The following is a 64,169-nucleotide window of genomic DNA, read 5'->3' as shown; positions in this document are numbered from 1 at the left end:
GTAAATCTGGAAAGTTCTGTGACCTATGATCTTTTAAGACAGAACCAACTTGATTCCATTCACAACCATAGGAGCAAACTTTTTAAAGTGATTGAGGGAACTTAGAGAACTGACTCATAGAACTATGGTAACTGAACAATACCACCAATAGACACTGTTAGTGGCTTAAGGTGTACAAATAATGGAGCCACTTAATTATCTAAAATCTGGCTTCTATGGGTAGAGCACTTACCAAATTTACTTTGAATTTGTCACTTTTCCTATGTGCAGGACAGTTGTGAGGGATGAGTACAAACCATTCAGGCCCGGAGCCCTGTAAGGCAGTAGTAGGGCTTATTTTCCTTTACAAGGTATAGTTTATGATTTTAGTCCACAACCTCTACATGTATTTTATGGCCTACCCCATAAAACACGTAGAGATTATTGTTCTAAATAATTGAACAAAGCAACTTTGCATTAGTCATTTTAATTATTTTGCAGAAAAGCTAATTAAATTACATTGCTCTTTGCATAAGATACACCTTATGTTCATCATAAGACTGCTATAACTTTTACATTTTTGATGTAGGAATATTTGAAAATAAAATAATTATAAACAAAGAAAACATAAATCGAATGTCCTTGATTATAGAAGTCCCTCGTGCTTTTTGGCTTACAGCAAGTTATGCATTATTCATCAAAAAGCAAACTATCTTAGGGGAACTGCTTACATAATATCACTTTGAATTATTTCTGTATTGGTTTAGTTAAACATTGATGTTGCAGAGTATCCACAATTTATGCTTGTTATAGTGTTTTCATTTCAGCTTGTAATGTGCACTGGCTTTGGTTTAACCCCTGTATGACTGGCAAGTGGTTTAAGTGGTTTAACATTACCAGAAATAAGTATTACATTTTAATAATTTGCCAGTTTCACTAGGGGAACTAATATATTTATTGGTCTACCTAAATTAATTGTAGATTTCAGATACTGTAGGGCTCTCTCTCAGATCCTCAGTGAAATAAGTATCTTTATATTTTATAGGTATACTATATAAAAATGAAAAAATATGGAAATAAAATACACTTTTTTATGATTCTCCACATAATTTCCTAGATGCAATTAGTTATATCCATTATATTTATATAAAATGTAATACACTAGCACAAAAAGTTATAGTATCAAAATTAACACACTCAAAATGTAAATGAATACAAATAGTATTAATTTTTTTTAACCTTTTTTCACCTGGATGCTGGATACTCTACCACTTCTCCTTTGATGCGGTGGTTTGGATGGAGTGAACATTGGGTAGAGAAGATGGGTAGCGGCTTAGCTGGTCAAGTTGTGGTTTTTGGACTCTCTTAGCTCTGAACCTTCCTGATGGGGCTCTTACTAATCTAAATGTGACTTTACTTATACATGCTATGTGAATATGTATTGCATATTCTTGTGTAAGTGTTATTTTGTATTGTTTGATAGTTGACTTATGCCCCCCCAAAGTTTTTGCTTTTCATGTTCCCTGTTTCTCTCCTGTACCCTATTTTTTGTGCAATTCAAAAAATAAAATAAATACTTATACTTACAAAAATAAAATATTGGACACTTGGCTATGTTTTTAGTCCATGACTGATTATACTGGGGTCATGTATGAGTTGAAAAGCTTTCCATGCAAGTGTAGCACTATCATCAAAGTGACAATGAATCATAATTTTATGTTTTCATTTTAAAAATGCACTGTGGCTGCAAACCTAAAGTTTGTGAGTGAGAGCTGATAGTTATTGTTATTTCTATCCAGTAACTTGTCTCTTTTTCCTCTCATTCTCTGAGTAACAGAGTTGATCTTCTGAATTATTAATACACCCTTACTTTATCAAGGTATTTCCTTGGCACAAAAATACATACATGATTCATGTGTCATAATTACCTCAGTATGCAGTGCTGCATAATTTGTCTGTCAGCTCTTTATAAATAAATGATAATAAAATGTATTAATTCCATGATTTGCCTCTCTATGATGCCATGCTTGCTATATCCATCATATTTTAAGATGGTATTATATGAAGGGAGAACTTTATTTATACATACAGTAGTATAAAATAAAGTCCATGGTAGATGTCTGTCTGTTTGGGGTAATCTCGAGAACCACTAAATGGATTTTGATGCAGTTTTCAATATTCTATAGAACGTTTGTCAAGCAAAGTTTAGGTGTATGAAACATTAATGTGTGACAAAGGGAGGATTTTAGTTAAGCAAATTAGTCCAATTTCCGGTAAGTGTCTGCTACAGCATGACAATAAATAAAGCACAGGGACAGACACTTAACATGGCTTTAATTGATCCAAGTGGAGACTGTTTATCTCATGGACAACTTAATGTGTTGACATCAGGAGGAAATATGACTAACATGGTCTATAGGAAATCTTATAAGACCCCGGTAAAAAAAGACTATCAGAGTAAATTCAAAATTGTTCACGTGCGTAGGGTGGGTCATTAATAAATAATATAAGAGGCTCATTCTTTTCCATAATGTCTGAAAATACAGTTGATAAAGTAGATATTTTTTGTGCCATCTATTTGTTGTAAAGCATATAATGGTTTATTCAGAGTGACGTGGAGTACTGTAAGTACAATGAGAAGTCAGATAGATTTCTGCTTTTAGAGCAGATTTGCAAGACATTTTATACACATAATTGAGAAATCATTTACAAAGGAGTGTTCACAAATACTATATAATACAGATATATCATTAGATGATGTTTAGTAAAGGGAGTAACAATCTTTGTTAAAGTGAGTGGACTAGGTGAGATATAAGATATATCAGGTGATGTTCAGGTGATCTTTGTGACATTAGATAACTTGGTCAAAGTGACATTCAGCAGATAACATTGTTAGTTCTTCAATAAAACAAATTAGAACCAAGGCTGATATTTGTCAACCACCACCCCAGGCATGAGGCCAAGGGGGTGGCATGGTCAGGCACACCAAGAGCCACACCGGGACTGGGTAAAAGGGGTCATAGCCTAATCGCAGGAGGTGTGGCCATGCCCCCTTATGTAAAAAAATACTAAAAGACTGCTGTGGCTGCTTCTTTGCAGCCGCGAGCAGTCTCCCAGTGCAGCCCTGCACACAGCAGCGTGTGCTGGGTTGCTGTGATGTACAATAGGGGGAGTGGTGTTGGGCCTGGGCCCCTGCCAGGCCCCTCCAGCAAGCTCGGGCCCAGGTAATTAGTACCCGCTCCACCCTCCTCTAGGTGTCCCTGGGCATGGTCGCTAAGCCTCAAGAGGCACCCACTGTATAGAAAGCTGCAGGGAGTGTCCTAAAGCTTGGCGCTCCCTGGCTCTTGCTGTGTGATATCATGAAGTCACATGCACCAGGGCCGGGGTCAGTATAACACTGGCATTGTCACATGCACAGATAAGTGGTCGTATTGATGTGGTATAATCAGGAAAATACATTGACAAACAGGTTGCTGATAAAACTCACTGAACATAAGACTTTTACCAACCAAAAATGTCTGTCCAGCTGGTTGCACAAAACTATCTAAATTTTTGTCAGCAAATAATAGAATTTATATATTTTTTGCCTTGTTAACTTTTTAAAATTAAGAAACTGATTTAGTTGTTTAGTTTTTCTTTTTACTTAACTTTTGGACTATGAAAGTTTAAGTTTTTGAAAATATGACTTCATGCATGCTGACATTTTATTTTAGTAGGCAGTATTTGGATGGAATGGGAATGAATACCGGCATTGGAAGCCCGAACGCTGAAGATCCTGACAGCGGTGGTACGTATACTATCCATATCCCACTTCCCCCTGACTCTAACCCTAATTCTAACCTCCCCATGAGGGTACCTAACCCTAACCCCTGTCCACATAACCTAACCCTCCCAGGGGGTGCCTAACCTTAACCCCCCCCCCGGGGGTGCATGAACCTAGCCCCCCATCCCCAGGGAAACTGCAATAATTACCGGGCTCCAGACATTCGGGACTCCGGCGTTTGGGATGCCAGTGCAGGTATCCTGATCTCCTTTGGGATATTGGTGTTAGCGTTTGGCCGGGTGGCGGGATTCTGGCAGCTGTATTTCAGTGACCAGCATCCCATCTGCCGGCAATTTAACTATATCCCATTTGGATTTTGCTGTAGTACTGTGATGACCAACTAAATCCCAGCTTGTAAAAGGACAACTACTTACAATTGTTTGCTTTTAAAATGCACATGTAATTTGAGAAATCAATGGGCTGACCGCTGATTGGCTGAGAGACCTGCCATCACCCCCGCACTGAGAACAACGCCGGCACCCTCTGTCCCAGTAAGTGCATCATTGGTGTATCCAACCTGCACTTTATACAACCCACACTGTATTTAACCTGCACTGTAATCCACACGGTATCCAACCCACACGGTATCCAACCCACACGGTATCCAACCCACACGGTATCCAACCCACACGGTATCCAACCCACACTGTATCCAACCCACACTGTATCTGACCCATACTGTATCTGACCCACACTGTATCCATCCCACACTGTAAGCAACCAAGACTGTATGTGACCTGCACTGTATTCAACCAACACTGTATCCCGCACTGTATGCGACCCGTGATATATCCGACCCACGCTGTATCCAACACACAATGTATAGACAAAGGGGGGGATAGTACTATTAGACAAACAAGACTATCTAAATGAATGTAAAAGGATCATTAATGACACTACACCACCCAATACCAATTCTTACTAAAAGATCTTACTAAAAGAAGGTTTAAACAAAGGTATCTTAAACCACCAAGAATACAAATTCATTTTCAACCCACATCCAGTAATCCCGGTAATATACTATCTACCAAAAATACATAAAGACACCACAAAACCTCCTGGACACCCAATTATATCAGGTATCAACTCCCTCACCTCAAATTTATCACAATATATCAATTTATTCCTACAACCCCATGTACAAACACAAAGATCATACATACAGGACACCACAGACATTCTGCATACACTACAAAACATAGACTGGTCAGAGGATTTTGTATATGCACAAGCGATGTAACCACTCTATACAGTGATAGAACACCATCAGGGAATAGAAGCCACCAAATACTTCCTATGACATACCCATCAGCCAATTCAAATGAATATGTAGAAATTGCAGTAAACTCACAGATTACCAAACACAGGGCAATAAAATGAAGCAGCAGTTTATAGAAAAAGGTTACAAGCAAGAAAAGGTATTCAATACATTCAAAGCCATAGAAAACATAGACAGAAACACATTCTTGGCCTGCAACAAAAAAGAAAAGGAGATCAGAGGATACAACACACTCTTCATAACGCAATTTAATAAAAATTACAGACACCTTAACAAAATAGTTAATAAACATTGGCACATCTCACTTGAAGATGAGGCCCTAAATGACATACCCCCGGAAAAAACTAAAATTGTTTATAAAAAAGCCCCTAACCTCAGACAGCTGCTAGTACACAATCACGTAAAAGGAAAACAATCAACTCAAACAACTCTAGCAGGATGTAAACTCACCCAAGGTTTTTTCCAATGTGGATCCTGTGAAGCTTGCAAACTAAACACTATAATGAAGAAACAAAAAATATTCACTTCTACACAAACCAATAAAGAATACAAAATCTTTGACCACATTGCACATTGCTTGTAACAGTGAGGGAGTAATATATTTCATAACTTGCCCCTGTGGGCACCAATATGTAGGTAGGACAACCCGTAAACTAAAAACACATGTCACAGCTGCCAACACTTGAGACTCCTCCTGGGAGGAGGCAGGCCTACTAGGCACAATGAACTGGGGTGGCTTTAGGAATGACCTTTCCATGAAATCTCGGTAGCACGGAATAAAAGTAAATAGAATTTAATCACAGGAGAAATATAATAGCAACGTCTCACATAAAGGACCTCATTCAGAGTCTGTCGTTGCAGCCGCACAGTCATACGCATACAATGTTTTTCTTTCTGCGCCTGTGCACGGCTAGCAGTGCGCATGTGCGTATGAGCTCTACCGATCAAAAATACTGTCGGTCGTAGGGCTTCCGACACGGAAGTGGATTGCTAAAGTTGATTGACAGGAAAGACCGTTTGTGGGAGTATATGGGGGTGGTGGTCTGGAAATGGAGGCGTTCTTCAGGGTTTCCAGGCATTTTAGGGGAGTGCATAAATTACCTGCTTCGTACGACCAAGAATTGCGGATGCATGAAAACGTCACTCTGCGAACAGGCTGATCGTCCAGGCTAAGGTAGGCAAGAAGCGTCCGTAAGCCACAACAGTACAATCGTTAATCTGATGTTACCTGCAATGTTTCGATTTGGAACCACACAAACCAAGCAGCTAAGATTGCTGCATTGTAACTATTAACACTGCTAATTACTTTGTAACTCATTTCACTTGCGTGTGCATTAGGGAATTCGTAACACAAATGTTTCTTTGTGCTTTTTAAACAGTTTTTGGATAAAACAGTTTTTAAAACATCTAGCATTGTGTTTTGCATAGCAGCCTTTTCAGATACCACACTTTTTAAACCTTGTATACATTGATATAGTTAAAGATAGACATTTTTGGTATGAAATTTTTTTCTTTTTTTTAAATTTGCCTTTCATCACAATGTAAATAATAATTGTTTCGGCAACATTTGTATATAATTAAAATAATGTTAAAAAAAACAAAACAGCAATGGTCTCCAGGGCCACCGCCACCCTCACCAGAGTGGTCTCCATCCTCAGAAGAACACATGTGTTCTCCTGAGTTTGGGAGACCAACCTGGTGAGGAGAGGCACTGCTTGGTCTGATGGTTGCCCTGGAGTAGACTCCACAGGGTCCCCAGATGGAGTACTTGGATCCTCCCCTGCAGAGTCTCCATCTGTGCTGGACCCAGACCTGACTTCAGGAGCAGGCACTACCTCCTCTGAGTCTGGAATATAAAAGAAAAAATTTTATTTGTTTTTCCCCCCCAAAAAAACATAGACGTTTCAGCTTTATACTTTTTGTCTAACAAAATTAAATTACCTTCTTGCACATGTGGAGCATTGAAGTTGGCCATGTCAGTGTCCATAGTGGACATGCCGACTATCTCCTCTTCCGTCACACAACCCTGAGCCAACGTCTCCAACCTTGTCAAGGCCAGCTCCTCAGGGACGGGACCACCACCTGTCCCCGCAGCATGGTCCACCCTACTTCGTAGCTTCCTCTTCAGTTGGTACTTGAAATCCGTCCAGCTGTCAATGTTATTTTTGAAATTTAAAGTGTTAGTTTTTTTAAATAAGATCAAGCTTTGGACTTCAGTACACTCACAATATAATTTTCTTATAGTTTTTTACGACTTTCTGTGTTCTGCAGGTTGTCCCCGCAGCATTAACAGCCCTGGATATCTCCTCCCAAATCCTGTCTTTGGCTCCAGCCCCCTTATTTCTGGGTGCATTGACTAGGTTCTCCATTGTCATGGTCACCAATGTCTCAAGCTCGATCCGTGAAAATGGAGGGTTTCTGGGAATTGGTCTTGGCCTGCTTGGGCCCGGTTCCTCCTCCTCTACTGGTGGACTTTGATTCCCAGCACCTACAACAATTTTTAAAATAGTAAAAAAATTGAACATTTTTTTAGGGAAATATGACCAGTTCTTGTGTTGTGTAAAAAATGTGATTTGCACTTACCTGGCTCAGATAGCCTCTGCTCACCATGCTCCGTGGTTGACATTCTGCTAACCTGTGAGAGAGCATGAAGAATACTGCTTGTGCAGACTTTTTTATAGATGTGACCGCATCCCTGGATTGGTCACCCGTTCATCCTTATTTCCCTAACTACAAAAGCACACCTTTCCTGCATTCCGTAATCACTGCGTGGGTTGGGCTAGATGTGAGCGCATCCTGGATAGGTTACTCGTGCATCCTTATTTCCCTAACTGCAAATGCACACCTTTCCTGCATTCCGTAATCACTGTGTGGGTTGGGCTAGATGTGAGCTCATCCCTGGATAGGTTACCCGTGCATCCTTATTTCCCTAACTACAAATGCACACCTTTTCTGCATGTTTCAATAATTGGGGTTTGGTTTCTTTATTTAAGGCAAAGCCAAATGTTCCCTTACTTGTGGGTTGTAGTTGGAGTGTTTGGTGGTGCAGGAGGTGTTTGATAGTAGTTAAATAGTTTTAAGTTGATTGAGAGGTGATTGTGTGTGTTTGAGAGGTGCTTGTGTGTGTTGATTGAGAGGTGCTTGTTTGAAGTTGATTGAGAGGTGCTTTTGTGTGTTGATTGAGAGGTGCTTGTGTGTGTTAATTGAGAGGTGCTTGTTTGAAGTTGTAGTTGGAGTGCTTGGTGGTGCAGGAGGTGTTTGATAGTAGTTAAATAGTTTTAAGTTGATTGAGAGGTGCTTGTGTGTGTTGTTTGAGAGGTGCTTGTGTGTGTTGATTGAGAGGTGCTTGTGTGTGTTGTTTGAGAGGAGCTTGTGTGTGTTGTTTGAGAGGTGCTTGTGTGTGTTGATTGAGAGGTTCTTGTTTGAAGTTGATTGAGAGGTGCTTGTGTGTGTTTGAGAGGTGCTTGTGTGTGTTGATTGAGAGGTGCTTGTTTGAAGTTGATTGAGAGGTGCTTGTGTGTGTTGTTTGAGAGGTGCTTGTGTGTGTTGATTGAGAGGTGCTTGTTTGAAGTTGATTGAGAGGTGCTTGTGTGTGTCGTTTGAGAGGTGCTAGTGTGTGTTGTTTCAGAGGTTCTTGTGTGAGGTTTTTTTTTTTTTTTGGTTGTGGCTTTTATTTTTTTGTGGGTTTTTTTTTTTTTTTTGGGTTGGTTTTTTTTTGTGTTCCTTTTCTTTTTGGTGTTTTTTTTTTTGTGTTCATTTCTTGTTGGTGGTTCTTTTTTGTGTTCCTTTCTTTTTGGTGTTTTTTTTTTTTACATTTTTTGTGGTGGTGGTTTTTGTGTTCCTTTTTTTTATTTTTTTGTGATTTGTTTTGGTGGTGGTTTTTGATTGACAAATTTGACTGGTTCGGACTTTTAACAAATCCCGTTAATTGTTGTGCTGGAGCCGGTTACTTGTTTGGTTTGGTTGGCCGGGCTTTTGTCTTCTTCCAAAATCCAACGTTATTCGAAGAATCAAGTAAGTGTGCCAGCCTGCTCCATTTTGATTTTGTTTTTTTTGGGATTGACAATCATAAAAAAATAAAAAAAATTTATACTCATTTTTATATTTTTTAAAATATTTATTAAAGGTGTTTAATACTCCATTTTGGACTTGAATCAGGTAAGTGTCTATTTATTCAAACCTACACTTATTTATATTTTTGTTTTAAATTTTTGATAAAATTTTACTTTGAATATTGTTTATTGACCTATTTTTTAAATGTAAATTTGTACATTTAACAGCAATTCATATTGGCGATTTTAAAAATTAAGCATGGTTTTAACACTAGAAGTAGTAATATTGGTTTGACTTCAAAAAATAAATTTTTTTTTTCATTCCCTCTAATTTTAAAAATGTACAACAAATACACATGTAGTGATTTCCGAAGATGGCACTGCCCGACCCTGTATGAATATGCACCATTATTTTAAAGCTAAGTATTTTTGCACAACTAATCAAAAAACACTCTGTAGAACCAATTAAAAATATAAATTTAACTTTACAGAGCGATGTTGGACAGCTAATAGTGGCCATGTTGACCCCCACCAACCTTCCTCAGCCTCCTCCTGGGCGTAGGCATAGGAGGCATGCAAGGGCCAAGATATATAGAACATGTGTCACCCTTTTTGGAATGCCTGATGTTGTGGTTCTATCCACTTATCGCCTGCCTCCAAATATTATCCTAGACACTCTTTCAATAATAAAGAATGATCTAGAAAGTCAGATTAACATTCCTACAGCAATCTCACCACTTACACAGTTGTTGTCAGTGTTACATTTCTGCACCTCAGGGTCCTTCCAAACCACTGTGGGGCTGGTGGGTGGCCACTCCCAGCCCTCATTTTTACGGTGTCAGGGTTCAGCCTAGGATCAGCTATCTCTTACCTCTGTGCCGGCTTCCCCTGACTTCCTTGTGGTCAGATGCCTGGTGCAATGAGGAGTGTGATGCTGAGTATTCTACCTTAGGCACTTTTGCAGACTTCCATGGTTGGCTGTGTGTTTTGGGGATCGGAGTTCCCATCATGGGCGCCGCCAGGACAGTTTCTCTCATGTGACAGTCCTCCTTACCAATGGTAGCATGATCTTACTCAGCTGACCTGTGGGTATAAATCCACCTCCAGAACTCCAGGAAGTTGCCTGATCAACAGTTGTCAATCCTAGTTTACTAGTTGAGTTTTGTCTCAGGTTCCCTCGGATTCCAAGCCTTTGTTCCAGTGCTTTCCAGCGAGCAGCAGAGCTATAACATTCCTGCCTGTGTTCCAAGCCTCCAGTGTCATTCCTGTGAGCCACAGAGCTATAACATTCCTGCCTGTGTTCCAAGTCTCCAGAGTCATTCCTGTGAGCCACAGAGCTATAACATTCCTGCCTGTGTTCCAAGTCTCCTGTGTATTCCTGTGAGCCACAGAGCTATAACACTTCTGGCCTGTGTAGCTAGGCTTCAGCGAGCTACAGTGCTTTTATAGCTCTGTGTGTGTTAGAGTTCCAGTGTCTCCTTTCAGCACCAGGGTGATTAATATCTCTACCTGTGCGTGCTGTTTTGTGATTCCCAGCTACAAGGTTATCCTGAGTGTTTCACAGCTGCACCAATTACAAGCTACAAGTGTTCCTGTGAGCAACAGTGCTGATTACATCCCAGCCTGAGAGCTTTGTTTTCAGTGACACTGCAATTCCATCTCTGCCTGAATATTTGCTACCAGTGTCTCCTGTGAACTACAGTGCTATTCCATCACTGCCTGAATATTTGCTACCAGTGTCTCCTGTGAGCTACAGTGCAATTCCATCTCTGCCTGAACATTAAAATTACCAGTGTCTCCAGTGAGCTACAGTACCATTCCATCTCAACCTGTGTATATTACCAGTGCCATTCCGTGTGGCTAAGTGTGCCCACACACTGTTCCCTGTGTATCCTTTGTGTGCCACCCCGCAGTTCAAGTGCTATTTACAAGTACCTCACAAACAGCATCTCCTGGTGAATCTCCCGGTGCAATAGTGCCTTGGTTAGGCACTTCCCTTGGGCCACTGACATTCGATTCTCTATTCCCACAGGGCTTGGATACCTGGTCAAAGGACCACGACATGCCTGCAGGGTGTAGCTAAGCCCATATCCCACTTGGAGAGGTCACTGGCGAACACCTCCCTGCAGTTTAGACTCTGCACCTTTGACCAGGTCTCGTCAACATCCAAGACCTGTGGATGAGGAGTCCTGATGTCCAGGTCAGTTCCCCGAATTCTTCCAAACTACCATCACAACCCCTCACTAGGGGATTCCAGTACGTCAAACCTGACACACGGATCCTGAGGCGTGTGCTAGATGCATTTTTCAATCAACTAGCACATTTTATTAGTATGCCTTTGGATACGGAAGCCCTTGATGGTAAAGCAGAAGTTTTTTGAAATTGCAGGCTTTACACATGTCATAGGGGTAGTGGATGGCACTCACATAGCACTTCAGCCCCCTGCATGCAGGTAACAAATATATAGGAACTGAAAACATTACCATTCCCTAAATGTAATGGTGCTATGTGATGCCTCCCTCCAGATCCTCTCCCTGAATGTCAAATTCCCAGGCTGCAGCCATGATGCGTACATGATCCAGCATTCAGGGATTTGGCCAAAATTAAGCACACTGCAAGCTGGTGATGTGTGTATTCTTGGTAAGTAAAAATCCAGTATGTATTTCTAGAAATAGTGTAAACAGGTTCTCATGGTAAATGTATGTATCTTTTGGTGTCCCATTTCCATCAGGTGACAGTGGATATCCTTGCACGCCCTGGCTGCTGACTCCTTATTTGACTCCCACACCAGGGCCCCAAACGCACTATAATGCCGCATTTACTGCCACCATGCAGGTGGTGGAGCGCTGTATCGGCCTTTTAAAGGGCCAGTTCCGGTGTCTCCATCACTCTGGTGGTGCACTCATGTACTTGCCGGATATGGTTTCTTGCATTGTGGTCCTGTGCGGGATGTTACACAACATTGCAATAAGGAGTCAAGTACCCAAGCAGCCAATGGAGGCCTTGCCAGAGGATGGCCCCCCAGAGGAAGTTGTTGTGATGCTGTCAAGGGGGGGGCAGACGCGATGATGTTGTTTCACTTTTTTAGGTAGGCATATTTACATTTTTTTTTAATTAAAATAACATTTTTCCAAATGTATTTTAATGTGTACCTTTTTCTTTTGTTTTCTTTTCCTGCCAACCAAATCACAACACTTTCCAAAACCTGCAAAAAAAATGGAACCCATTGGCAATATCCTGTATGTTTTTGGACAACTAACACATTTTGCACGGATATCCCCCAACATGTTTAGTTAATTTGCCTTTTGTTTTAGTAATTTCTATGTTTCCCAATCAAAAATCTGTTTGTTTTTTACTATAGTTGTTTATGTTTGACTAAGCCAGATGTTTTATTTGGCCAAACCATGAGGACATTTGTTATGTGTGAATCTGTTATGAAATTTTTTTTACCAGTAAAAGCCTGTTGGCAACATGTTTGTTATTTAATAAATGTTTTAAATGAAATACAAATGTTGTTTTTTGTTTGTTTTAAAAAATTGAAATTCATTTTGAGGTGGATAATGTATGCCAACCCATAATTAAAACATATACAACATTACTGCAAATGTTCTTAAGGTTTACTATACAGTTTTTTAAGTTCTTACACTATGGAAAGGCACCCACCTTTGGTCCAAAATGTTTTTACATGCAGAATTACACCCTTTAATGTGTGGCAAAAAAGAGGACAAATGTTTGAAATACAAAAACTTTTTTTTTTTTAAAGTGTCATAAAAATGTAAAAAATTGAAAACAAACTACACATCCTCCGAATGCCCCACTAATCTTTGTAGGAAGCAGTAGGCCTGCATTAAATAGCCTGAGGTCTCTCTCAGCTCCTCCCGAATTTCCCTCAGGATGTGGGTTAGATCTGTGGAAAATTAAAAAAATTTGAGGATTAAATACTTCATTAAAAGTAGAAACAATTGAACATTACACATTCAATGTACCAAAAAGTGTTTAAATACACTGATGTTACTGTGTGTTTGAAAGTAACAGACACACAACATTATTAATAGCTTTCTACTTAGATGTTGTTAAACTAATTTGAAACCCTAACTATATGGCATAAGCCAAAATCCACTATGATGATGTTACAAATAATGGGAGGTGTATTCTTAAGTCATGATATCCTTAAAACACAATGCACGTATTCACTTTTAGAATGTTGTTGATAAACCAAAAATAGAATGTGTTTGTTTGCTATGGAAAACATCACTTTGCCTAAGTACATTAGTACATTTTAAACACAGTGTACACAACATCAACAAGGGTAGTCTGGTTCCTAGCACCTTGCCAAATTTGGTGACATGTTTTTTTACATTGTAAAATACTAATCCAAATGTAATCATTATTTCCTAAAACTTCAAAACATTTTTAAAAAACCACTAAACCTATATTTTTGTGGTCCCCAATAAAAAAAAGGGCCAGCCACTAAACATAAGGTTGTAATTCTGAAAAACAGCATTACTGCACAATGATGTTGAACCCCATACAGCAAATTTTTAGACCAACAAAAAAAGGTCAGAAATTCATACAAATACATGGATAACAACAACACCAAAAAAAAAAAAATACATACCCTCAGAGTGTTCCAATACAGCAACAGATGGTGCCGGAGATCCTTCGGGTGAGGGAGAATATTCGGGAGTGGGGGGAATGGTTGAAGGAGAAATGGAGCAGGAAAGATCACAGGGAGGGGAGATTTGAGACATTTGGGATGAGTGGGCAGGGGAGGGAGGAAGACTTGGGGAGGATTGGAAGAGGGAGGGAGGGTTAATGGGGGAGTATGGTGGTGGGGAGGGAGGGCTGGGTTGAGGAGATGCAGGTGAGGGCTGCTGGTTTCCTCCACCATGTCTTTGCCTTCTGCGTGCCCTTCTCTGTCTCCGCTGTGCTTCTAAAATGTAAACATAAAATCCCAAAATAAAAATATTTTAGAATTTTGGCTACACAATACAAGTACACTTTACACATTCTGGACAATAGGGACAACAAACAGGAGGGATTTTTAACATTGACTAAAATAATTGGCAAAGGAACATACATTTTTAACAGTCCACTAATTATTACTTTTAAACAAATGCATACTTACATCTACGTACTTGCGCCTGCAAATTCATGAGGAACACAGGCGACCGGCGGCGCAGGTCCGACCAACACCTCTCTAACTGGGCAATATAGCGCCTATACCCTGCTGATCGGAGGGCTCGCCTCACCTCCGCATAGGCCGCCCGCTTTATGTGGTTGGAAATGGAGGGCTCTGTGGACGTAATCAGCCTGTCCAGTATGTTTACCAGGATAAGCAACTCTCTCCTGGTAAAGGCTGCAGCTCTCATGATGGCAATGGCCGATTTTACAGAAAACATGAAATATACATGGGGTACAAAAAATATGATTGGCTAAAATATTTACACTTTCCTAAAAAAAAACACTATTGGCCAATCCTTTAATCATGTGTCCCAAAAAATAAGGTAACATTTGATTGGCTACAACACGCAGTGTGCAATTGCAAACATAAGAGTGCAAATGAACCTAATGCAAAATGCACATGCATTTATAAAGTTAACACAATTAGCAAACGTACATTCACAGTTAATAAACCTTACTTTGTTTTGAAAATTGTGTGAAAATAAAAAAACGGAGAAAACAACCACAAAATGAACAATAAAGTTTATTGACACATGATAAAAAACTCGTTTTAAAGAACAGCAAGAGTTAAACACTTAATTAGATAATTGACAACAAGCTAATAACAAGCTGATCGATAATCCATGTAAACATGACATGTGACCATCAAAACAGCACATACGGCCGCAACCATCAGAACATAATTAGAATACAGCGACTGACAGCGCCTGACTACGATTGACTTGTTCGTTCATTCAGACCAGTTGGTAGCTAGAGGAGGTGCAGTGCTAATGAATGGGCGTCACTTTGTTTTCGATCGCCCTGCCGTACGATCGGATTTTTCGGTCGTTGGTCGTACTACCGTGCAGCCGCAACGACCGACTCTGAATGATGTCCAAAGTCTCAACAACACAAAGGCTCACATAAGCAATAATGAGTATAGGAGAAAACCCCCATATATAGTCTTTAACACAGAAGAGCTAATATGGTAAGGAGTCCAGCATGAGGCTAACAACTCCGGAAGGTATAGAGGAGCTTCACCAGGGTGGAACCCTGTAGTGATGGAGATCCATAGCAGAGTGTGCCCTGTGATGCAGTGAAAGATGGAGCAGGGTTGAGCCCTGTGATGCTGTGAGGTTGAATCAGGGTTGAGCCCTGTGATGCGGTGAGGTCAGACCAGGGTTGAGCCCTGTGATGCAATGAGGTCAGAGCAAGGTTGAGCCCTGTGATGTGATGAGGTCAGAGCAGGGTTGAGCCTGTGATGTGGTGAGGTTGGAGCAGGGTTGAGCCCTGTGATGCTATCAGGGTGAAGCAAGGTTGAGCCCTGTGATGCGGTGAGGTTCTGGAACTGGGTTGAGTCATGTGGTGTAACTAGAATCTCGAGTGAGGTTGAGCCTGGTGATGCAATGAAGGGTGAAGCAGGGTTGAATCCTGTGAAGCGGTGTGGTTCCGGAACTTGGTTGAGCCCTGCGGTGTGACTAGAATCCGGAATGGGGTTGAGCCCTGCGATGCAGTGATGATAACTGTAATGGTGCAGTTGACAACTGTAACAAAGATGGGTTCAATGTCCACAGGAGTAAGAGACAACAGGCAAAGTAAATAGTGCAGCAAAAGCTGAAACCACAGCAGTGGAGCAGAAAGCAATACTTAGGCAATAGCTATGCTGAGCTCTGTAGTGTGGCTGGTAACTGGCATCAGAAGTTTAGCTGGAACATGAGCGGAGATATAGCAAAGTCCACAGCAACCCACAGGCATAGCAGGGATCTGGCAGGAGTCCAAGAAAGACCTGAAAGTAATGTTGCACAGACACTGAGACACAGTTAGTACCAGGCTTTATACTAGAGGTCTGTGATCCATAGGAAGTTCAGAACATGTGACCCAAATGGAATCAGGTTTGGCATAATCAGCAATCTAAGAATCCCACATCCTGACAACACCTTGGAAATAGATGATCACTTTAACTCTCTATCTCCTGTATATGAAGAACGCCAGCAAGCAGGATAGCTCCTCCAACAACCACAAAGGAACTTTGGAAAAAGTAATCTATCTTTATATACTGAAATAGTTACAGTCCTGACAACACATATCTCTGAGCACATCAAGAATATATGTAAAGGGGTGGACACACATAGTCTCTCAAACCACTTCAAAGAGACCCACAACCAAAATCCAAAACTGATGTCTTTCACAGAAATCCAATTAGTCAGAAAAAACAGAAGAGGAGGAGACTACATCAAAAAAATTATCAAAGAAGAACTAAGATGGATGGTAGACCTTAAAACACTAGCGCCACAGGGATTGAATCTTGCCAACGAAGTTAGATTAGTTATTACTGGTTAACTACATAAATTATATATTTAATATATTACTTCCTTTTCATCTACAGTTTCACTGAAATTAACTATTAAGTTTAATTAACTCAACTCTGCATATAGGCACATCAACCCTTATCCATGAATTTTAGCCCACACTGTTTCTTATATTACACAAACAGACCAACTAACAATAGCAACCAATATTATTATTTACTGCTGCACTCAATAAAGAAGCAAATTAACTAGTACAGCACAGATACCGCTCTACACATACAACACATTACCTTGTCATATGGAGCTCATTCAATATACTCCATCCTCAAAATGTTAATATGTTGACCAACCAGCTTATATCCAGTTATTATACAAATATTTCTCCTAAAACCTTTAAATGCACTACAATAAGGTAAAATACCTTATTGTATTAGACACACCTTCTGCTACTCACAAATTACAATCCACCTCCTGCCCTCATTTCCATGGAAACCATGCCGCTCACACCCACCTATGATGTCACCTTGTGTCCTTAAATATTGCCCTCTTCCAAGATGGTGACTTACCAATCCCAAAGATGGCCTGCCAGGCCAAGACGTATTAGGCGAAGCATCACAAACCACCGCATTACCTGCTCAATAGACCTTTTCATACTAACAAGTCTCTTCACCAAGTGAGTGGAGCATGCTGTTAGAGCCAGGAACCCTGTACACTCCGGCTCATAATATCTTGTGGTATCCCGACGCCGGAAGTGAAACGTGTCCGGGTGCAGACTGCTGGGACCGAGCTGGTGAAGCGCGCTCATCTGACACATAGGTCCAGTAAAAACTACACACTGGAGGAAGCAAGAAGAAGGAAGACTAAAAAAAGTGAGGCCTCACCGGGACTTTTACCCCATACGCCCATCATTAACACACCAAGACTATTATCATTATCAGTTTCTAAAGGGGACAAGGGACGCCTACAATCCTGGCTGGTTTTCCCTTATTCAGATCTCTGTATGTGTATATAATTTTCAACCCCTACTTCCCCTACCAGTTTCAATATATATAAGGTTTACAATATATACAGTTCATCCGATACCATCCCACTTGTTAACACACTATAGTGCAATTTATTTTTACTGAGCATTGTGACTCATTAAAGGAATAAATAGAACTTGATAACGCTGTGTCAGTCTCATTTACATAATACTAAATAAGCACCATCACAGACAGGCACAGTTTACGATACATATATGTGTTGACATATAGTATATCCTCTTCCAAATTAACTGTAAATAGTACCTTATAAAGGTATATAAAGTTGTTTATATGGTGGGGGAGATATTGGGGAATGGCTCAACAAAAAGGCTGATTGATCACATTACTAATTTGGAAAACATTTTAAAACAGAAATAACTGATCTGTATTTGGGCCTCTGCTCTGTTTCTTAGTTTAGCCAGCCAGCCTTTGGCTTATATTGATGAATAATATATTGAGCTATGAGATGGTCAAAATTTTGTGAAAATTACTGGAAATTAATATTATTGAGGTTAATACTACTCGAAGAACAAAAAAGGCCCAAATTATGTGATTTTAGCTTTTCTTGTAAATTTAAAAAAAAAATCAAAAACCAGTCATGGCATTCTGGCAAAACCAAAACCTGGACAACATATTAGAACCAACACCAGCAAAAATGACCCAGTGCACATTCTCTAGTTGTAACTGGTTGCTTCATTTCAGAGTTTTGTGGCAAAACATCCACTCACTAATTACAATGCATCACCATTGTGCTCTGGAAAATGAGACAGTTGGTAAACTATCACTTTGACCTAAACATGTGACCTGCTTGGTGGTCTTGAAACTGTGACAGTTATTTGCAGCCACATATATCAGCATGTCTTGCAGGGACCTCACTCACTGACTGCTTTGTTATTTCTTTATTCTCTTTACCTTGCATTGTTTACACCAAACATACCTACAGGCTGGCCTCAAGGACTTCGATGTGGTGGAACCCTTTCAGGTTGCCCAGAGCATGCAGTTCAAAAATCTTATAGTCAAGAATATTATCATCACAATCAACTGATAAGCTACTTGCATTGGACATGACGTATTCACCACAATACTACTCTTTGGATCCTATGGACATGCAATGTGTGAACTGCGGTGCCCTACTCATCTTGTTAGAGGAGATTAATGTCCATTATTCAGACTGCTGTCACAATGTGGTTGTTCCATCATATTTAGTTGAACTCTTTATGACAAATACCCTCAAATTAAGGACTCATGATTTCCATAATATCTTTAGTAACTAATATCCACAATATCCTCCATAACTAATGAGGTTACCACCTGGATTCCCTAGATGATGATGATGATGATATAATAATAATAATAATAATTATTATTATTATTATTATTTTAAAACATTATTGTTTATACAGTATATGTATTATATTGGTTTATTTATATTTGTGAATAAAATTAGAGGGTAATAACTACCAGAGCAAGAGGTACAGTATGTAGACACTACTTACAATCTTACAGTCTATAGTATAATACAGTTTAAGTGCCAAATATTACATAGTAGTACAGCCAGATTACAAGGGTAAAATTCCTCAGTGGGCTGTGAGAAGATTTTTTAGAATAGTTGGGTGCATTCACAAAACAGCATTTTACATGAAGTTCTCAACCATTGTAATAAGTTGTTGGTTCATTCTCCCTATATGGTGGTCCAAATTTGGTTTTCATTCAGATTTTGATACAAATATATAAAAACTTAAAATTAAAAAGGAAAAATGTTTTTAAATTGTGACAGAATTGTTTGTCTCTATGACATTAAGTGACAGTACAACAGAAAAGAGGAAATCATATTTTATTAATGAAAGGGAATAGGAAATTACTGCCATGTATGAATGTTGGTTGAGTTTTAAACATTGAGGTGCAGTATTAACATAAAAGAGATAGTAGTCCTCACAATAGTTGAAACTACAGTGCAGGCACTGATAATGATTGTGACTGTATTGACATAATAAAAATTCTTGAACTGTGGGTCAGGATATTTTTCTAAACATAAATTGCAGTAGTTTCTTTGGAAGCCACACTTGTTTTGAAGATTCTGAAATGATAGAAGTCTGTTGAAAAAATGTGGGAGTTGGTCACTCATTGTAGGAAATACCTGAGGGCAGCATAGTATTGATAATACATGGCAAATATAGTTTGTGTGGTGTAAAGTGTTATGAGTTAATAGTAGAATAAAACCAAGAAATATTCAATACCTTTTCCTTTAAATGGTGCATTTTTCAAAAATGTGTGTGATATTGAAACAATTGTCACACCACCATCCTATATTGCACAAATCAATTTGAACACACCATCTCATGTGCCACCTTTTCAGATGCCTGCCAGTCTTGCCTAAAGCTGATCAGGGTGTGTCAAAGTTTCAAATTACGGTGAAGATGATAACGATCTACTAATTATACTGAATGATGTTAGAAGACAATTATTACATGACCCACACACCAGCTCAGGCCCTACGTGCAAAGTATCAGATTGGGAAGATGGCAAAGAAGTATATTTACTTTCTAAAGTGGAAAAATGATATGACTGAAGAAAGAGGGTAAGAAATTGAAGACAGACAGTAAAGAATATGTACATTGTAAAAGGAAGAAATGGTCCAAAATTGAGAATAAAAATTAGTCTTCTTGTAGAAGAGCAAGTAAGTTGTCCAAAATAAGTTACTAGAGTCAGGTAGCTAGCAAAGAAACCTAAAGTAAGTAGCACAAATCCCATTAAGATAAATAAGGATCCTGGAGCTATTGCTGCTTATGTGGACCAACAGTGGTTCTTGCATGTCCCATTGTCTAAACTAGAATTGACAAACTCTACAAGCTAACATATGTACATACTCAAAAACAACCTTGATAAAATATTTTGGCAATATTAATATTATTAGTCAGCTCACCACTATACATTTAATACATTTGGTCCTTATGTGCCTTCCTGCTCCTCAAAATAAGCAAATTATTCAAAAATTAAAATGGATAGAAACATTGAATCAAAAATATTAAAATCCCCCATAGATGGACATTTTACAATGAATTCAAGGAGTTGACTGCTAGCATTGATTATCAAATAATGTTTGATTTGACTCAGGTTCTCTATTGATATTGTGAAGCTTATAGGTCCAGAGGATGCCATGACAGCCAAAAATATGAAGCCTCCTATAGTCATGGCTTTGATGGTTCACTCTTTAATGTTAGCAATAGACTTAAACTCACCATGCCCACTTGGTATTTTAAGCTTATTGCTAAACTGACACCATAATGAAAACTCACTTACAAAAGCTAGACACACTCCAAGTAAATAACTGACCAACAGGTTACACCTCTGGCCTGCATAATGTTGTGGCCAAAGCTTTCCAATTTTGTCTTCAGGAAGTGGCAGCTGAAACCTTACTGGTAAAGAAATCTATGGATCTACTTGGGAATTATATGTTCCATTGTGCCTCTCATGCCATCTTTGTGTTACTAACCAATCAGCAAACCAGACACAAGCTCATCAAATACTAATTGTGCACTTTCACACCCTCTACCTCCAACATTGCTGTACAGAAATTAAATATTATTTATCCAGCTACAATAATCCCTCTTAATGAGACTGGACAGTCCCAAAGGGTGGAGAAGTGCAGTATGAGGAAGATGACCACAGCAGAAAGGACACACAATATTGCCTTAATATGTTGAACACAATTTTCTCCTAGACCAGACGCAGTGGCTGTGCTAAAACATCCATCTCTAAATCAGATCCTATGTCAATAATTAAGAAGCTCCAGAAAGAGTTGGCGGAGAAAACAAGGACTTATTTGAATAGACAACCTGTCTGTGCTATCGTTCTTTTGGCTTTTGTTGTCATGTGTGTTGCATGTTTGCTTGTTTTCATGCCTACATTCATAGGATTTTGTTCAAACAAAGGTGGATGATCTTCTAGTGGAACTTGCCCAGGTAATGAGAAGGTAACAGATCATCCTGCTGTCAAATTCATTGTCATCATAAATATAAAAATCCAATATTTGCTATCCGTTACTCTGGTGGAACTCATTGGATTAGAACATGCTACACAAGCCCTGAAAAATTAATGAAATGGCAAGTGTGTTGTGCATAGGATTTACATGTGTCATCCATCAGACACTCGCAGCCCTGAGGATACTACTGGTGTAACAGCAACAACCTCTATAAGGGGTTATAGAGGTTGCTGCTATTACACCAGCAGTAAAACAAGAAATCCCTGTTAGAATAAGAAGTCAAAGTATGCAAAGAAGTGCAGAAACTTGTATCAGGTATTATTGTTGCATACACAAAAAAAGATATGCTTAAAATTATGTGGGAATGAAGATAGACACATGCTTAGTAGGAGAATGAGAAAATTATATAACTATCTTAAGCCCCCATTTACTAACGAGTTTTATCACCAAAACGAGTGATAAATGTCACTGTGTATGATAAATGGTGCTCCAGCCAATCAGCTCCCAACTGTCAACTGTTAGAAAAATTACAGTTGGGGGCTGATTGGCTGGAGCACCATTATCATACACAATGAAATTTATCACTCGTTTTGGTGATAAAACTCATTACTTAATGAGGCCCTTAATATTCACAGAGAAAAGCTTTAGTTCATTTAGATGTAATGGTAGGAAAGAGCAATAACTGTATGTGGGTTGCTACTCCACTTACAACTCAAGCAATAAAGAATTTTCCCTTTTAAATCTACAATAGTAACCCCGTCTGGATATATACAAGCTCCTTGGGATATAGTGAGGATGTCTACAGTCAATGGCTATGAACATAGGAGGAAGTCGGCGCTAGGATCCTGACATGGTTGTAATGCTACTTTAATGTTACTTTAAGCATGTCTAAAATAATAATTTCTGCATGGTTATTATGCTTTAAGTTGCATTACAACTGTGTTAGGATCCTGGCTCTGGCTATCTCCTGTCTGCATACTCACTGTCAACATAGTGACTGTAGACAAATTGTATGAATCCAGCTTCCTTTCCTACAACTATGCTATAGAGGTTTTTAGTCTATGAAACATCGTGAAGTTTACACAGTATCAGCCAGTATCAGCAAATACTTTCTCTCTGGGAATACATAGATCATGCTATGTCTACACTAGGATAATGTATATTGGGGTCAAAACAGGGAAGATAATGTTTTCTCTTAAGAAACATAGGCCCTGATTCAGAGCCAGACGCTCTTTCAGAGCGCTCACTCTGAATCAGGGCGGCATTATTTTTTTTTGGTGTCAGCCTCCTGGATGCTCGCTAAGCTGTGGGTGACCACCCACAGCTAAGAAAATATTGTTACTGTTGTATATACTTTTTTTAGTAACTAAATTATTCCAGTGCCAGATTGTTTTCCTTTCTCTTATACAGTAGATTTGATACTGTTAACTTCACAAAGTGGTAAAAAAAAACATAGGCAAACATCCAGATGTTAATTGATGATTGGTTGAATTGTTCATCTCTTATTAATGATTACTAATGAGCAAGAATGGAATAATCAATGCTGAGACCCTGTACATTGCCAGATGCCAAGTTATTTGCAATTACAGATAGCAATGGTTTAGCAAAATAAGGAAATAATTAAAGTGATTTATTTGGAGCCACCTCTTTTTGCTGAGACATTTTGTCAGCACTGTAGCATTACAATGTTAAATAAAGCTGTTAACACATTTCTCTTTTAAGTGTTAGTCTTAATGGTCTAGTTTGTGACAATATGTCTTTTAAATTGTAACAGCATTTCTTATTTCAGTGAATATTTTGTTTTGTCGTCACATTATTGCAACCTTTTAGAAGGTTAAATTGAAATGGTTCCGCCAAGCAATATTATTAGCTAGATGAAATTAAAATGTCCTCTTCCTAGATTAGGCTTTTGCAGTCTTTATGTACCTGAGTTAATTACATTGTTTCATAGTTTCATAGTTTGCGAACTGGCACATAACAATAAACATATTCACCAGTGAATTATTTTATATAAAAGCAAAACAAATAAATGTTGCATCGTACACTAGTTTCCACTTTAGTTTAGGCTCCCACACTGAAATTTTACTAAAAGTGAGTATATGCCTTGGGAATAAAATTTTTTACAATAAACATATCTTTATGCATCTAACCAAGAATGTGACAGTAAATGAAGCTATCTGCATGTGTGTGCACTTTCTCATGGAAGTGGGAGAACAATGATGAAGATTAGGATACTGGGCCTGATTCAAAGCCGGACGCTCTGACCAGAGCGCTCGCTCTGAATAAGGGCCCTCCTACCTGAAAATGGAGCGGCCTCTTGGACACTCGCATAGATGTGGGTGACCATCGCAGCCATGGGCTTGCGACGAGACCCTGAAGTAGGGTCTTGCTGCCGCAAGCCCAGGAGTGATTTTTGCTCTATCGGAGCATTTGGGGCCGGACCCAGACGGTAGGCGTTCCCATGGGAATGCCTCCGTCTGGCTACCACGCCCCTGGCATGCCCACTAAAGGGGGCGTGCTGTCAGTCACCATCGACAGCACGCCCCCTTTAGTGCGAGACCCATAACAACGACTTGGCCGTCGTTATTCGGGTCTCGCACATGCGCATTTGGGTACCATATTTTGCTCGCGAGCGGGTCTTAATGAGACCCACTGTTCCAATCCATCAACCATTCAATATATTACAAACTCATAGAAATACTTTATTTTTTTTGTACATTTACTTTGCAGCACACAATAAATCCCTATGAAACACCCTAAACTTTCTTTTTCATAATTCTGAATATAAGTTAGACAACTGTATATTTCAAAAATACATGTAGCATTTCACATGAAGAATATGATTGTTACAAAACCAAGAGTGATTTGTTGCATAATGTGAACATTTAGGATAGGAAACATTTGCACTGAGGGCCTGATTCAGCAAGGAACACAAAGGAGACACTGCACATACGCGGGCGATGTTTCCGCACTGCGTATCTGTATGTATCGCAGTGTGCGTGCTCAAACTAGCAGTTGCGATGGGAAATGCATTTGCAGAGGCTACGCAGATCCCGAGCACAGTGATTGACAGGAAGTGCCATTTGTGGGTGGTGATGGAGGGGTGGTCGGGTGAATGCAGGCGTGACAGTGTATTGGGATGTCATTGCAGGGGCGTGCATATATTATCTATTGCAATTCCATACATAGCCTGATGCTTCATAGCGTGTCCTGAAGTTAACAATTCCTGATGGAGGTCTGACCTGCCTTAACTGTGAGTATGGGTCCGATGTTACTCGATATTACCGATTATTTGTTATATTGCCCAAGTATACGGATGTGAGCAAGGGGAAGTGGGCATCCTTATGTTAGGCTGTGATCGCAATGTGATTGCAAACATTTGCATTTCACTGCTAATATTAGCAACTGCGGTGTGTTGCTATTAGTAGAATAGTGATCCATGCTGAATCAGGCCCTGAGAATATACATCTCCAGATGCGCCCAGCTCAATACCAGCAACATTTATGCTAGGAACATGTCAGACATAGCAAGTGTGTATACTTACACCACCCAATTTTATAATAACAGTATAATAATAGCACAGAGGTTTGTTTTATTAGGCAGCTTTTGTTCCAGAATAGGGTCTTTTGGGGTTCAGGTAATTGAGAAAGTTACAGTTTTTTTATACTCACAAACCCGCCATTATAGAGATAGGAAATTTCAATTCCTTCGTAGCCTCAGTAGGAGCCTTCAGCATGTGTACTCACTGTGGCTTCACTGTGGCGGTAGTGGGGGTTGGAACTGGGAGGAAGAAAACAGTCGTTAACTGCGGCTGGGACCTGGGGGGGTCACGGGCGTCAGCTGTGGCTGGAACCCGCACACTCTGGCAGGCATTAGCAGTGTTGGAAGCAGCAGCAGCAGTGCAAACAGCAGTATCAGTGCGGGCAGCAGGACCTGGGGGAGGTAGCAGGAGATAGATGCAGGCTATACCTGCATCTGTGTTAAAATAAACAAACACAGAAGCATGGACGGGTCAGTGAGAACCATCTGTGCTTCTGTGTTTAATTTGAAATAAAATCTATGTATAAAAAAATGACCCGCTCCCAAAAAACAACAACCAGCACTGGGCTTTGGAAAGCCAATAATGGTTGTGCAAAATACATGGGACAAATGACGTAGGGATCCCCCGTATACAGCACAACCAGCACCAGGCTTTTCAGAACCAGTCTTGGTTGCGAAAATACAGGAGAAAAATTACATAGGGGTCTCCTATATTCAGCGCAACCAGCACTGGGCTCTGAGCTGGCCCTGGTTCTGGACTTACAGGGGGAAAAACGCATAGGGTTGCCCAGTATTTACCAGACCCATCAATGGACTCTTTCTAGTAGGGGTGTGATGCCACAGCCCTGGAGAGGGGGACCCCTTTATTGCGGGGTCCCCAGCTCCCTAGGGTTCTCTGGCCTGGGCTGACTAGTGGTCAAGGGTGATTCTTCAGCTGGGGGGCCCGGTGAAATGGCTCCCCTGGCTGTGGCATCACTCCCCTGCTAAAAAGGGTCCAGTGCTGCTTCTGGTAAATACAGTAGAACCCTATGTAATGTCAGCTAATACCAGACTGTTTATGGATTACATTTCCAAAGGTCAGATGAGACAAATAAAGTTGAAAAACTCAGGATCAATTTGCTACTGATACAGACTGACTGCTATGATTTATGCCAATAGATGTAGCCTTCCCTTTATATTAACATATATTAAACAAGTCACATTTGAAAAATAAAAATTTAGCCATTCTCTGATTAACATTGTGTTTGCATATACTGTAGGAATGTGTATAATAACAATGCACAGATGGGTTGTAAAATGCCCCCTTGGGGTTTCACTATGGGATAATTAAACATTTTTTAGAGGAACCCTACATCGCTCATCCCCTGTATTTTGGCAACCAAGACTGGCTTTGATTAGCCTGGTGCTGGTTGTGCTTAATAGAGGGAACCCCTACATTGTTTTTCCATTGTGTTTAGCACAACCAGCACTGGGGCTCCAAAGCCTGATGCTGGTTTTGCTGTGGAGTCATGTAATTTTTTTTATATTACACATTAATTTTTTTTTAAATTACTGATATGTCCATGCATATGTGTCTTATTTATTTGATTTTCTTAGGTGCATGCCCAGCACCAGTGAGTCCCTCTGTTGACCACTGATGCTTCTGTGCATGCTCATTGCTGGCACTGCTCCATACCTAGACTTCGGCCAATGTCCCACACACCTGCAGCCTGCCCCCACAGCCGTCTCTCCCTCTGCACCCTTAAAACACCTCGTGTGTGCTGTCTGCTACCCACCTGTGTTAGTGTGCCTATTTGTAGTCCTTCTGCCCTGCAGGTGGCCCAGTTTGCTCGTCAAAACCCTGATTGTTAATAAATTATAAAACAGCAATGAAATTCCATAGAAAAAAAAACCTTACAGTTTTACATGTCCCATTAAGGTTTCTTAGACATAATCTAAAATTTCAGAAAACGTACTGAATTTGTGCTACTCAAACTAAAAAAGCAATGAAATTATGATCATTGAGGCTAACATCTTAAGGGACATGTTCCTTGCGCAATACAGATATGTATGCCATCACACCCTGTGGGTAACTGCAGATTCAGCACTCTCACAGAATGAGATTGCTGTCACTCACAAAATGGTGGAGCTGCTAAGTCACAGAATTGTGTGCTCATTGGAATACACACATGCAGTCTATGCAACTAAGGTTCAAGTATTTATGTGGCTCCCACATCCCATTCAGTGCCCACAATCTTTCCATTCGACCACCATAACAATCTCACTGGCTTCCAACATACTTCTCACTCCATACATTTATCTCATTTAGAATAAATGTTCAGCTCCCTTATTTTTAAAACTATATGTCTCCATGCTGCTATATATTCCCCAATACCTACTGCTGTGTGGTCTCCCAACTGTGCTAGTCTGTGTTCCCTCAATAGCACCAATCTGTTTTCCCCAGCTGCAATGCCCTGAATTTGTGCTTTGTCCACAACCACATTGCTGTCTTTCTCTCATCTGTGGCATTCTTTCTTCCTTCATCTGCACCACTCTGGTCCCCCCAACCATAAGGTTTTTTGTCTATGGAAAATATATATATATATATACAGTCAGGTGCATAAATATTGGGACATTGACAGAATTTTCATATTTTGGCCTCTATTCACCACCACAATGGCTTTGAAATGAAACAAACAAGATGTGCTTTAACTGCAGACTTTCAGATTTAATTTGAGGGTAATTACATCCAAATCAGGTGCACGGTGTAGGAATTACAACGGTTTCTGTATGTGCCTCTGACTGTATATTAAGTGGCCACATAGCAAATTGTCACAGCTATGACATGCCATACACTGGACCGGCTGCATCTTCACACTTTGAGCTGAGGTGCCATTACCCGACATAACCTGTATCCAGCAGGTGACAGCATGTTTGGTGTACCCAGAGGCGGATGCGGTTGGAGCTGTTGTGCTTACCTGTGTATTGTTATTAAACCATGTGGTATCAAGCCCACATAGTTCCGATTTAGGTATGGGCACTATCCAAATATGTGCACCATTGTGTGAGAGAGAGAGAAAACCCAGGCAGTGCCGAGGACATAATCTAGTCCATATTAAAAATTGCCTCTGACATTGACAATATTCTCTTTATATTAATACTTTACATTTTAATATATTTCCTATATTTTTGAGACATTTTGCCGTAATAATCACTGGAACCATTGTCTACAACTGTGATCTTTAACCCACAGCCATCTATACATCTATCACCAATTCTTCTACCACCAGCAACACATTTTTGCCAATCTGTTCCCAGCTCTAATCTCTGGCCTGTGCTTCTTTGGTTCCAGCTCTAGCTTTTAACCCATAATCATATGTTACTAGAATTTAATTCCACTTTTCATACTCTCAATTTTACTTCCCATCTGATTTTCACAGCAGGAATAGTATCTGTACTCATATTAATGCTGCTTTATGAATTAATAGATTCTGCTTCATCTGTTTGAGGAAGAAAAGGACAATGACACTATGATCTGTAAAAGAACATATTTCTTAAAATGTCACACATGTCATTGTCACTGTGTTCCACAGAAACACATTCAGCAGGACAAAGACTGCTTTCCAAAATTGAAGACTCATCTACGCCTTTCCTGAAGATGTCCTGAGGCTGCGTATTTGTTACATATATTCACATTTCATTATGTAGAGTGGCAAAGATCATCTCTTATTGATTCAAACTTGCCAACGTTGTTAAAATTGTCTGTGCCTACATAAAAGGCCAGATTAGGTAACACTCATACAGCATTATTTAATGTCTGTATGTAATGTCAGCTAATACCAGACTGTTTATGGATTACATTTCCAAAGGTCAGATGAGACAAATAAAGTTGAAAAACTCAGGATCAACTTGCTACTGATACAGACTGACTGCTATGATTTATGCCAATAGATGTAGCCTTCCCTTTATATTAACATATATTAAACAAGTCACATTTGAAAAATAAAAATGTAGCCATTCTCTGATTAACATTGTGTTTGCATATACTGTAGGAATGTGTATAATAACAATGCACAGATGGGTTGTAAAATGTCAAATATTTAAATTGTGTACTAATAAAAAAAAGTATTAATTGCATTATTTTGATGTGCGATGGTTTTGCCTTTAGAAATATAAATATAGGCAATAGACAGAAACTGCTAAGCACACCTTTAAAGTAATAATTAAGTATACTATAAAATGTATAATAATAAGTTCAGAAAATCACGCTTATTCATTGAAATAAAAGGTTCTTTGTTTTATTTTTATTATACTAATTATATAATATTAGTATTTGCTAACTAAGAATTATGCATTTGTGTTTTAGTGAGAACAAGTGTTCAGATAACCCCTTAATTTTGTTAATTAAGATAGAAAGATGGATGCATTAAGGTTCATTATATTCCAAAACTTAATTTAAAATGTAAATTTTTGCATTTTTTCAAATCATAAAATGTATCAGATTCAATATTATGTCAAACCGGTAGATTTTTTGCTTCAAAAGGCAATTTACACAACTGCCCAAAAAATCTCACTTTATACCACTACCAGTGGCATCACTGGAGGGTGCGGACCACACTGGGTGTCACCCTCCGAGGGGGTGACACCAAAATGCCGGCTTCTGCTCAGTGACATCACAGTGCAGTTCCCAGATCCCAGCCACTGGGGTAGAATCTCTAGAGGCAGCCCGGCATCTCTGGGTGTGCTGGGCATGGCACCAGAGTGATGAGTGTTGTATGGGTAAGCCCAATCAGTGAGACCACACACCCTTTTCACCCACAGTCACCTAAGGTGCAGGCAGGGGACTTATTTGAAGCTACTGACTACCACAAAGAGTTTTCACACAAAGAGGTAACATTTTATAAGACATTTTTTTTTGTTGGTGAAATATTCTGAGTTTTATGAAGATAAAAAGTGTCTAATTTACAATTTGAAATAAGGTGTTTTGCACAGTCTGACTGACTTTGAAAATGGAATCAATGTTGGAGTTCGCAGCAGCTGTACGAGCATTAGCGAAATGGCTAATGTAGCTAATGCAGCAACAAAGTAGACACAAAGTTTATGATCTTTAAATATCACATACAGATACACTCAGTTATCATCATAATGATCATCAGGCTAACAGAACATACAGTATGAGAAAGTGTATATCATCTCCAAATTGGATGTATTGCAGAGTTCAAACAAGATACATCAGATTTTGCAAGATATTGTATACAGTTAAATAATGGACTGTTTAAAGCTGCAGAGAGGTACAAGTGGCTAGGTTTAGATATGGTTTCCCTAGATTCAGGTTTATTCAGGAATTACTTGAAAAAGGCATTTTTTAGACTATTCCTTGTCACCGCAATTAAAGCAGAGACTCCTAGATTTTCTTCTTGGGACAATCTATAAGCCCCAAGTTGCAATGGCTCAGAAGGGTCATTTGTGAAAGAAAAGGGAGTGGTAGAAGTGACAGGGCATGGTAACTCCTTCTCCATACAAACTGATGATGGCAAATAACACTTGAGCTTTAAATTTGGAAACTTTATATCTTGCTTATCTCCTATTACCACTAATTGGAGACTACAGTCTTTCAACTTTGTTGCAATTCAACATTTATCAACTCATTTGCTATATAGGATTTACACATGTGCAAATTAATTTGTGTTTTTATTACATCACTAACGTGTGTTACAATGTTCTATGTTTTATTCTTTTATTAAATATCCTACAGCAGACAGTGGCCCTGATTCAGAGCCGGACGCTCTGACAAGAGCGCTCGCTCTGAATCAGGGCCGTCCTATTTAAATGTGAAGCGGCCTTTTGGACGCTTATGCGAGCATCCATGATGATGGTCCCGATGGTCAAGACCATCACGACCATCGGGCTTGCGACGAGACCCTGCGGTAGGGTCTCATGGCCGCAAGCCCTGGAGTGATTTTGGCCTATCAGAGCCAAAATCACTCCCACTGACATCACTAGTATTGTCAGTGGGGCCGGACCCAGACGGTAGGCATTCCCATGGGAACGCCTCCATCTGGCAGCCACGCCCCCGGCACGCCCACCAAAGGGGGCGTGCTGTCAGTCACCATCGACAGCACGCCCTCTTTGGTGCGAGACCCAGAGCAACAGCTTGGTTGTCGCTGTCTGGGTCTCGCGCATGCGCACGACGGAGCTCCTCTCCATCGTGCGCATGTGCATTGGGGTAACATCGACCCGCTTTCGAGCATCCTGCGCTCGCAAGCGGGTCTGAATGAGATAAAATGTTGTATACTTGTGTTATAATAAATTTAGATTGAACATATAGTGAGTTTACTTGGTCATAATTTTAGTATTGCGCAACCCATGTTGTTTTTATCAGTTTATTTGAAAGGCTGCACATATTTTCTTCTAAGGGCAGCTGCAACCAATTCATGACCCAGCCACAGTTTGCACAGAGAGCACCATGGTGATCTTAACCTTTCCAAAATCTTTGTTAACCAAGATTGGAAGGAGGAGGATGCATAATCCAAATTCCACTAGCAGCTGAACATCTATAGCAACTACCTTTCCCATAGAAATGTATGTTCTCACAAGTACTCAGATGTCCTCAGGTCCTATACTCAGGATAGTAGGAGTTAATGTATGGACAACGGGGAGAAAACAGGAGTGGAATTCAGGCTTTACTAATCCAGAGTCAAGCTAAGCCTGCATAAATGTCAGCAGCAAGAGCTGAGATCAGGTTACTGTCACGGTGCGCAGGGTAACAGCATCTGCTTTCTAGGTCCAGCAGCTTTGGGCAAGGTGCAGGGAGAGCAGGTTAACAATACCAAGCTGGAGGTTTACTGGTGGCAGGAACTGAAGCAGGAGAGCATTTCCCCGAACCTCCCACCCTGTCACCACCCACAAACGGTGATTCCTGTCAATCACTCTGTGATGGGTCTGCGTAGCCTCTGTGATTGCAGTCCGGATCAAAATAGCTAGTTAGCACACACGCACTGTGATGCATACGCATGCACTACCTGGGTACCCGCCTGGCAGACTTGTTGAGAGACACTGTTAGCTTTACAAAAGTGTCATATTTAAATCCTGCTTTGTGTGAGTTATACATTAGGTCCTCACATCCTTAGAGAAGGAGATTTATTTTTATGTTTTATATATATTTTTATATTTTGTATATGCTTTGTATATTTTGTGCTGTGAAAAATAATTAGCTATGGATACCTGTGCCAAGGCACTGAAGTGGTGTGTTAATCGGGTGCTGAAAGAGAAGTGATACAGTTTACCCCAGGAGATGGTACCACTTTACCTGATCTTGTAACAGCATATAAATTGTATTTATACTTTTTTTATACAATACCTCCAAATATTTGTCCTAATATTTGGGAATCAATGCATTTAAGTTTGTTTTTATAAAGTTTAAAATGCTACAATATATTAGAGATAATTGGTTCATTTAAATTAGTTTTTTTTTCCCCCAAATTAGTGCACATTTTTATTTATCTTATTGGATATTCAAAATATGAGTGTCAGAAAGCCAATAAGATGGCACTTTTCAGATCCGAACATAACTGAGTAGAACCAAACTACTCATCTCTGCAATAAGTATGACCATACTAATAGGGGTATTCAATATGGAGCGAAAACGCCGTTTCTGCATTGTTTTCGGTTGGATGACGTAATTTTCGCCGCTTATACTTTTACGCTGTATTCAATTTGAAAACTTTTTGTGAAAAGTATATTGTATTCGACCCTGCAAAGGAATGGGTGGCGAAAAATAGTGCAGAATTGGGGTTTTGGGGTGCAACATTTTGGAAACCACCCTGCAACCTTCAGACAGTCCCCAAAGGTAAACTGTGTCATTTTTGGGGTTGAAAAAAAAAATTGGGGGGTACAAAGTAAAAAACTGGCGAACTACCATCTAGGGGGGGCCCCAAGTATGCCCCAGGTGTTTTTTTCATTGCAGGTGTTTGCATCAGGTGGATTTTTCATGTTTTTTTAAATCTTCACTTTAGCAACTTTTAAATATGCTCCCCTCCATTTTCAAGTACCCAAAATTTGATGGGACGACTTATTTTCTGCAAAAAAAAAACTTCTAAATACTATTCTTCACCACCTTCCCAAATCCCCAAAATAGCAGCTATCAAACCCGTTTAAAGACCCCAAAAACCTTCAGCAAGTCTAATTGGGGGTATCCAGAGTGATCCCCTATGTCAGAGCATGTTTTGGGGGTGTTAGGGTGATTTCTCCAAAAATCAGCAAAGTTTTCGCTGATTTCACTTTCGCCGGGTGCCATTTTCGACGATTTCATATTGAATACGGGTATAATCGGGGGCGTGCGCGATACTTTTCCACCGGCAAAAGCTCCGATGTGCGGCAAAAACTTCGACACGCATAGACGGCGAAGTTTACGGTTCATATTGAATACACCTATAAATCTGAAAGACCCCTGGGTATAGTTTAGATTGATATATCTGGTTTGCGATCCTTATATATGAAGACTCAAAATAGATCAGAAAACAATAAGTCACATTTTGATGACAAAATCTACTTTCTTGCCCATACAGTATGTTTTTACAAGAATATATTTTTTAGACTTAACCTTTAAATAAACTTTAATGAAACAAATGCTCAGATTCTCTCTCTCTCACTCTCTCTCTCTCTCTCTCTCTCTCTCTATATATATATATATATTCAAAAAGTTTTTCAAATATCCTTATCAAATAATTTTTTGTAGTTTGTTTTTGTTATGCAGCAGATGCTAAAAGTTTACAGTAATAAAGTTAAGCACATGTACATCTATTTTTTAAATAACTAGCTAAAGTATACATGTACACACATTTCATTGTGTAGTGTTACTTTTCTTTACTTCAAACTCTTCATGCTTCTGTCAGTACTTGAAAATGTCACAACTGCTTTTACCTTATCCCAACTCTGTCATATCTCTGTAAGTCTCTAAATGTCATTATTCTCATTGTCATTTTCTGAAATTCTTCCCTTGCTTATCATTCTGTCTAGGTCTCTTTCTTTTGTTTTCTGTCTATTTTGTATTTGTGTATGCGTCAATGTCAGTCAGTCAAGGTCAGTTTCCAGAAGGCTTGGTCCACGTTTCTCTTTTATAAGCCTTGGGATCCATTTTGTATAAGATATCTGGCACTGATTGTGCATAGAATATCAGTTAAAATGTAAACATTTCAACAGTAATCTGATTACTGTATGTTTTTATCATTATTCAATATAAACATTTAAATGTTAATTTTTTTAATTCTAATTATAAAGTAAGGTATACATATTTAGTTTTGTAAGAAATAATTTATCAAAATATTAATAATAACAACATTATTATATCCCTGCAGTGTAAGGGTTGCATCACACTAACATTTTAAATGTAATTATTCGTGGCTCTTGATTACAAAAACATTGATACTTAGTAATAAGTGGAATCTTAGAATTAGAAATTACATAAAATATAAACACTAGTTCTGGATCTCCATATATTATTACTATGCCTCAATATTATAGTAATTAAGCAAGGCATTTACAATCAGCAAGGCATTTACAATGCAGATCCTGTATATAAACTAAAGGATTTTGGTGTGGCACCATTATATGACCAGTAAATTCTACAAAGACTTGAAGTAATCTATGATAAAGTTAAAGTAATCCACAGTTAATGTTATAAGTGAATGCTGTAAAACAATTAAAAAGGTTGGGTATGTTTTCCCGGTGGACGGGATGCCGCTGGTCAGAATACCGACAGCGGCATCCCGACAGACAGAATCCCGACACCCATAGGTAAGTATAGTACAACTAACCCTAAACCCTACCCTAACTCTCCCTCCCTCACCAGTGCCTAAACCTAACCTCCCCCTTAGTATCTAAACCTAACCTCGCCCTACCCACACCCTAACCTTCCCTTCCCAGTGCCTAAACCTAACCTCCCCCCTCGTGTCTAAACCTAACCTCCCCCACCCTGCACACTAAACCTCCACCCTTAGTGCCTAACCCTCCTCCTACTGCCTAAAACTAAGCCTCCTCCTACTGCCTAACCCTAGCCCCTAACCCTAAACCTAACCCTCCTTTAACCCCTGAACCTTACCTTCAGGATACTGGAGCCGGGATCCCGATACAGTAGGATTCCAGCACCTGTATTTAGACTGTCGGCATCCCGATGTTCCAAGAGTGGTTTAGCAGTTTCCCAAAATGTCAGGGAACCCTCCGTCCTCCATAGCAGTGTCTAAGGTGGATTATTGGCTGAGACAAGATCAGTTTAAAATTGAATTGCAGCGACACCATCTTGCGACTGGCCGCAAGACGCCATCTTGGAAATGAGATCGCAAGACACCATTTTGCAAATGGCCACCTAAGCGCCATTTTAGATAAACTCACACTTTAGTACATGTGGCGATATTACTATTAGCATCATGCGATTGCATCTGTGACCATCGCCATAAGTTACGGCGATTCATCAAAAGCCCATTTCATGACTTTACGTAGTTTGGGTGCTCTGGATAAAGTGTGTATATTATTATAATTCCCCTAAAGGATATATTTCATAAATGGCTGTACAGTATGTCAAAATTGGTTTGCATTAGCTAAACAGAGCAAATGGCCACGTGACAACTAGCCTGTGTAGACAAGCTTCATGGACATAACATCTGCTCTCACTACAGGTGGCCCTGCTCGAATACAGCAAGAGGGTCATTTGTAGCACCTTACATTAGCAGGCTTCCTACAATAAAATACCTTCAAAGCCAAGAGTGTTATCTGAGGTTTGGGTCTTGTAGCTGTGCTAATTTGCATCCACACAGGCCCTGGGAGAACAAAGACCAGTATTTTGGAGCCTGAAAAGGGTGGGGGCTGCTGGGGCATGAGCAAGTCATGGAACTATAAGGCTCAGCATTCCACACTGCTAGGTGTTCACTTAGTTTAAGTGAGATTTAAGTGCACCATTTCTCATACACACATTAATACGCACAATTGCACTGTTAACTAATCGCATAATAGTGAATGCATAAGATCCTGTATGAAAATGCTGTTTATTAGCTTCATGCGCACGCATCTGCCCCAAGTTAACTAGCATTTTTACATCACACCCCACATACTTACACATTACATATTCACATAAAAGGTTTAATAAGCTTTAAAGTATAAGATTTAGCTTTGTTCATTCTGTGAAATAAAGATTATTTGGTAACTAAGGTTTTATACATGATAAGTAAGCCGTGATTGGTATTGTACTGATGCGTACTCTTTCAACAGTATTCCGGTACCATCGGTGTGGAGATCGCATCATGCATTCTCAACTTATGGACCGCAGAGACTTCAAGCAACAAAATGTACATTATATGAACAACTGTTAGGATGTTGCATGAGGCAGGAAACCAGAGACCCCCAGTTGTTAGAGGCTGGGTTGTGTCTATTTGAATCAACCTCTTAAATGCCTTGTAACATATGCCCTCTCCTTTAGGACCAATGGTATTAGCAACAAACTTCTCTATTGTGTTGTTTATTTCTGGGGGTGTACATATGTGTGCTCTGACCCTGGGTTCCTAGTCTTTGTGCTGAATGCTGATTGACAAGGGGTTTCTTGCTGATGCCTTACATCTGGACCAGAGAGCGCTACGTATGTATAATTGTACTTGGGTCTTTATAATCTCTTTGCGCTAAGATTATATGAGGATCATAGGGTGTAACTGCTGTACTTTTACTTGAATAATACTTTGTGCTTTGGAACCACATGTTCTAGGTCTGGAGTCTTTATTTACTGGTGACTGCGTACGCAAATTAGCATCATCCTTAGAGGTTTATAGAAAGGATATTAGAAGGTATAGGCAGGGGTATATAGAGGTTCAAAGGCAGAATCCTTAGCAGTAACAAGGGTGAAGCAAAAAGTGAAAAAGACCGGAGTGCAAAGCCAAGGGGGTGACATAGCCACTCACTGTACTGAGTGTGAGCTGTTCTTGCCAGTTATATTAAACAAGCTCACACTATGGCATAACCAACCCTTGCTGCCCAATCCTGACTGCATATCTTCATTGCCTGCATGCTTCAGTTCAATGTCTGTAAGCTATACTGTATACATGGGCATATCTATAATGGGTGCAGGGTGTGCAGTGCACCCAGGCCCCTGAGTTCAGGGAAGCTGACACCCTGCCCTCATTTAAAATATACTTGCCTCTACATTGGCCCAGTGCTAGCTGCAGAGCTACAGAAATCACAGAGAAAATTGCCAAGCATGGACTATTTCTTGTGATTTGCGCATGCGCAGTAGAGATATCCCGGGAATGCGGCATGGGCACTATGCTCCTGGAGATCTGTTCATGCGCAGTAGACTCTGACACAATGCCAGAGTCAACTTCACTACCCAATCGGAGCCTGCACACTGGCCTCAGAGACTCTGCCTATTGCTGATGCTGCCCTCTGATTGGATGAAGGCTGCTATGGCTCCCGCTCTGTTTGTGGGGCTGTGGGTGTTGGATGCTGCAGAGCGCACAGAAGATTGGAAGGAACGGCTGTCAGAGCCCCAGTCCCCTGCTGCCAGCAGCACTATGCCAAACCCTTCGGCTACTACACCAGTATCCCTGGCATTTTTCAAATGTTTGTGGGGGGCAAGCTACCCTCTTGCTCACCCCCATTATGATACCCTCGAGTGCTACATAAATAACTATTATTTAGATGCAAAGTATGCAGTCATTTTCATTGCGCCAGCCTTTTTTTGTAGTGTGTACCAGTCAGCATGTACATTATGTATATTTTTCCATTGTTCATTATTTATTTTCCATTTAGAATAGAATAAATTATGGTAAACATATTATTTTGTACATTCTGCTCTACATGTGTACAGTAATACCTATTTTGCAGATATACAGTATGTGATAACACTGTATAGAGCAATAAAGTAATTCAATCAGCCAAACAAACTTTCTGTTGCTTAAAGATTTTATTGCATATTATCAAATCTACAATATGTATAGAATGCCAAAGGAAAAATATTCATATAGGTTCAGTTATAAAATTCTTTGAATTATTCTGTTAATAATGTACATTTAAAATTGATGGTTTCCCTGCTATTCAAAATGTTTAAAATAATAATCTATAGTTAAAATGTAATGTGACCATGTAGACTAGATCCATTTGACAAAACTGTTCAATCTATCTGTCACATATCGGGTGCCAGGTCCACATTACCGAGTTCAGTGGCGTCACCTTAATGCCATCTGTGGCCATCTGCAGCATCCCTCAGATCTGTGGTCACTCTTTTGTATATGAGGCTGGCATCCTACTCCAGGCAGTTCCCACCATTCTAAACCATGGGTGCCATCATCCTAGATGTGATCACATGACCCACCAACCAGCTTCCAGCAACTGCAGTCATATGTTCAGTCACATGTGATCCCTCTCTGGTGGACTGTAGGAGGACTTGTTGCACATCACATCTTTCTCCTCGTTGAGCGTGCATAGCTGGAAAGTGCAGCAGCCACAACAGAAGTAAAATGATCATCAGGAAAGAAATTTATTGGAGCACGTGTTCCAGTGATTTATATTAATACATTTAAGCAAATAAACTTATCACTACAATATGTGATGATAGGGACTCCTAATATTTGGGGGCTGGCTGAAATTGATAATAAATATGCCCCTTGAGGTCATTGTTTAACAATACCAGATCACAAAAAGTTTTGCCGACAGAATATGAAAATCTAAAACTCACATGTAGTGAACAGCTTATTTAAGGGGTTTAGACACAATCAAGTCCCACAGCAGTTTTATGGTGGGTTCTATGTCAAAACTACAGCATTGCATTTACTAAACATTGTTTTGACCTTTTAAACAGAACCGTTGATACCCATTAGTTTCTAAACCTTGAAACTGCTACAATTCTACCGCAGTTTAGAAGTGCAGCATGGATCTTTAGGATCCAGCAGATTTCTCTACTTTAACATGTTAATAATAGACATTTTTTGCAAAGTTTTTTCTACTCTCGCACCCATTTGAATATGCCCCATTGTATAGGCATGCCACATATTTTATTCAGCATAATCTGCTTGTGTGTCCTATTCACATAGCATTGCAATCTTAGATGCATTTTAAGGGGAAAAGTTGCACGAAAAGATGCTTGCACCACCAAGTAATGCCACAGCATGGTGTGACTAGAAGGGCTGTTAAACTCACAAGGGGCTCTATCTACTACAATCCGCATATTGAATGCAGATTGTAGTGTGATATTATCAACTGCATTCACATTGCGAATTCAGGCAGTATCACAGGTATTTACTACAAATCTCTTGCAGGGACAGAGCTTGCGATAAAGCTCTGTCCCTGTCAATCCCCTCCGCACACTAGTCACAGTATTTTTGCAAAAAATACAGTGACTAAGTGCTCGCGCATGCTCCGACCGGCCGTCGCAGCTACCCCCGCGGTGCTAAGCCCCGCCCCTGTTGTTAAGCCCCATCCCCTGCGATCGCGGACCCCCCCGTGACCCCTCCTCTCTTAATAGCACTTACCTGCAGTCATCAGTGCTCCGGTTATGTCCTCCATGCCTTCGATCAGGTGATCTCCCATACTGCACTGGGACCCAATCACATAATGACTGGGCCACAGTGCACCATGGGAGACCAGCTGACCAGATGGGAAGTCATCATCAGAGCCCCGACCACCCCCATGGAGTCAGGTAAGTAAATTTTTTTTTTTTTAGCAGAGATTTGCTTGCGGTCTGTGTAGACCACACAGCTGATCACTGGGACTGGCTCCCAGCTCTGCTCTCCCCATTACAATGGAGTAGGAGTTCACACATGTGCACTGAGATGCATATACATGCGCAGATTGCAAACATCGGCTGCCAGCGTGCAAATGCTTCCTAGTGAGAGGGTCTGAATCAGGTCCTAAATGCATTACCAACTCTCTTTGATTCTGAATTGCTTTGAAGGCTAAGATTTTTTCAAAGCTTGACAAATACAGGGCCTAAAATTTTTCTCTGACAGATTCAATATAAACCTTCTGTGGCTGATCACCAGGCCTGAGCTCTTTATGTGTGTCAGAACCCCTGTACAGAGTGCTCTGGAGAGAAAACCAACACATGACCACCATCTTTGTGTTCTAAGATTTCTCTGGCTATAATTGTGTATCATACAATATTATAAGCATAGTAATCTCACATTGCAACATAAGTAGTTTTTCTTAGCATATTTCAATATTACCACTCTTTGTTAGTATTGATTATGTTATTATCTATACTTGAAGGGGAGCAGACATATATTATTATCTTTGGTACATTCCAATCTCTCTAGTCTAGGAAGGTCACTAGAACTTGTCTATAGCTGAATTCAGAATACATTTATGAATAACTTCTTAAAGACACATCCACCATCCTGTTACAAAATGGAGTCTCATGTGGATAGCGTAATATCAACTTTTTCAATTCCCATCTTTTATACATAACTTATCCTATACTATCTACCTAATCAGGATTGTGCTCTTGCTAAACTAAGAACATGTGCATATACATATAAGCCCTTCTACAGGAACTTATACATAGGATCACCCCCCTCCTAGAAGCATTGACTCATCCCCTGTAGGGCAAGTCCACGTTCCTCAGTTTATAATTGTCTTTTATCCTGTCCATCTTGTCATGAATATTCAGGGAAATGATGATAACCTTGCACTGTCCACATGTCTGATTGTCATCCTCAGTTAGGCGTTTCCCATAGATGGTACAACTTGGAATGTCATCTCGGGCATAGATGTGATTATAGACTCGAGTTATCATCAAGGCCTTTAGTGTAGCTTCCTTGGAGAAACAACAGTAAAGTGTAAATAACTTCTTTATCAGAAAAATAGCTAATTTTACTGCAATATAAATTAATACAAACAAAGCTAAGCCTTTATCAATAAGTAAAAGGATTCCTGATATCCATCTACTAAATTCATTAAACCATTTAACTGAGTTTAATTAGGAAAACTAACCATTACCATCAAGATCTTATTCTGGATCACCATGCGCCTTTCCAAACTTGATTTTTCATATGTTCATGTATCAGGTCAGAAAAGTTATCAGCTATATAAGTACAGCAGGCTAGTCTCACTATTTGACACATACCTCATTAAACAGCCGGGAGATAGTCAAGGACCAGTCTAAACTGTCCCATAACCTTTACTTTAAATTGCAGTTCATTAGTGATTATTTCAAGCACATCAAATATTTCATCTGTAACATTATCAAACAATTTGGCTAAAGCTTCTGTATTGTGAACATTCTATACACTGAGTTTAAATTCAAAGTTTAAAACTAAAATTAAAACTATAACAAATTTAAAGCAAAGTATATATTCCCACAAGCTTTTGTCTGGCTTTGGACATAACAACATATATTATTTCATGATTTTGAATTACTCCAACTCTCCTTTAGTGAAGATTTTGCAGTGGGAGGCATATATCCAGGTGTCCTTTCCTTAAAGTTTCACCAAAATAGGTGTAGTTAGCAGGATTTGGAATGGACCTTCAAATCTGGTCTCAATAGCCTCCCTGGTATGTTTCCAAATTATCATTGAGTCTCTTGGTTTTAAATGGGTGGTACCTGCATCAACATAAGGGACTGGAATAGATAAAAACACCTATGAATTTTAATTAATTGTTTCTGTATGATTGATACATAGGGGTAAATTTACTAAGGATCGGTATTGATCTGATTTGCAAAGTGATTCATCTCGGTATAAATCACTGGAACTCAGGTGATTTTTTTCACTTTTTATTTTTCCAAATTTACCAACAGGTGATTTGAGGCTAAACGAGCTTGCCGATGGCGAAGTAGGTTGAGATTCTTGGGTGATTTGTAAGTAAGCTCGAGTGAGTTATCTCACCTGAGATTTAAGTGATTTCTATCTGCACAATTCTCCACTGCACGCAGCCTACACATATCAGTGAGATATGTGGAAGTTGCTTGTATTCAATTTGGAGTGAAAAGGCAAATTCAGGGAAACTCTTTCACCGATGACGTCACATTTTTGCTGATTTAATTTATCCCGTATTCAATTGTGAAAAGTTTGTGCATTGTAACCAACGGAAAAGTATCGGCAATAGATGCCCGACGGAAAAAAGTGCAGAATTGGGGTTTTGGGGTGCAAACTTGCGGGGACTACCCTAAACCCTTTTTACACCCCCCTTGATGCTAACTGCTCAAAAAATTCAAAAAATTACACAAAGGACACCCCCCCAACAAAAATCACTTTTAAAAAATGGGCGAAAAAAAAAGTTTGGGAACAAATTCAAAAACTAGCGAAACAGCATCTGGGGGGGTCTGGAAGTATGGGGGATGTTTTTATATTGCAGGTACTTGCTGAAAGTGCATTTTTTTGTGCACTTTAAAGCTTTATTTTAGTAACTTTGAACTATGCTTGCACCCATTTTCATGTACCCCAAATTTGATGGGAAAAACTTATTTACCCCCCAAAAATAGCAAACTTGCTCAATGACACAAAATAGCACCTATTGAGATCATTTAAAAAACCCAAATACCTTGAGTAGGGCTTTTCAGGGGTACCCATAGTGATCACCCATGTCAGGACATATTTAGGGGGGTACTAGGATGATTTCCTGAAAATTGGCAGGACTTTTCCAATACCTTTCTGCCGGGTGCTGTTTTTGCCGGATCCAAATTGAATACGGGGATAAGCGGGCATGCGCCCAATACATTATCCCAGGAAAAACTAATGATGATGGCAAAAAGTCCAACCTCTGACTTTTCACCTCAAATTGTTTAAAAAAAAAATTATATGAGGTCCCCCCCAAAGAGTAGCCATCCCCAGACTTGTCAGCCAGTCCTCATTCTTAAATTTACAGGGAACAAATTGTTTAGGGTTTCACTGTAATTTAAGAACCAGCAGCAGGCAGCAGGGACAGGGCTGGTTTTAAATATAGGGATAAAAAAATTGGTGTGAGGTTACCTCTAAATTTAAAACCAGCTCCAGACCCTTTCTAGCGGGGGACTGATGCCACAGCTAGGGGTGCCCTTTCACCGGGCCCCCCAGCCACAGCATCAGCCCTGACTGCTAGTCAGCCCAGGCCAGGAATTCTTAGGGAGTTGGGGACACTTCCAATAAAGGGGTCCCCTTCTCCAGGGCACACGTGGCCTAGGCTGATAGCCCGGGGCAGTGGGTGCCGGTTTCATAGTGTTAGTGTGTAGTGTAAAATAAATGGTTAAATATTGTCTTTAGTTGTGGAAGTATATGTACCAGCAAGCCTCCCCCGCATGCTGGTATTTGGAGAACCACAAATACCAGCCTGCGGGTCATTACGGTCCCACTGGTACTTGTAGTTCCACAACCACAGCAATATGAAAACAAACACAACATACACCATGAAAGTATCATTTTATTATAACATATATGGACACTCACACTCACTATCACACTTACTCACCTAGTATCCAAAGTAATCCATAGGTGTACCTATAAATAAAACATACTCACCTCACCTATGCGTAGTTCACGTCCTCTTCTCCAAGTAGGCATCCGGGGTTAAAACAAATAAAATGGGTGCTCTCAAATCCAAGCCGGACTGAGCAAAGCTATGTTTTTCCACATAGCTTTACTCTGCGCAAATGACCGGGCACACGTGTGCCCCATCATTGAAGGAGCCGCCAGCCAATCAGTTGGCATCTAAATCAGAGCAGCTCGCTGAATGGCTGTGTGCGGTCAGCATGTCTCCCCATAGACTTCAATGGGGAGAAATCTCCATTGAAGTCTATGGTGGGAACCGCAATATTGTATCTACTCCTGTAACCACAAGGTTAACCTCAATTAACCTTACATCATTTTTTTTTAGAAAATTAACCCTATTTTAACCATTTACAGAAATAAACATTCACAAATCACAATGATTTGTGTATGTTTCTGACCATCTCGCAGCTCAGGGGGTTGAGAGATTGAAAAGTGATTTTGAAAAAGAGTTTGTTCCTATCTCACCAGAGCTTGTCATCCCGATTCTTGGTAAATTTGAGAGATGTATGTTTTAGGTGAAAAGTACTTCATTTGGCCTGATGGTGTTTTCATTCGAGATTGCTATCTCACCCGAGTTTTATGAGTGAGATGAGAGAAATCTCTCTCTAAGTCACCCAACTTTTGCTTAAAGTAGATTTGCAAGCAGGAAAAAAATAAATAAATCACCCGAGATGGTCATCTTGACCTATCTCAATTCTTAGTAAATTTACCCCATAGTGCACAATATCTGCAGATGACCTCAGTCATGATTTTCTTAATTTTGGTAATTTTCTTAGCCACCATCTTTGCATCTGCCCTCTGACACTCCCACCCTCCAGGCCAGTGACTGAATAGGCTCGTACAAGAGGACATCATATCCAAAACATTTGGGCAGTTGTATAAAATCAATTTGTATCCTCTGTAAGGAATACTGAATATGGGGAGTACTTTTCAAAGTGGTTGGGACAGTATTACTCAGTTTGTTTAATGCACATATTAGACACCTTATATAAAGGACTGTACAAAACTCAGAGCTATACAATTACAGTTGGTGATAGCCACCATTGTATCTTTCCCCAAGTGCACTTCACCATGTATTATCTGGGCCATAACTGGGTAAAATGTTTTTGGTAGACACAAATGTTGACCTTCCCTACACTCACCATTTTTTTCTTAGGCTCCTAGCTTTGATTTTCTCAGCTTCTGGAGCTTGTGCCTGGAGCTTTATGAGGGTACTTAAGTCAATCTTGGGGGTGGGATATACCACATAAGTGGGCTCACCCTGGAAGTAGTGACTTGTTTTGTTAACTCCAAGTTCTTGAAGATTTCCTGCACTGCTCTTCTTTTCATCAGCAATTAAATAATCAAACTAAAATAGATAAAATACTCAAACAATATTTATGATGTTCCATCAATCACCTTTAAGGTGATATGCTGGTTCTTTCACATTTTTTTGAATTGGCTTACAACCACTGTGAATCCAGCTCAGGTTCACAAAATGAATAAGAAAAGTAAAAATTTATCTTAAATTAAACGGAATCGGAATGAAATCTGGTCAGTTGGGATGCCTGCTGTCAATTTACCGACAGCGGCATCTCGATGCTCAGGATCTCAACAAGGGTCTGGTAAGTATAGTAACCCTCCTCCCTTCCCTCCTTACCCTAATCCTCCTTTCCTGCATCCTAACACTAACTCTCCCCACCCCTAACCCTAAGCCTCCCTGTTAGTGCCTAAACCTAACCCTCCCCCCATGTTGCATAAACCAAATGCTTCCCTCTTAGTACCTAAACTTAACACCCCAGTGGTGCCTAATCCTAACCCACCCCTGGGGGTACCTAACCCTAACCTCCCCCTCCTCTAGCCTAACCCTAACCCCCCCCGTGATGCCTAAACCTAACCTGCCCCCCCACACGGGCCTAAGACCATGCAAGCCCTGATATACTTATGATCAGCATCCTGGCTGTCAGGATTTTAGCATCAAGATGTCCACTACTTTGGTAATCCGGCATCAGTCTTCTAGCCAGGTAGTGGCAATAAGGCCCCGGGATTTCATCAGCCGAGATGCCGGCTGTAGGTTTGATAACTACATACCAATTAAACAAGTTACTTTCCACTTGGAGCTTCAAGTCTTTATGAAAATACATCTGTTTTTTATTTCCAGGTGAAATCCTTTCCAAGTTGAATTTTGACTGTGCAAGGAGCATTCTTTGTTGTAAGACAAACATAATTTATTATAGAACAAATCTTGGGAATTAATGTGCACAAAACAGCATGTATAAATCATACTTTTGGCTGCCCAGACGGAGGCATTCCCATGGGAACACCTACTATCTGGGGCCGGTTCCACTGACATCACAAGTGATGTCAGTGGGAGAGCTTTCGGATCTATTAGAGCCGTAAGCTCTCTGTGGCTTGTGGCAACAAGACCCTACCACAAGGGTCTCGTCACAAGCCCGATGGTCGCGATGGTCTTGACCATCGCGACCATCATCATGGCCGCTCACTATAGCTGTGGCAGTATAGAGGAGCCTTGACGATTGGCCTGGTGCTTATTCATATATTTGCAAATGTGTGTAACTAATACCTCTAAATCTCTATTATCATGTAGGATTTAAGTATTGTTTTGCTGCAGTGTGCTGGGGGCAAATCTTTTTTTTTCCTAGATTTTATTGATGTCAGAAGTTTTTAGATCCACCATGTGCAGTGAAGTTCTTGGACAACAGCTGGCAGTAAATTGTGCTATTCCGCCTTAACTACAGTGACCAACTTTGACACTGAAAAAGGTTGAGTCAGCCTAGAATGCACCAATTGCTCAAATTCGTCCCAAAGGTTTACAATGGAGATAAGATCTGGACTCTGAGCTGGCCAGTCCATCCGGGTTACCGAATTTTCTGTATACCAGTCAACTGTTGCTCTGGAAACATGACAGGTGGCATTGTTGTCCTGATAAAAACATATGTTGTTTCCATAGAACTGCTGCTATGTAGGGAGCACAGAGTTATCGAGAACACTGCATCTCAATACTTCTCATTTTACACCTTAACAAACATGTGTCTGCTGCAGGAGCACACCATTTTGCTTGTGCATGGCTGTCCAATCACTTTTGTCTACATAGTGTATATACACACACACACATCTATCTATATACCTATATATCTTTTGAGGTTTAGCAAAGCAAAGCCACCAGATAATCAATGCAAAAGTTCCATTATTAAACCCAAAACATCAGAAATCTTCAGTTTTATTTTCTTCATTAAAAAAATACCAATAAATTAACCTGCAGTTAAGCTTGGCACACACTGACAGATATATTGGTCAATCAATTGATAGGCCAATACATCGTGTGCATGTCGGTGAGTATGTACCAGCGATATGTTGTAACAGGAATAGAGTAATCCCACACCAGTATTATAACTCACTTTCCAAGCAAGATCCTATCTCACTGTAAATAAAGAGACCACTGACCCATGATGCAGTTCTATAGTGTACTTATTCCAGACAGTAACAACAATATTTCCATATAGTCATAATGGATTAATTGTGAGGTGCTACCACTAACCCTATGGATATATATATATATATATATATATATATATACACACATATATATATATATATATATATATATTCCAAAGACAAAAAACCTTACGATTTCACATGTCCCATTAAGGCTTCTTAGAGATACTCATATATATCTCATAAAACGTATTGAATTTCTGCCACTCACATTTCAAAAAGCAATGATTTTATGATCATTAAGGCTGTAACCTTAATGGACGTGTTCCTTGCGTAATACAGATATGGTATGCCATGACACCATGTGGTTAACTGCAGATTCAGCACTCTCACAGAGTGAGATTGCTGTCACTCACAAAATGGTGGAGCTGCTAATTCACAGAATTGTGTGATGATTGGAATACAGTACACATATGCAGTCATATGCAGAACATAGAGCTGTGCAGATGGGATAAAAGCTCTCATTCAAGATGTCCGTGGATCGCATATGACATTTTAATGTTTTCCCAAGCCTGGGACCAAAGCAAACTGATCCACGCATAGGAGAAGGTGAGTATGTTTTTTTTTCAGGTACCCTATGGATAGTCTACTGGAAAATGGGACCCATGGTTACAAGGATATATAGGTGAGTATGTGTACATATGTGTGTGTGTGCATGTGTGTGTACATACAGTCAGGTCCATAAATATTGGGACATTGACAGAATTTTCAGATTTTGGCCTCTATTCACCACCACAATGGTTTTGAAATGAAACAAACAAGATGTGCATTAACTGCAGACTTTCAGATTTAATTTGAGGGTAATTACATCCAAATCGGGTGAACGGTGTAGGAATTACAACGGTTTCTATTTGTGCCTCCCACTTTTTAAGGGGCCAAAAGTAATGGGACTATCACCTCAAAAGCTATTTCATGGACAGGTGTGGGCTATTCCCTCATTATTTCATTATCAATTAAGCAGGTAAACGGTCTGGAGTTGATTCTAGGTGTGACATTTGCATTTGGAATCAGTTGCTGTCAAATCTCAATATGAGATCCAAAGAGCTGTCACTATCAGTGAAGCAAGCCATCATTAGGCTGAAAAATCAAAACAAACCCATCAGAGAGATAGCAAAAACATTAGGTGTGGCCAAATCTACTGTTTGGAATATTCTTAAAAAGAAAGAATGCACCGGAGAGCTCAGCAACACCAAAAGACCCGGAAGACCACGGAAAACAACTGTGGTGGGTGACAAAAGAATTATTTCCCTGGTGAAGAAAAACCCCTTCACAACAGTTGGCCAAATCAAGAACACTCTCCAGGAGGTAGATGTATATGTGTCAAAGTCAACAATCAAGAGAAGACTTCACAAGAGTGAATATAGAGGGTTCACCACAAGATGCAAACCATTGGTGAGCCACAAAAACAGGAAGACCAGATTAGAGTTTGCCAAACAACATCTAAAAAAGCCATTACAGTTCTGGAACAACATCCTATGGACAGATGAGACAAAGATCAACTTGTACCAGAGTGATGGAATGAGAAGAGTATGGAGAAGGAAAGGAACTGCTCATGATCCAAAACATACCACCTCATCATTGAAGCATGGTGGTGATAGTGTCATGGCGTGGGCATGTATGGCTGCCAATGGTACTGGTTCCCTTGTAATTATTGATGATGTGACTGCTGACAAAAGCAGCAGAATGAATTCTGAAGTGTTTTGGTAATATTATATGCTCATATTCAGTCAAATGCTTCAGAACTCATTGGACGGCGCTTCACAGTGCAGATGGACAATGACCCGAAGCATACTGCAAAAGCAACCAAAGATTTTTTTTAAGGCTAAAAAGTGGAATGTTATGCAATGGCCAAGTCAATCCCCTGACCTGAATCCGATTGAGCATGCATTTCACTTGATGAAGACAAAACTGAAGGGAAAATGCCCCAAGAACAAGCAGGAACTGAAGACATTTGCAGTAGAGGCCTGGTAGAGCATCACCAGGGATGAAACCCAGCATCTGGTGATGTCTATGCATTCCAGATTTCAGGCTGTAATTGCCTGCAAAGGATTTGTAACAAAGTATTAAAAAGTGACAGTTAGATTTATGATTGTTTAGTTTGTCCCATTACTTTTGGCCCCTTAAAAAGTGGGAGGCACATATAGAAACCGTTGTAATTCCTACACCGTTCACCTGATTTGGATGTAATTACCCTCAAAATAAATCTGAAAGTCTGCAGTTAAAGCACATCTTGTTTGTTTCATTTCAAAACCATTGTGGTGGTGAATAGAGGCCAAAATCTGAAAATTCTGTCAATGTCCCAATATTTATGGACCTGACTGTATGTGTGTGCATGTAGGTTTAATACACTTTTTCTTTGTATAGTGTGTGTGTCCTGTGTTTATTTCAATATTATTTTGCTGTAGAAATACAGGTACAATCGAGCCCGTAATGCCCCGCATGCTGGTACTTGTGGTTCTCCAAGTACCAGCATGCAGGGGAGGCTTGCTGGGATGTGTAGTACCACAGCTAAAGGCAATATAAACAATTCTATTTTTTTACACCACATTTACACTATCAACCCAGCACCCACCGTCCCAGCGGTGCCAAGGATAGCCCTGGGCTATCTTCCTAGGCCTAGGGTGCCCTGGAGAGGGGAACCCCTCTATCACAGGGATCCCCAGCTCCACAGGGATCCCTGGTCTGGGCTGACTAGTGGTCAGGGTTGATACTTCGGCTGGGGGGCTTAGTGAAGGGGCTCCACCGGCTGTGGCATCAGCCCCCCTCCACTGCAAAAAGTCTGGTGCTGGTTCCTGAAAATACAGGGTAACCCTACCTCTTGTTTTTTCCTGTATTTCCAAAACCAGGATTGACTCAGAGCCCAGTGCTGGGACGCCCTACATCATTTGTTTGCCATATTTTGGCACCCAGGACTGGTTCTGATTATCCTGGTGATGGATATTCTCAATACTGGGAACCCTACATCATTTATCCTCCGTATTTTGCACAACCAGCCCTGGGTCACTAAAAGCCTTGGGCTGGTTGCTCTATTGGTGGGTGGGCTCATGCCATTATTTATGTTTTGCTTTTTACAAATTTTACAAAAAATTTTACACACAGATGCAGGCTTCATGAGCCTGCATCTGCCACTGATGCTGGCTACCTCCCCTGGGTCCTACTGCTCACTGCTTGCCCCACCTAGGCCTCTACCAGCCGTACTGCTGCCACCTGCTTTCTCCCCTGGGTCTCAGCCATCACTAATTCACACTACATTTCCCCAGGTCCCAGCCACAGCAAACACCAGCTTCCTTTTCCATGGTCCTGGCCCCCGCTACCAGCCACAGAAGACAGCCATCTTGGTGCACCCAAGTGAAGCCACAGTGAGTACACTGTAGGCTCCCACTGAGGCTGCACAAAGGAATTGAGGGGGTCATTCAGACCCGGTCGTTAGTGCCGATGCGCTCGGACCGGGTCGATGGCCCCCCACAAAGCATGCGCCATCGTGCGCATGCGTGAGACCCGCTACAACCGACAGTGCCGGTCATAGCGGGTCTCGATCCAAAGGGGGCGAGCTGTCGATGTTGATTGACAGCTCGCCCCATTTGGAAGGCGGGCCAGGGGGGTGGCAGCCCAAACGGAGGCGTTCCCATGGGAACGCCTACCTTTTGGGGGCGGCCCCACTGACATCACTAGTGATGTCAGTGGAGAGCTTCCGGCTCAGACAGAGCCAGAAGCTCTCCGGGGCTTACGACAAGGGAGACCCTACCCTAGGGTCTCGTCGTAAGCCCCGATGGTCGTGATGATCTCTGACCATCGCGACCATCGCCGGAGCAGTCATTAGAGCTGTGGGTGTTAACCCACAGCCTAATGACCGCAACAGAGGTGGCCGGTCAGGATGCAAGTGGCCGCCCAGTTTCTGAGTGACCGCTTGCATCCTCTGACCTCCTCTGAATGAGGCCCTGAATCTTTTTATCTCTATAATGGCACAATTGTGAAGTAATAGTTTAAAAACGGTAACTTTCTCAATTACCTGTACCCCAAAAGGCCCTACCCTTGAACAATAGCTACCAAATAAAACAAACCCCGAGTCTAAATTCAACCCCTATGCCTTCCCAAAAATCCCCCATAGAGAACAGCAGAAAAGTGGTCCTAACTGAGAGAGTCAGAAAAAACTGACAGTTAAAAGTTTAGATTACTCCCAAATCCTAATTATTTAATAAAAAATTTGCATTGAAATTTGGCATGCTGCATCGAGCAACAGTTCTACCTGCCCATGCCAAACTTTTGAGGTGTAGCCCCTTAAACACCATGCACCCCCCGATTTTCGATTCAGCCTTATTATAAGGGCATGACAGTTACAAGAGTCTTTATTACACTACAGTCACTGCTAAGTTTTCCTAACAATTTAATAATCTTAGAGATATTTTAATAACTGTTGTTTTATAGTTATGTGGCTTTATCTGTTACACAATAAACAGTATTCGTGTTAATTTCTGTCATATAAATCTTCCTGAAGGTGTAGTTGGTAGTGCTATTATGAATGGAGTATTCGGTATACAATAATGCCTGCTGTATTAAAGATTTTATTCTCACTACGGAATGCAATCGGGGAGCCGACTGACATAAGCTGGTTTGCCGACTGCTTTATCCCAGCAAAGGTTAAATGACAGGCGTCTAAATATAGGCGAGCGGCAGCCATGGGGGGGAGGGTTAGGTTTAGGGCTCCCGGGGGGGACTAAGGGTTAGGCACCCCCCTGGAAGGGTTAGGATTAGGCAGCCCCTGGGGGGGCTTAGGGTTAGGCAACCCCCTTGGGGACTTAGGTTTAGACAGTGGGGAAGGTGGGGGTTAGGGTTAGGCACTTAGATGGGGGATTAGGGTTAGGCACAAGGGGGATGTTAGGGTTAGGCACCCCTAAGGAGGGTTAGGGGGGTTAGGTTAGTAGATACTTACCTAAGGACAATCGGGATTTCCAGCCCTGTCGGGCTGCCGCTGCCGGGATCTCTGCTTTTGTCTGCCTGATGCTGCCGGGATTCGAACTCCTGGCCATGCGGGCGCCGGGATTTCAGACTGCTTCCCTCACTACAGACATCCCATTAAAATTACAGCATGGGGCATAGTCTTTCACACAGCCACTCCTGCTATTAATGTTGTCAGCTTACTGATATAACAGTGACTTCAACACTGGAAGCTGTAGTGTAATTCACCAACCAAAGCATCACATCAGATTTGCAGTGTGCGGCTGCCTGTATTCACTCAGCCACTCTTGCTACCAGTGTTATCCATGGAGCATATAATAAAATCTCCCATCAGACTGTCGTTATATTAAACATAACAAGAGCATGTAATATTAGTGTGACCAGTGTTAATCATAGGAATGCCAAAGCATGTTTCACCTGTGGACAGTTTTTATAAGGCTAATGCAACCAGCGATATATCTGTAAATGACATCATTCACAGGCATATCGCGTCAGCTGTGATGCACAGCCAATGGCAGATATATCTGCATTATATCCGTCCATCATGCAGCAGAGGCCATGGGGAGGGTGTCGCGATGCAAACTCTTGCCAGTGGATCTTGCAATCAGATAACAGAAGATGGTTTAGTGTGCATGAACAACTATCATCTGCAGATATATCAATCGATGTGCAGATGTATCTTGTAGGTGTGTACCCAGCATTACGGTACACATAGTGGCTAATTCATTACCGATTGCAACTGCAATTATGCACGCAATAGACTGATTGTTGTGTCTGCGCATGCATCACAGTGCGCACGCGCAAAGACTACGATCACAGTGACTATGCAGACCCATTGCAGAGTGATTGACAGGAAGTGCTGTTTGTGGGAGGTGATGGGGGTGTCACAAGCTGCCGAACTGCATATTCAGGACGAGGTGAACACCGGACGAATGTGCATTGAAACTTCTACCTCCTGTCTATCATGCTGGGATTAATCCTGATTGGTTACTGTCTCTATTTCCTCCCTGTGTGGACTCTGCTCCAATGCCAGTGATAGCATTTCACGTGTTTCCAGTTCTAAGTGTGGTCTCCTGTATTCAGTTGAGTTTGTGGTATCCAGTCAGCTTTATTGTTCCTTGCCATTTGTGTCATCTAGGCGGCATGGTCCGCATTTGTACTACCTGTAGCTCATTTCATCTTAGCGGCATAGTCTGCATTCCTGCCCTCTGCCATTTGAGTCATCCAGGTGGCATTGACCGCACTCAGTGGCCAGAGTGCACAACCCAGCATCCAGCGGCTTGTGTCAACCCTGCAGCACAGGTCATACACCAGAGTATGTAATTGTGTGTACTGCCACTAGTGTCATCCCGGTGGTACTAAGCGCACCTCAGCGTCCTGTGTACGCAATCTTGTGTACTGCCACTAGTGTCATCCTGGTGGCACTAAGCACATCTCAGCATCCTGTGTACACAATCTTGTGTACTGCCGCTAGTGTCATCCTGGTGGCAGTAAGCGCATCTCAGCATCATCTTGCCAAGTCTTTCAGCACTCAAGGCTGCTACACAGCCCAGAGGCTGCTACTCTGCCCAGAGATTGTTATTTTGGCCCAAAGGCCGCATGAAGCCAAGGTTTTCCATCCCTCAAGGCTGCTACTCAGCCTAGAAGCTGCTACTGGCCCTGAGGCCGCACCTCATCTTACTGGCCCACAGGCCACAGCCAGCCAGGGCTGCTACCGGCCCAAAGGCCGCATCTCAGCTTACTGGCCCACAGGCCGCATCCAGCCAAGTCACTTCCAGCCCTCAAGGCTGCTACTAAGCCCAGAGGCTGCTATCAGCCCAGATGCCACACCTCATCTTACTGTCCCTCAGGCCACAGCCAGCCAGGGCTACTATCAGCCCACAGGCCGCATCTCTTCTTACTGGCCCACAGGCTGCATCCAGCCAAGTCACTTCCAGCCATCAAGGCTGCTGCACGGCCCGAAGGCCACATCACATCCTACAGGCTCACAGGCTTCCATCACTCTAAATCTTATCAGCTGTTTAAGCTGCTACACGGCTGCATCTAGCCAAGGTATACCAGCCCTCAAGGCTGTTGCAGGACTATACCTCTTGACTAAACCTCCAGATCCTAACAGGGGGGTGGTTGGCGAAACACAGGCATGCCAGTGCATTTGAACGCCTTTGCATGGGCATGCATAAATTATCCACTGTGATGCCATACGCAGCTTAAGTACTCATAGTGTGTGATAAGGTTAGCAATTCCTGAGTAAGGTCAGAGCTTGTGCAAGTGTGCATGAGGCTGCAATGGTACTCGATGTTACCAATGGTTTCACAGTCTTGCTAAGGAGTACGGATGTATGTAAGGGAAAGTGGGCATCCTTATGTTTTGCTGCAACAGCATAACAATCACAATAACTATTGCAGTGAGATTGCATGCGTAATCAATATTGCATTCCTTGTTGCGATCCGTCGTAAATCAGGCCCATAGTGCAGAAAAACCAATTGAAATAATGTTCATAAAAAGAAGTGGTTGTTACAAGCAAAATACAGTAGCTGAATCTGCAGATGTCTGGACTGTCATCATTTAAGAAAAAAAATTACAAAAATAAACCCTCCCCTTTTTAAAAGGGCCATGCTACTTAGAACCAGTCCTAGATCTTTCAGGAAAAATAATTAGCAGCTTCTCATTTTCTACTTGTGGTTGGCTGCCATTTATAAAGTAGAGAGATAAAACTTTTACCATTTGTGTTAGGAAGCTCTAGTGAGCTATCTTCTTGGATGTGACTGTTTTTCTTTTTAACCGATTGTACTGCATTGGATTAAGATATGAAGTAGAAGAATAACTACTGCACTATGGAAAACATCTGGAAACCATTAAATATTATAATGTCAATAATGCAATTATTAATATTAAAACGGTACACCAATATTACTTAAATTATGAAGGGGGATTGCAATTATTAATATTTAATAAATACAAAAGTGGGCATATATATTATTACTAAAAAATATGTGGGTACAAAGATAGTAGTTATAATAATAAAGGTCTAAATGTATGTTCATGGCCCACATATGAAAATGGCAGTGGTTTCCTATATGCAGTACTGTACTGAATGCAGATTGGCTCAAATCACATGCATTTTGGGGTTTGAATTTGCTGCTCCGTCATTGGTAATTTCACTTTTTCACATTTAAAACTGCTGCAGTGGTTTGGAATGTAAAATTCCAAGGCAAAGTACTGCAAATTGCAGCAATTTTATTTATAAGCTCTTCCATGTGTTTCATGTGGATTGGATAGATATCATATTTGAACACATAGAAAATTAAACTGGTCCATTTTCTTGAAACATGGGAAGTTACATTAATATTATCCCCATAACATTACAAACACAGCTATACCAATGTCTGAGACATACTACCTGATGAGGGTGTTCTAGATGTAGATCCTTCTATGCAAATGGCATACACAGGGAAGTACTGTACACAGTGACGTAACTAGGGCAGGGCGAGCGGGGTGCTTGCCCTGGGCGCCGTGGGACCGGCAGCGCGGGGGGGCATCGCCAGCCACGGTACCGGCCCGCCCTAGTTAGCCAGTGTAGCGCCGACCGCAGTGAGTGCGGTCAGCGCTACACGTTTACACAGGACCGGCGATAGGCTTCCAGCGCCGGTCCTGTGCGGCACGCCTGAGCCCGTTCCCTCCCCCTGAGCGCTTGCCCATTAGCGCCAGGAGGCGGGCTCAGGTTGTGCATAACACACGCATCGCCGCCAGCGCTGGCAGCGATGCGTGTGTTAAACAGCAGCCAATGAGAGTCAGATAGACTCTCATTGACTGCTGCCGCACCCACTGCAAGAGCCGGACATCCGTCCAGCTCCTGCAGTGGGTAATGGGACTGACGTCATGACTTCTGTCCCATTATGCTGAGCGCGCCTGCCCGGGAGGGCTGGAGGGCGGGAGCGACGTTGCAGACTGGAGGAGCAGTAGCAGTGTGGATTCAGGTAAGTAAGTTTTTATATATGTATTTTTAAAAACCTGTCAGCACTACTGGGGGCACAGCAGGGGTGGATACCACTGGGGTGACCTCTACTGGGGTGGGGGCACAATGGGGAAGTGGCTGCTACTGGGGGCACCATTATTAGGAGGACCTCTACTGGGGGCACCATTATTAGGAGGACCTCTACTGGGGGGGGCTATTACAGGGGGCACTTAATCGGGAACGGAACCTCTGCTGGGGACCACTACTTGGGGGGGAACTACTACTGGGGGCATTATAAAAGGGGCCTATTGCTAGGGGCACTGCACTGGGGGGACCACAACTGGGGGCAATAAGAGGAAGGACCACTACAGGGACCACTGGATAGGGGTGGTCACTACTGGGAGCCTGCATTAGGGGGACCACTACTGGGGGCACTGCATGGGAGGGGGGGACTACTGCTGGGGGCACTATATAAGGGGCTTACTGCTAGGGGCACTGCGGGGACCACTACAGGGGGCACTAGATAGGGGGGATCACTACTGGGTGCCTGCATAAGGGGATACCACTACTGGGTGCACTGCATTGTGGGGACTGCTACTGGGGGCACTGCATAAGGGGGAACACTACATAGGGCACTGCATTTGGGGGGACCACTACTGGAGGCAATGAGTAAGGGGGACCACTACTGGGGATACTGTATAAAGGGCACTACTATGGGCCTGCATAAGAGGGACCACAACTGCATACTGGGGGTACTGTATAAGGGGTACTACTGGGGTTAAGGTGCATATGGATGGGAATGTTCAACGTGAAAATAAAGGGGTGTGTCATGTTGACATGCCCCATTTTTAAGTGACCACGCCCATTTTTTGCAGCGCGCGCCTTCGGCGTGTGCACATATCGGGTTTTTAGGGGGAGGGTCCGTTTTCAAATTTGCCCTGGACTCCAAATACCCTAGTTACGCCACTGACTGTACAGTATGTATTGTGCTATTAGATCATTTGGTGTGTCTTCAAAGTCTATTCATCATCTCTTAATTTCTACAAAAGCAGGTGAAAATGTACATTTTCTTCTGCAATTGTAGAAATTAGGTCTTTGGGCCATTCATCAAAGGGGTAAAGCAGGAGATATCACAGATATCTCCTGCTTGCCAGAATGGCCTGCTGTCTCCATAGTATGGGGACACAATTATTAAAGCTCTGAAAATACAATATTTCCAAAACTTGACTGCGGGAGCATTCACCAGCTACAGATGGTGGGTGCTCCCACTCAAGGCTCGCAAACCCACTCCTTCCCTATGGGAAGGAGACCTGGGTAGTGAAGAGGGATCCTTTTGGATCCCTCCACCCAGGTCTGGCTCCTTTAGCTGTAAATTAGGGCTCTTGTGCACATGCATGACCTGTAGGTCACGCATGTGCACTTGTCTCACTGCTCTGAAAGGAGCAGTAAAGCCGCTCACAGATTTTTGGATCAGCTGTCTCCATGCTGGAGCAATGATTAATTGCTCCAGCACTCGCTGTTAATTATCGGACCCCGATAATTTAACATAATGAATAGACCCCCTTACTGTTTTATTTGTATCTACAGCTTATGTCACTTAAATATAAAATCATGTACTATATATTGTATCTAGTTTGACATTGGACCTTACTATGTACTGTATTTTTTCTTTATTATTTATTTGTACCACATGCACAATGCTTCAATATAAAAACTAATTAAAAGAGTTAGTCCTACTTCTGTTTAGATCTTTAATTTGACTGACTACTAACCGGGTAATGTTACTGAGAGTGGTGTACATGTTGGTTTCCACTCTAGTCATGTAGAAGCTACTAATAACTTATGCCTTCAAAATTTGTTTCACTGAAAAATATCTGCAGTTCTCTGGCTGACCATAAAGATAATTGGTGTGCTGGTTTAAAAAATAACTATAATTTTATTCCAAGACATAAGGATTTTTCACTAAATGGATGTTAAGATATGGGAAAATAACCTAATCACATGTATCCTGGTGAAGTGTTAATTTTCTTACCAAAAGTAAAAAAAATATTCTTATGTACAAAATAAACAAAAAAATATTTTACAATGTTGCTTACATTTCTAAGTCATTAAGCAGCCATTATCTTTTCCCTTCACAGCTTTGTTTGGTACTTTTTCTTCTGTACACTGCTTGCTGGTCTACTATGTGCAGTACCCAACAATAGTCTCCCATCATGTTGACATTTCAGCTTTAAAGTTTTCGGGAAAGTCTTCTGTGATAGTACAGAAAGTGTACTCTCAAGCTCATCATAACAACCTTATGCTTAGTATTTTTAGCAGGTTTTCCACTGTTTGCTTGTAGTTGGAGTCTTTGAAGTTCAACTAGAACATCTTATAACTTTGTTAAAAGCATTCCAGGCCTCTCTTTCAACAATTTCCTTTTTTCTAATTCATTGTCTGTCATGAGTTTTTGAATGTCTGGTCCAAATAAAATGCCTTTGTTCAATTTGGTATCTGACAGTCCCAGAAACTTTTTACACTTACACTTAAAACATTCCCCATCTTTTGGTAAAGCTTATACAAATGGCTTTATAAGTCCTAATTTGATGTGAAGAGGGAGCAGTAGGGCTTTTTGGGATCACACAAATATTTACAGTTAAACATTTTTGTATCCTGGTTTTTAATCAGCCGTGTTTGGCAATTGTTTTACAATCCAGTGTCAGCCCTTGTATATTTTATATATTTGTGCTGTCCAAGGAGCTTGGACAGTACTATATGATTAAGACAGCAGCAATCTATGATCCTTGTAGTTGAACTTTGATAGAACAAAGGCTAAATTTGGGTAAGTTTCTTTCAGGTTCACAAAGTTACCACTGGTACTGAAGTTTGTTTGCTGCTATTATTTAACAACATTGGTTTGACACTTCTTTGGAGGAGTCAATAAAGAATCTCCACTTATTCATGTTATGCACAATGTTGAACTATGTTATCAGTTTAATAACATCATTACAATACACTAAGTTACCATCACCCCATTTAATTTTTGTTCAAAAAATATTTTTTTTACAGAAGATTTGTCAAATGCTACTAATTTCTGTAGACAAAGTGGCTAAAATTAAAATAGTAGGTTTATCAGAATAAACAAATTAATGAATAACATAAATAAATGTTAATTTTGTGGAAAAAATGGTACATGATGCAATTTGTTTAGTATTTGTACTGAAATCAGCAACCAGAAATCTATGGAAATGTGTGAAAATTTTGAAACAATTTTTCCATTGCAGACATACGGCCATATACTATTAGACGTGAAAATGATATGTTTTTGCAGATGGAAACTTTTTACACCATTTGACTGAATATGTCACTTTTCACATAGATGTGTACTCCAACTTAACGGGCAATCCTATTTCAAAAGTACACATTCACATGATAATTCTTGCAGGAAGGACAGGTGAAAAATACAGGAGAAAAAGGGAAATCAGCATGTGCCCCCAAAAAAGGTAAACTAAAATAGGCTAACTTTATAAATGACTGTTAGTGGCCATAATCAAAGGCTTTTGGGTTCTTAAATTGTGTTAAAGGACTGTTATATGTCTTAAATTGTGTTAAAGGGCTGTTATATGAATTGCTATCTAACACTGAAAAAATTATAGAGAACAATATTTTGGCCAAAATAAGTGCTGTAGTTAAATTAGGGGTACATAAAATGGGTGTATGTAAATGTTTAAAAAATTTAGGGTAGTATTAAAACATTTTCAAAACACACCTGTCACTTTCATCTGCAATGTATAAAACACCTAGCACAATGATACAGCTCCCCCCCAAAAAAAAAAAAACCTGTTCCACTACTTTAAACCCATTTCCAGCACTTTACTTTTTCACAGCAAAAATAACATGTCATTATTGGCCCAATTAAGCTAATTAAAAAATATTAATTAATTAGCTATTAAGGGGGGTGTCCAAGGAGTTATTGATCAAGTCCTGACATTTTTACCTTAAAATAGGGGTTTTGCAAAACTTTTCACTTGCTTAGAGTTGGTGAAAACCTTTCATGACTTTAAGCTGTGTAGAATTCGCACATGCAAAAATCGTGGCAAATATGATTGCCCAATAAGCATTTTTTCATACAATAAACCATTTTTTGCGGAAAAGCGGTTTATCGTGGCTAAGCTGGATATGGCTCTTAAATTGATTGGCAAACACAGCAATTTGTTTAATAGGCAATACTTTCAAAGTTGTTGGTTTTTTTGTGTGCATTTTTTATATGTTGTTGGGAAGCAAAGAGAGTTTTAGTTGGATAAATTGTTAAAATTTCAGTGTGAAATAGTAGTTTTGCCACTATTTACTCTTAGTAAATTCATATCATGGTGTGCCACTGCTGAGTAATGTTTTACAACAGAGCACATCTTGAAGTGACCTTTCTATCCTTAGTAATGAACCCAGTATTTTTCAGTATTCCTCTGATAAAATGATACACTTATTTAGGATGTAATTGTGATTGCAGCAGTCAGATGCTGGCACTCAGAATGCCGGTGCTGGAATTCTGACACCAGTCAGAATCCTGGTGCAAGCATCCCGACCGCTGACATCCCAATATAAAGTATTGGGGTTAGTGGGAGGGTTAGAGGTTGGGGTTAGGCACTAGGGGGAGGTGTAAATTTAGGCTGCGGGATGGAGGGTTAGATTTAGGCTGTGGGGAGGAAGGGTTAGGGGGAGGGTTAGCCTATGTACTGGTAGGTTTCAGCATTATAACCCAGTCAGGATGCAAGCATCAAGATTCTGAGCCACTTATTTTATGTTATTTTAGATAATACACTGATGATGGTGATATCATTGAATAATTAATTAAAATTATATTACACTATTATTTGCATTCCAAAAGATGACATTATAATTTAGAGAGAATTCAGCATTGTTCACTATCAGGGGTACTTATTTTTAACATTAAATTAGTTTTTCTTGATTTTTTTTATATAAACCTCATTCTTCAAAACAATGTGCTTCACCGAGAAATGTAATGAATTCCAAAGTTCTGTAGAATCCTTTCCTATCCATATTGTTTCTAAGATCTCTCCTCTTCTCATGCCAATAAATAATTTAAGAAAAAAATGTCATAAATAGACCTACTGGCTTGTATGCCTGCAGCATTTTACATGTGTTATGGACATTTTCAGTTCAAAGTTAAATTTGTTCTCCTCAAAAAATAGTCACTAAAATGATATATCATTATATTAGCATGCTCATGTGCATTTCTATATAAAAAATAGAAATCAATAAATAAGTATAATCTAAATATAATAAACCACACACTAAAATGTATTGCTTTATAAAGCATTCCGGGATTAAACGTATAAAGTGAATAAAAAATAAACAGGAATAAATTGGGTTATTATTTCAATATGTTCAGAACACATCATGATAAGCACTGATATAGTATTTTGAAAGTTCCACTAAATTTTACATGTAGAGACCTTTCAACAGAATATATATGCACAGAAGTAATATGAGAAACATATTTTTTCAAACATTACTATGAGTAAAACTGAATACAAAATAATCCAAATGTAGATTACATTTAGAAAAACATGGACAACAGTAAAAGCATAGTGTTAGTAAATAAATGTGTACTATTGTTATTTCATGCTTTCACTAGAAATATGATCCATATCTCCAGGAATGTGCTAGCATAGAAAGCCATATACCAATTTAGAAAATCACTGTAGGCACTGGATGCCCCAGGAAAAATTATAACAATTATGATAAAGGATAGTTACTCCAGTCTGAAGCTGGGTACACACCTTTACAATCATCAGGCCATTCTTTCTATTTTGACCTGTTAATGTGATATCACAAGAGTGTGTACATACCTTCGATCATATTTTGTCAGAAGAAAACAGTTTTTTTGAAGGATCACATTTTTTGTGCAGTTTAATATTCTCGATGAATTGGAGCAGTACTCCTCTGAAACCATAATGCAGGTGTCCTAAGGTGAGCTCAGGGAGGACAAAAACCTCCCGTGGAGCAGAAGGGCCCTTGTGCTCCAAAGGAGGTTTCTTCCTCCCTGAGCTCGCCTAATGACACCTGCTTTACATTTGACAGGTGTACCACCCCAATTCATCCAATTTGACCAGGCAAGATCAGACCAAAAGTGCACTGTGTGCACACTTTCAACCATTCTTGTGATTTTACACCAGCAGCAGTGCCACCTCTTTGGTTGGTACAATAATTTTCTCTGGATATTTTGGCAGTCGGGATATGAAAGTCATTAGTATGATTGTATAAGTGTGTACCTGCATATCGGCACTTCCAATCGGTAGTGAAGCCTATCGATCCATCGCATCAAAAGTGTGATTGTAAATGTGTGTACCCAGCTTCAAAGTTTAACAAAAGGTGAAACTTTATCTAAAGTAAATTACAGGTCCCAAGCATTCTCACCTTTGCACAGCCACTTCAAAGTCACTAGTCATGACATTGTGTCTCGGGTTTGGATGACGTCGTAAATATATTACAGGTTAGTACAAACAAACACATTTAGCATTGTGTTGGTCAATGATTATTTCAGCTTAGAAGGAATCAATTTAGCATATGTTTTGGACTAGTGTCAAACCAAACACACTTTTTACATTTTCCCTTCCCATCATTACCTTAAAAGTCTCTGTTATGGTTTTATTATACTAGGTTACTCTCATACCTCCTATCTGATGTTAGCTGGGGGTGCAGAACTTTGAACCCCAGCAGTGGATTGCAATCAATACACTGAAGAGCAGAACAATAAAGTGTGGACAAATCCATTATTTTTCAGCGACCAGTTTGGTGATGCTAGGTAGGCAAGGATGGAGTTTACTATCTTTTATTAAGAACTAGAATAATTACACATAGACAGTACTCTAAAGGATGACTGTTAACTAATGGTTACTGTTATGAATATTAAAAATATGTTTTATGAAAGTTATACATTTATTATTTTCCCTGTAATTTAAGATGGATATTTTTTTTGTATTTTAAAATAAAAATCATCAAAATGAATGTAATATAGATACAAGAATTACATTTAACAGGATCATTGCTTCTTGGCTTTGCTGAAAGCATGGTTTAGGTAGAATTAATTTTGGAATAATAAAAGTATAATATAATAAATCTAGATCATTAGTATTTTTAGTATCTAATGTGACAAGGTCATAATAATAGTTAAAGTGTAATGGCAGTTTCCTTTAAACAAAAAATATCTAAAGATGGATAGTGATGAGTTGATGACACTATGAATGTGAAAATTGACTTTCCTTTTCCTGTTAGTATTGAGGTTCGACATAACATTCTTAATTCACAAGATAAGAAAAGTCCATTAATAGCATTGTTTTTTTATAATAAATCTAGAGAAAATAAGCTCTTCTTATTCTGTAATGGTTTTATTTCTTAAGGGTAGAAAAAAATAATTTTAAATGTACTAAGTGCTAGTACACTAACATCTCTGTCTGTAACTAATAGTGCCCAACGTGGCATCCATTCATGACAATTGTGTCATTTAAAGCAGATCTGTAATGTTTCATATCCTTAGCAAATTGAATATTCATCAAAATGTGTTGGGAAGAATCTCTTTGAATATGTCCCAATCTAGCATGCTTTATAGTGGCATGTGCTGGACAGAATAGTGCAACAACAAAGGGTTCTGCCCTATTGAGGGGCAGAGTGCAGGATAATAATAAAAATATTTCTTTATGTATACAGTATTGCATCATTCTCTCAATAGGACTCAAAAAACATTACATTACCACAGAGGGTTAGGCAGTCATTTTGAGCATGCTTGCTTCTGCACACGAGTCAGTTTTTGCCAGAAGCCATTCAACCTACAAGTATACATCCAGCACTTAAAAATTATCAAATGTCACCACTATTTATTCATTGCTATATTTGCCCTTTCCTTTTTGCACTGTCACTTTAGCCATTCCAATATCTTGGCACAGAGGGTTATTTGTCACACTTCTCCTACAGGGGATAGGTAAAAACCCAAGGAGTCTGCAGGATAAGGCTGCTGACAGGGTATTTCTTTTGGATTTCTTTTGCAACACACAAACATATAGACACATCACATGGGATAATTGATTTGCTGTTTTCGGTGATTGGTTTGTAGTGCTTGAGTGGAAGATAAATCATTATTT

General features: G+C 40.4%; 1 long non-coding RNA gene across 1 annotated transcript; it reads left to right on the top strand.

The window, feature by feature from the left end:
* Positions 1 to 3,690: 3,690 nt before the first annotated feature.
* LOC148539235 (uncharacterized) lies at positions 3,691 to 19,637 on the top strand. The gene is made up of 2 exons (XR_015870199.1): positions 3,691 to 3,766; positions 18,571 to 19,637. It is a non-coding gene; the product is annotated as an uncharacterized LOC148539235 (long non-coding RNA).
* The last annotated feature ends 44,532 nt before the right edge of the window (positions 19,638 to 64,169 follow it).

The sequence above is a fragment of the Taudactylus pleione genome, unplaced genomic scaffold (assembly GCF_031769625.1).
Source record: "Taudactylus pleione unplaced genomic scaffold, aTauple2 ptg000026l, whole genome shotgun sequence".
NCBI lineage: Eukaryota > Metazoa > Chordata > Amphibia > Anura > Myobatrachidae > Taudactylus > Taudactylus pleione.
This window is presented reverse-complemented; position numbering and strand designations above follow the sequence as displayed.